This window comes from Gossypium hirsutum, chromosome A08 (assembly GCF_007990345.1).
Source record: "Gossypium hirsutum isolate 1008001.06 chromosome A08, Gossypium_hirsutum_v2.1, whole genome shotgun sequence".
Taxonomy (NCBI): Eukaryota; Viridiplantae; Streptophyta; class Magnoliopsida; order Malvales; family Malvaceae; genus Gossypium; species Gossypium hirsutum.
In genome coordinates this window covers 24377970-24450058 of record NC_053431.1, presented here as the reverse complement: position 1 = coordinate 24450058, position 72089 = coordinate 24377970, and the positions used below count along the sequence as shown (strand labels likewise).

At 36.6% G+C, this 72089-nt stretch overlaps 1 protein-coding gene and 1 non-coding gene across 2 annotated transcripts; both read right to left on the bottom strand.

Annotated features, from left to right (window-relative positions):
- Window positions 1-37142: 37142 nt before the first annotated feature.
- On the bottom strand, window positions 37143-44427 carry LOC107924049 (pyruvate kinase, cytosolic isozyme). The gene is made up of 4 exons (XM_016854355.2): window positions 44068-44427; window positions 43163-43255; window positions 38823-39188; window positions 37143-38132 (listed from the first exon to the last, which is right to left on the bottom strand). The coding sequence occupies exons 1-4, from the start codon at window positions 44299-44301 to the stop codon at window positions 37320-37322; spliced, it is 1506 nt and encodes a 501-aa protein (XP_016709844.1). The 5' UTR covers window positions 44302-44427; the 3' UTR covers window positions 37143-37319.
- A 26930-nt stretch (window positions 44428-71357) lies between these two features.
- Window positions 71358-71464, bottom strand: LOC121205917 (small nucleolar RNA R71). Its single transcript, XR_005900990.1, has one exon. It is a non-coding gene; the product is annotated as a small nucleolar RNA R71 (small nucleolar RNA).
- Between the last annotated feature and the right edge of the window lie 625 nt (window positions 71465-72089).

Sequence of the window (72089 nt, the reverse complement as noted above, 5' to 3'; positions counted from 1 at the left end):
ATATGACGGCTAATTATTTTTATGACTTGATTTTGTGGTCCCGAAACCACTTTTTGACTAGGGTCAAATTAGGGGTGTCACAACTCTCCCCCCCTTAAGAAATTTTCGTCCCCGAAAATTTCTACCGATGCATAGTTTAGGATAACGTCTTCTTCTTGAATTATATCCACAAAGACATTAGCTCATTGATAGCAATTGTAATTCATTATTGATTTCACATTGGTCTATAAAGTCATTTTCTTATCTTAAAACAAATACATAAACATTTCTACAAGTATGCACAAATATCTCATTTTCTTGATTTCATAAGCAATAATCACTTAATTTAATTCATATATGCATTTCAAACACACATTAAGCACATATAGCTCTTACAATGCCATATCCTAGATATGGTCTTACATATTCTCACATATCGAGCCGATGCCATGTCCCAGACATGGTCTCACACACTATCTAAAATCAATGCCTTCGTCCCAAACGAGGTCTTACATGAATTCCACTTCACACACTTAGTGCCCACTGACCGATCTCGCACTCATAGTGCTCGGTTAAAGAAATTCGCACACACACAGTGCCTCTAATTATTCACATACATAGCGCTCTTATTCATTCGTTAATACACATTGATATGACTTAACCAAGTCTATAAACATCATGTATGTACACTTTTAAACATATCGTCTCGTTTAAATTTGAATTTGTATAGTAGTGAGCACTTAAACTTTGCTCAAATTACCGGCACGAAGGCCCGAATACACGTCACCAGCATGATTGCTCTTCGGGATTTAGCACGGATATATCACTAGTACGAATGCTCTTCGGAACTTAGCCCGGATATATCACTAGCACGAATGCTCTTCGGGACTTAGCCCGGATTTATCACTAGCACGAATGCTCTTCGGGACTTAGCCCGGATATATCACTAGCACGAATGCTCTTCGGGACTTAGCCCGGATATATCACTAGCACGAATGCTCTCCGGGACTTAGCCCGGATATATCACTAGCACGAATGCTCTTCGGAACTTAGCCCGGATACATCACTAGCACGAATGCTCTTCGGGACTTAGCCCGGATACATCACTAGCACGAATGCTCTTCGGGACTTAGCCCGGATACATCACTAGCACGAATGCTCTTTGGGACTTAGCCCGGATACATCACTAGCACGAATGCTCTTCGGGACTTAGCCCGGATACATCACTAGCACGAATGCTCTTCGGGACTTAGCCCGGATACATCACTAGCACGAATGCTCTTCGGGACTTAGCCCGGATTTATCACTAGCACGAATGCTCTTCGGGACTTAGCCCGGATACATCACTAGCACGAATGCTCTTCGGGACTTAGCCCGGATATATCACTAGCACGAATGCTCTTCGGGACTTAGCCCGGATTTAGTAACTCGCACCAATGCCTTCGGATCTTAGTCCAGATATGGTCACTTAGCACAAAGCCTTCGGGACTTAGCCCGGACATCATTCGAATAACCATGCACATTTAACAATAAATCATGACACATTAGTATTTCATTTACATTACTTGAATACAAACACAACATGCTTATCGACCATTTAACTTCCAGTTCTATAGCCACATACAAAAATCACATTTATAGTCATAACACTCCTTCAAAATTGCATCACTTATAACCTTATAATCCAATCCAAATCGAAATTCAAATACGAGTACATGATACGTACCTGATCAACTTAATAATTTAGGCATATCTAAATGAAGTTATATCGCAAATTCTCATAGTCAGAAGCTTGCTACAGCTCGATCGGGATCAAGATTCATTACAATACAGCAAACACATTTTAATAGCCAAAAATCATCACACTATCATTTTATCACTTTATGGCATGTATAAATAGACTCACGCGTGCTACGTTAGTCCTAGAATCGACTAAACCGTAGCTCTGATACCAATAAAATTGTAACACCCCGAACCTGAGACCGTCACCGGAGTCGAACACGAGGTGTTAACAGACTTTTTAAAAATTTTCCAGACACTGCCAATCTGCGTAATAGTCGCTTTAAAAACCATATCTTGAGTTTCACAACTCGAAAATCAGTTTCGTGATTTTTCCCTGAAACTAGACTCATATGCCCATCTACATATTTTTTTCTAGAATTTTTGGTTGGGCCAATTAGTACAGTTTATTAGTCAAAGTCTCCCATGTTACAGGGATCGGCTACACTGACCCTTGCGCATTACGAGTTGGATATCTCCCTGCACAGAGCTTCAATACTGATGTTGTTTGTTTCTATAGAAACTAGACTCAGAGAGGAATCTGTACATATATGGCATGACTCCTAATTATCTCTGGTTAATTTATAATAAATCTCCAAAGTCGGAACAGGGAATCCAGAAACCGTTCTGGCCCTGTCTCACGAGAACCTCAATAACTCTTAACATACTGTCCATATGATCGTTTCGTTACTTCCCTATGAAAATAGATTCATCAAGGTTCGTTTACATAATTTATTCATTATTTAATTCCAATCATACTATTTTTAGTGATTTTCCAAATCTACATCACTGCTGCTGCCAACATCTGCCTTTAAGGTAGACTTTACCTATTTAATAGTTTCCATGATTCAACTAGCCCCTTTAGCATGAATAGCACAAATTATGATAGTGATTAACCATTCCATACCAAATGATTATAACATTATGCTCAAACATATGTAAGCCATTTTCGCATGGCTATATACATTAACCAAAATATTCTTCCGCCACTAGTCTATTTTATACATGCCATAAGACAATCCAAAACATAGCAGTACCAAACCGTGGATAGTGATAGTGTGACTAGTTGCTGACGATCCCCGAGCCTGTAGCTTCGCAATGAGATCTATAAAACAGAGGAAACAGAGTAAACGGAGTAAGCATTACAATGCTTAGTAAGTTTTAAGCAGTGGCAATAGATAACAATCAAATTATAACATAGTTGTTCGTATTTTTATTTCACTCTTCCTTCGGGCATACCATCCCTTTTCCGAATACGCACGTCTCATCATATACAATAGGCAGATAAACTTTCACGTAAAAGTGAGCTCATGTGACATAGATATATCGTATGATTTCCCATCACCTCTCACACTGATCCGATATCACATAATCATAGGAGTAGTCTCATAGATTGCTCTCACATGCATCACATAACTACCTTATGATTTAGTGCAATCAAGCTCACATATAGACTTGGAGTACATACCTGTTTAACCTTTCGCACTGAATATATTTATAAGCAACTCTTATTACGAAGTCTTACCCGGACATAATCTCCACACGAAGTTATCGAGTCTTACCCGGACAAAATTCCCACACGCAGTCATCGGGTCTTTAGAGCCCGGATATAGTACGAGCACGAAGCTTACGGACATTAATCAGTGATAATATTCTCGCATAAAGCCTGCGGGGTTTTAACCCGGATATAGTACTGACACAAATGCCCTTCGGGACTTATCACATTTATACACTTTCACATTCATCACATCGGCCATTAGGCCTTATCTCACATACACATGCTCACATTCATCACATTGGCCACTCGGCCTTATCACACATACACCTGTTCACTTTCATCACATTGGCCATTCGGCTTTATCACACATATACATGTTCACTTTCATCACATTGGCCATTCGGTCTTATCACACATACACATGTTCACTTTCATCACATTGGCCATTCGGCTTTATCACACATATACATGTTCACTTTCATCACATTGGCCATTCGGTCTTATCACACATACACATGTTCACTTTCATCACATTGGCCATTCGGCCTTATCACACATATACATGTTCACTTTCATCACATTGGCCATTCGGCCTTATCACACATACACATGTTTACATTCATCACATTGGCCATTTGGCCTTATCTCATATATGCATGTTCACATTCATCACATTGGCCATTCGGCCTTATCACACATATACATGTTCACATTCATCACATTGGCCATTCGGCCTTATCACACATATACATGTTCACTTTCATCACATTGGCCATTCGGCCTTATCACACATATACATGTTCACTTTCATCACATTGGCCATTCGGCTTTATCACACATATACATGTTCACTTTCATCACATTGGCCATTCGGTCTTATCACACATACACATGTTCACTTTCATCACATTGGCCATTCGGCCTTATCACACATATACATGTTCACTTTCATCACATTGGCCATTCGGCCTTATCACACATACACATGTTTACATTCATCACATTGGCCATTCGGCCTTATCACACATATACATGTTCACTTTCATCACATTGGCCATTCGGCCCTATTCACATATATACACTTTCACATTTATTCAATTAGACTTCACATACCACATATACTATCATGTACAGACTTGGGCTTGACCGAATCTACATCCATCACTTTCCAATGAATAATTCAATTTTACGCCATACTATCATTTCATATTTGAATTATCATAAGCTTACAATATCACGATTTAGAATTCAAGTATGGGTTTAATCAATAGCTTATGAGTAACTAAAACAAGTTTTATCCATGTTTACAACAACATCACATATTCACTACGAGCTGTTTTCCTGAGCAATGGTCACTAAATTGTTTATAAATGGAGCTACAAAACTCCAAATCACTTGCCGTTAATTTTTCCTGAATATAGACTCGTATATCTTCCATCCATGAAATTTCCAGAATTTTAGGTTGGGCCAATCAACACCAGATTTTTCTTAAGTTTTCCCCTGTTTCACTGTTTGACTAATCTGACCACTCTTCACTACGAATCAAATTTCTCATTATCAGAAATTCCTTTGTTTACATGGTTTCTTTTATAAGAAACTAGACTCATTAAGCTTTAATTTCATGTCTCATTCAGCCTCTAATTCAAATCCATGAATTTATGGTGATTTTCTGAATTCATGTTACTGCTGCTGTCCTGAGCAGGTTTATCACAATTTTACTCTTCTGACATATCCTTTCAGCACTTCATAATATCATACCCATTTGGCAACATATCATATCAATAACTTACCTATACTTCATAATAACCATTAGGCTATATGCATAAAGATTTACAATAGAGTTATGATTCTTTTAATATGTGCTTAACATATCATACTCAATCACATTATAGGCATTAATACTTAAAACTTACCTCGATTGCTAATGTACGTCAATTCCGACTATTCGACCAATTTCCCTTTTTCCACGATCCGACTTTGTTTCCTTGAGTTCTTGAGCTAATGAACCAAATTTAAACTTATCACATCACTATTGTGTAAAACCACATTCGATTATATTATAATTTCGGTTAGCAAGAAATACACTTATTCCTTATAACATTTAGCTTCGAGATCACCACCTCAATCATCTCAAGTACCAAACATGCATTAATACTCTCTTTAGTACAATTTCGTTACTTTAACTAAATACTAAACATATCCTTTTGCTTATCTATACACATCCGCATTTTAACTCATACCAATCATAACAAATAGCATAATATTTGTTAACATATAAAATTATGGTTGACATTACATCATTTACTTCCACTAACCATTTAAGCATAACCTAAGCGCATACATTACATTGACAAACCAAACCAAAATATCCAATACATAGTCAAACATATAATTGTTATTTCACTCCTTTTCGAACTAATTTATAAAATGCATTCTCAAAGCCATAGCATATCATACATGAAACTTACCAAAGATGAATTAATCATAAGCTATTTATAGCACCTTAACCAAACACAACAACTAACTTCACACATATTTTATCTATGCAAATACCAAAGCCGAATCAACTAAATATACTTATGAATATATATATATCATCATCGAAATCACCTAAGCTTAGACATCATTTCTTAATTCCAAGCAAGTTGCCGAATGCAACCTTACTAAATTTTCATGGATTCAAGTCATGGATTCAATATACCATTACCATGAAATCAACAACCAAAAATTCATAGACAATTTAAGAAAATCACATTACAAATCTCAAATTCAAGCAAAGACCATGGCCGATTATACTTCATCATTAACATATCTCATTTTCGAATCATATAATCAACATTTGTTCAAGACATCAAACCTCTTTAATTTCGGCTATTACTAATATAAACATTCACAAATCATATTCTTAGGAAGACCGATTTCTTTCCATAACACATTCATCATCAATACTTAGATGAAACAATCAAAATCCCTTCCTTTATACCCTAGCCGAATGCTCCAATCATCCATCAAAATTACAAATTTTAGCATGGGCTAAGTAAGAGCCATGATTATTTACCTAAAACAAGTTAAAATTTCACAATTTGACATAATATACTAACCTTTTTAATGACTCAAGTGACCAAAAATTCTTCCCCTCCTTTGTTTCTTCTATTCGGCCATGTTGAACAACAAAGAAAGGATTTTGTTTTTCCTCCCCTTTCACAAGTCACGGCAATGGGGAGTAAGGGGGAGACAACTTTGGTTTCTCCTCCCACTCACCTCATGTTTTATCATTCTTAATTCATTCTTTTATTTTCTAAACTCATAGTGCTAATAAAAGAATTCATATTATCCTCAATGACCCATCCATGGCCGGCCACTACTCATTCATAAGGGATATTTGACATGCAAACCCTTTATTCATATGACATGCACTAATTGAGCCTTATAGATTAACTATCACATTTTAAAAGTGTCACACATAAGTCCCATCGACTAAATTCACATGCAATTTACTAAATCAAAGCTTAAAACTTTCACACATTCATATTCACATATAATAGTCATAAAATATGACGGCTAATTATTTTTATGACTTGATTTTGTGGTCCCGAAACCACTTTTCGACTAGGGTCAAATTAGGGGTGTCACAGAAATGCACCTGAGTTAGCTGAGCGATCTTAACCAGACGACGGCTAGTGGATGCATAATTGAAATGTGCATGCTCAATTTAGATCCTAACCCGATTAAATTGCTGGTTGCATAACAACCCTAACTAGGCTCTGTTATCTACATAGTTTTTAGATTTGTGTGATTAAACTATTTCAAACCTAACACGTCCCTGTTAACTCGCACGAATACTTAGAAACTCTCAGCAAATAAAGATCAATAAAATGCGTATTTACTAAGTAAAGGATTTCGAATGGACCTAACGTGGTTTCCAAACTCATGAAAGATTGAGTTGCCATGGAATATTTTTCCGAATATTATTAAGCATGTTGATAATAAATTGAGTTTAATTAAAGTAATTGTCCTAGTTTATTTATGTTATAATTGTTGCAAATTGTGTTTAATTTTGCTAAAATCTATTTCATTCATATAGTTTGCATACTTAGGTTAATTTGCATTAGGGATCATTGCATTTAGTCTAATATATTTTAATCATCACTTCTCAACTAAATTGTGTTTTTATTTACCAAATTGTTAATATAATTTTACAAATTAAGTGACTTAGCACAAATACAATCCCTGTGGAGACGATAACTCGATACTTACTTATTACTTGATAATGACTGTGTACACTTGCACAAACCCTAGTGTTACATTTTCCAATGCCAACTGTCATCATCAAATTGGTGATCACATAGATTAATACACGTGTCGAACATCCACTAGAACAAAGGAAAATATCTGGTTGATCAGGTAAGTGGAGATGACTGTTCACTTTTTTGCCCATGAAGTGTTCTCTGCCTAAATAAGAATTTGTTGAGGGGGAAAAAATCCTCTCATCCTTTAGGATGAACTTAGAATGAGTGGATAAGCTTTGAGATGTTCCTGTTAAGATAAGTTCCGTAGCCTTGCTGCCATGAGAGTAGATCTGTTTAGCTTAGTAACGAAGATGGTAAAACTTTGTTAAAAGAATTTGGTCAAAAGGAAATGAGTTAGATAAGTAGATCGTGATAAGTTTTTGAGGTTTAACGTTTAGGGGCTGTCAATCTACTTGAAGGAAGCCTAGGTCTGATGTTCGAAGCTTCCAAAAATGGGTAGTGTGAAGCTGTTAAGGTGAGTCTCTAAACTAAGTCTTTAGGTATGTTTGCATGCTAATCTTTTTCTATTCCAAACGATCGTTCTATGAAATGAAAACAAGCTTGATACGCTGATACTGTGAAAGGTTGAATGTCTGATGAATTTGTATACGATGTTTATATGGTGATGTTCAACTGAAACAGGAAGAAAGCATATGCATGATGAATATGTAAAGAATGCATGAGCCTGAAGATGTGTTTATGCTCTGATTAAGGAAAGGTATACATGATTATGTTCGAAAGTATGATTCTATCATGAACAAGTCTCTGCATGAAGTTCAAGTACATGAGTTACATGTTGAAAATGTAAATGCATCAGTATGAGTAAGTCAGTCAAGCATGAGTCTGCATATCAAATTTTCTTGTGTATGAGTCCGTTGGAATAGTAAACACGAATTCTAATATGGAAGACCATGGCCACGACAAGAAGACCTCATAGTGTAAGACCTAGTCTAGGACTATGGCATCGTATGGGGATACAAAGACCATATAGTGTAAGACCTAGTCTGGGATTATGGCATCATATGAGGATAAGAGAACCACATAGTGTAAGACCTAGTTTGGGACTATGGCATAATGTGAAAAGAAGATAAATGACAGTTAGGAAAGTACCATGCAATGAGGGGCAAACCTCAAGATGTTTAGCTTAGGCAAATCTTTATATTTGAAAATGCCATTTACCAAAAAGTGGAAGCCTTTGTGGCTATTCTCTGATATGTGGGCCTTGGTGGTGTAATATCTTATACGTGAGCCTTTACAGCGATATCTGTTATATGGAGCCTTTGTGGCGTAATATATTATATTTTAGCCTTTGAGGCTGATTTTGTTGTGTGAGGAGCCCTTGTGGTTGAATCTGTTAAATGTGCCTTTGTGGCGAAGTATGTTAAAGTGGATGACTTTATGGCTGATTTTGTTCTATGAGAGCCTTTGAGGCTGTATCTATTAAATGTGTCTTTATGGTGAAGTTTGTTATATGAGGATGCCTTTGTGGCTATTTGATGTTAGGTGGATGCCATTGTGCTATCTATTTGTATGGACATCTCTATGGCTATCTTGTGTATGTGATTGGACTCCCTTGTGGCCAACTATATATTGTACAAGAATGCCTCATTGGTTATCTATGTCAAAAGAAGTCTTTTGTGGTTATCTACTTCAACAGAAGAGTACGCCTTGTTAGCGTAGTATGAAGAATGGCCTTAGTGGAAATGATCCGATGATAATGCCGATTAAATGTATTCTGAAGGAACAATATAAGGGCAAATAAATGATGTTGAAGTAAAGGAAAGTTGATGATAAATGCTTCATGTTTAAGAGAGAATGTAGTCCTTATTGTCTGCAAGAATTAGAACAAGAATCAGAGAGTATGCTACGAGTGTATGACCATGGGTAAGACAAGCGATTTGGTATAAGGTATGGCCTCTATGTAGAATAAAACAAAAGAGAATACGGTAAGCATGACATAAAAGTGTAGGGAATGAATCTTTTAAGCATCCGCCAAGAGAAAAAGGGAAGTGTCAAGCACTAGACTTATTACAATGAAATACATCAGGCACTTATAGTTTACCTCACTAAGTTCTTGTGGACGTATTATGGGTGATTTTGAATGCATGAGTTTCATAGTAGAGAGTGCACCAAGGCTACGCTACGTAGCGACAGTTCGTGCTGATATCCATGTAGAGGAAGGATGAAAGAAAGAGGAAAGCATAAAGAGAAAACTATATGAAAAGCTTTTGGATTATATGATATCAATTAAAGTAAAAAAAACCATTGGGCAAAGTTGGAGCCTACACATAAGTTTTAATACCTTGTCTGTATACTTGATAACTTTAAAGTGAAAACAATAGTTTTGTTAATTATAAACGTGGGTTTACATTGTACAAGGAGATGTACATAATAAGAATACATGAGGAAATTCAGTAAACGAAAGTAGAAAATTTTATTAAGTCACTGCTCGTCTAGTACTTAGGCGAATAAAAGAGTCTGGGTTACATTTGATTTAGGAAGTAACACCTAATACTCAGATCTGATTGATCGGGTTGGGTGGAGGGTATTACAGATTTATAATAAATTTCCAAGTTTTTTCTTATTAATTTTAAATTCATTTAGTCACGAAGTCATTGCACTATAGTATCGTGACTAGGGTCTCCCTAATGACAAACCATTACGAAAGCAACTCGATCAGTGCTCCTCCAATGACCTTGTCATAAGTGCGTTACCTTCATTGTAACACCTTGTACCCGGCCTGGTCAGCAAGCCTGAATACGGGATGCTACGCCACAGTCTCATGTCATATACAACGAGTGAAAGTCCATTATAGAAGAAACATCATTCATATTATCATTCGTATAGGTTTTAAGTTAATTATATTTGTTAGTTATCAATGTTACATGCTAACCATACATTAAATATGTAACACCCCTTACCCGTGTCCGATACCGGGATAGGATATGAGGCGTTGCCAGACTTAAATATAAACCTACTCACAAAATTAGGCCATAAGATTTCTTTGAATACGAAAAAGTTCATACACTTGCAAATAGTCTCGTTACGGGCCTATAAGCCCAAAACATACATCGGGGGAAGTTAGGAACTAAATCGAAAACTTTAGGAAAACTTGGAGAAATTTTCTTAAAACAGGATCACACGCCCGTATGGGTACAGGGACACGCTCGTGTCTCCAGGCCTTGTAACTCTCTGTTTATGATGTCAGCATCAATTAAAGATCACATGGCCAAGTCACAAGCCCGTGTGTTAGCCCGTGTGGCGAGTTTAATTTTCACATTTAAGGTGCAGACTTCACATGGCCCGGGTGGAACACGCCCATGTCCTAAGGTCGTGTCCCCCACACGGCTGAGACAGATGACCATGTCTCTGCCCGTGTGTTTACTACCATGCATACTGACTTGTAAAACTAGGGTGCAGGAGACACACGGTCGGACCACAAGCCCATGGGGCTAACTGTGTGTCACACGTGGCCTAGACACACGCCCGTGTGTCTATCCGTGTGGACAACTTCGAGGCTATTTTCCAAGCCCTCTTGTCACCCTCAACAACCTATACACACACTCATATGTCAATGGTGATTATCAAGGCATAAATGGTCTACTTAGACTTCCATAGCTTTTACTCATGCATGATAAATTTATGTCAAGTGTTACATAATTGGGAATCCATTACTTGTTAGGTTCATTCAATCCATTTCTTTACCTTTATTCATATTATGATCATGCAAATTGACATCCTTTATCTATCAAGCATAACTTCCACATTTTATCATCCATTGTTAACAACCAATTTGGCACACACCACAAGAATAATAACACATTTCATGTATGTATCAATATTTAGGGATTTCAACACAATAATCAATATAAAACATATTTCATGGCCATATACAAAATGGAATAATATACCAACATGGGTCATCACTTTGGTTAACAAATATGACACATATAACAAAATACTAAGTCCCCTATACATGCCATACTCAAATGTATCAAGTCAAATATACCCCGAAAGATTCGTTGATAGTGTGACTTGAGCTTCGACGTCCACGATCCCCGAGCTAGCTTGGCGATGCTAAAAGAAAAAGGAAAAGAGGGAGAGTAAGCATAAAGCTTAGTAAGTCGTGTGTAAATAACAAGCAATATTGATGATGAAATTCATGAATTAAACATACTATCAAATTCCACCACATTAACATTTTACACTTAATGAACATAGTGAGGATTGACAATAAGTGTCCTTGAACATCATACTTATCTTGCTCTTTCCTACTCATGCTAAATTTCCCATCATGAATCGAGTTCAATACTCATGAGGTTTACATACATACCTGTACTACACATATCTTACCCATATTACTCCACTTCTTAACCATAATATTGAATGGCCCATTGAACCTCTCGAAATACTGAAAGACGTTCGAGATTATCATACACCAAATAGAGTGCCAAAGTCATGTCCCGGACATGGTCTTACATGGGACCGCATATCGATACCATATCCCAGATATGGTCTTATACGAAGTCTCATATCAGTGCCTATGCCATTTCCCAGACATGGTCTTATACGGGGCCTCACACCGATGCCAATACCATATCCCAGATATGGTCTTACATGGGATCTCATACTAATGCCGATGCCATGTCCCAGACATGGTCTTATACGGGATCTCTTATCGATGCCATGTCCCAGACATCGTCTTATACGAAATCACTTAACGATGCCGAAGCCATATCCCTGATATGGTCTTATACGAGATCACATCTTGACGTTGATGCCATGTCCCAGACATGGTCTTACACGGGATCTCATTAACCTTGGTGTCATGATATCCGAATTCTAAGCATTCCTTAAGGTCACCCGGGACTTTTGAGATATAAAGCTATCATCACATTTTCATTAAATCATCACAAGTCAATTCCATCAAGGCATATGTACACATTTCATATAATATGAAGTATTAAACACATAGTAATGAAATTGTTTAATTACTTACACACAAACTTACCTCGGTGCAAAATGTGACAATTTGCGATTTAATCCGCAACCTTGCCTTTTCCTCAATCAAGGTCAATTCCTCGTCCCTCTTGATCTATAATAGCACATTTAGCTCATTTAATACACACACTATTCAATTCAGTCCAAAAATCACAATATGGAAAAATTACAATTTTGCCCCTAAAGTTTCACAATATTACGAAGTTGCCCTTAGGCTCGTAAAATGAAAAGTACCCCATTTTTCTCATTATTCAAGCCTAGTTGAATCATATTCTCTCTTATACTGACTCACATTTTTCATTTATTGACACATTTACACATAGTTTTTACAACTTTTACAATTAAGTCCTTTTTATGAATTTCACCAAAAACTACCTAGTAAAAGTTGTTTATCACACATCAAACTTTCATATTCTTCCTTTAGACATCAAAGCACAAGCATGTCATTCATGGATATTTTTTAACATGAACCCTAGCTCAAATTAAGGGTAGAAATAGCTAAATCGAGCTATGAGGATTTCAAATATATAAAGAACATTAAAAACGGGGCTAGGATACACTTACTTTTAAGTTTGAAGATGAAAGAAACCCTAGCTATGGCTTCTTGTGATATTCGGCCAAGGAGGATGAAGATTAACACAATTTTGACTATTTTCCCTTTTTAATTCTTCTATTAACAAATGGACCAAAATGCCCTTCCATTAAAACCTTGATATTTTACCCCTCCTATGTCCATTTTTGTCCATAATGACATATAATGGTCTAATTTCCAAATAAGGACTTTAAAATTTCAAATCTTATCAAATTTAAACCCTTTAATAATTAAAACACATGTTTTCCACTTATTGCAATTTAGTCCTAATAACTCAATTGAACACCTTATTGGTAAAATTTCTCATCGATATTTTCACACAATTATTTAATCACACAGTAGACCTTAAAACTTTATCAATATGAGTATTTCTACCTCAAATTTGTGGTTTCAAAACCACTATTCCGTTTAGACCCTAATTTGGGATGTTACAAAATTGTTGTATAATAATACTTAAACATGCATAAGGTCCATTTAACAAAATCTCAAAACTGTTACATAGATATCAATACTGGCACTAGGGCATCGATATTTTCTTTAAGCGGTATCGATACAACTTGGAAAAATGACACCAAACTTGCATATTTTTTCTTAATTAAAAGCCAAAGTCTTAAAAATTATTAGTACTTACCATGAAATATCGTTATTTTAACTCTGAGTATCGATACTCGAGAAAAGGTATCGATACCAAATCTCTATTCTGACTCCCTGCACGTATCAAAACACATAGGTATCAATTTTAAAACCCGATTATCGATACCTCTGCTCCAGACCTCAAAAATGCAGCATACATAATCAATTAATCATTTCCAATTTAGTTCTTAAAAATCATGCATCAATTACTTCAACAAAAATTCATTCAACAACCTAATTAGCAGTTCAATGTTGCAAAATCGTGTTCAAGCAAGAAATTGCAATCCATCATCATATTCATGAACCCATGCATAACAATAACATGTAATCCTTATAAGTCGAACCATAAACTAACAAATTGTTTAGAAGTTAACCTGGCTATAAACAGGTCTACCACATTGCCTTATTCCCCAAAACGTAAATAAATATAGAAAACCTATGAAATAACAAATAGACTTGCTTGGATCACCTCTGGGAAACCTCACCACTCACACTGGCTCGCTACTAATCTGCAAGGGTTTAAAAGGAGTGGATGAGCTTAACAAGCTCAGTGAATGCTTAGAATAACAACAATTCAAGCAATTCATCAAGCATCAACGAAACAACCATATAACATAACCTCAACGTTCCAACTCTAGTGTCATATTATACTTGTGCATTATTACTAGTTTTTTTACATGGTAAACATATTCACTTCTAAGCATATATCCTATTACTCATATAATCACCTAAAATTCAAGCATATATCACAATATTCAAAACATCTTTTTTGATAAATTGCATAATGGTCACATACTCATTTAGGCATACATCACATTACACATATATACATTTTAAGATAATTTGACACTTGTTATGAAACATAAAAGTGAGCTCTATCATCACTCATCGGATACACGAATCCCCAACACACCAAATATAGACTCATAGATTCAAACATGTCCCAAAAGTGAAGTGTGTAAAGCTAATATTCTCCTTATTTCCCATCACATGTCCCGTTGAATGGAGATTAGCTCATATTCCCTTATCCCTCCAACATGTCCCAGGGCCTCAACGCCAAAAATCATTGTACATATAGGTGAATACTCACAATCCTATGGCATGCCAACTATATCCAACGGTTTCAAGATCACAAAGCCAAAATATCTAAAATCAAACACATATCACGTACGGATTATCTGTGCACTATCATTGTATATTTGCAAAACACTGTCATTAACATTTAACATTTAACATATTCATATCATGTACACATTTGCACTTTCACAATGGTTATCATAACCACATATCACATGTTATAGCATCTCATCTCACTTCACATATTCACAAGTACATAAGCATGCAGTTCACAAGATAGCATAGGTATGAGAAATCATATTCTCAAAATTTAGAGTAGGGGTTTAGGCTAATACTAAATTCCCAAATAATGCATCGAATCATGTCCACAAGCAATTATTCCAAACACTCACCAATTACGATTTTTTCGAAAAGTCGAAAGCTCAAAGTAGCTTTTACTTGCCTTTATCTCTACTTGTAGAAGGTCCTATCGAATCTGGAACTTTAACACAACAATTCACACAGCAATGCATTCAATAATCAGCTAAGAACTCACCACAAGCAATCAAAAACATAAGCCTAAGTTATGTTCCTATGTAACCAAAACTTATAATAAAAGAAACTTTAAATTCGAATATCTCGATCTATATTTAATCTTTTCACCTAAAATCAATTTTTTTCATCTTATAATTCACTTACGATTAATTCCTAATCTTTAAACTACAATAAAATACTCAATTCATAGTATCGACTTTTTAGACACTTTTTATAGCTAATTTTTGGAAATTCATTAAAACTCAAGAATTTTTTTAATGAAATGTCAAAGTAAATTTAGAAACCTTCTAATCATGTTAAAATAGGTTGAAAAACACTCTGGAACCACGTTTCTATGCAAAATTCCAAAATCCACCATTAACGACCCAATTTTTGGCTTTTATTCAAAACATGCGATTTAATGGCTAAAAACTTGGTTTTAAACACTAAATAACATTTAAAACTAATAGGAAGATGAATCGTTACCTTAATTAATGAAAAATTGAGCATTTGATCGAAAACCGAAAAAACCCACAAGCTTTACAATGGAGGAATCTATAGTGGTTTTGGGTGTTTTCTTGAAGTATTATGGAGGTTTAATGTAACACCCCTATCCTGTATCCATCGTCGGATTGGTTATAGAGTATTACCAATCAATTAGAACATTTAAACTTAGTTTCCTTCAATATCATAAACATATCATAAACTATTCATACCTATACACACTGTCCCTATATTGAGCCCTCGAGGCCCAAGAAACAACTTAGAAAATAATTCGGGACTAAATTGAAATCATTAGGAAATTTTAAGAAAATTTTATAAAAATTTGAATACAGGGGTCACACGGTAGTGTGGCCAAGTCGTGTGCCTCACATAGTTAAGCCACATGCCTGTGTCTCATGCCGTGTAACCTTCGAACTAGGGACACACAGTCGTGTCCCAGCCTGTGTAACTCTCTGAGTAGGGTTACACGATCATGTCACATGCTCATGTGCTAGGCTGTGTAACACTTGAAATTGCCTTACACACCCGTGTGCCAGGCTGTGTGCTAGGCCGTGTAGCTAACTGACTTGTACCCTATGCACTCAACAGATGACACACAGCCATCCCACCAGGCCGTGTGTCTAAAATGACTATGTCACATGCTCGTGTTTTGGGTCGTGTGGACCCAAAATGAACCTTAATCAACAAGTTTACCCTTTCAAGCTTACTTGGACCCTAAGTAAACCATTTTCCAACTAAAAAGCCTAATCAAAATGACATTAAACAAGTCAAAAACATGTTAAATCAACATTTTAAGTGCCTAACCAATGTATCCTCATTGATACCACAAGTATATACATTTTTACATCAAAAATTAAACATCAAACACAACTATCGATTCTTCAAACAAACACCTAGCCAATGTACCTATCGTAGTCACCTCAAACACAACATTGCATTAACACATATCATTCATATTTGCATTGAAACATCTTACCTCATTTACATGTATCATACAAGTTAGCAATTTACACATAAGATCATAGTTAACATTTTATATATCCCAAAACATTAGTAATGACATACAAGCCTGTTACATGCCATATAATCCAAAATGAACATCCAAAAACTATTAAAATTTATGGTGTAACAGCCCGATTTTGGGCCTAATTCGAACAGTGGTTTTGGGACCACCAATCCAAGGTTGAAGAAAGTATTTTATTATTATTTTAGAGTTATAGCATGTTTATATTAGTGCATAAAAATTTGATGAAGTAATTTTAGCGTTTGTGAGCTTAATCACGAAAAATGACTAAATCGTATAAAGTTCGAAAGTCTTAAATTGATAGCTAAGGGTGTTAAATTGCCATGAAACTTAAATTTTGGGCCTTTAAAGGGCAAATAGACCCTTGGATTTTGGCTTGGAAGACCATGGGACAAACAAATTAAATGGTCAAAGTGTTAAGTATTTGATAACCTAATATGTGATAAAATAATACTCAAAAGCTTAGCCTTCATCTTTTTCCTCCATCCTTTCTTCTTGACCGAAAATATCAGCCATTAGAGGAGCTTTTGAAGCTTTAAATTTCATCCACTTAGTCTCTCTACAAGTAAGTGATTTTGAGGGTTTTTCTTGAATATTTTTGTATTTTTAAGATCCTTGTATCTTGAGCTTTCTAACAAGGGGACTATTTTGAAAAATGGTTGAAAGTCTAGGGTTTTTCCATGATAGTAGACATGTTGTTTTCTAAAATTTTATGGAATAACATGAATCATGGTTGTGAAATAAATGACTTTTGTGAAGAGATTTCTCATGAAAACCCTAAAAAGGACCATTTTGCATAAGTTTATAATAGGTGATAAATATGTGAAATATTAAGAATTTTGGATTGCTTCTAGTATAAAAAGTAATCGACTTAGCTTGGTTAGTGAGAAAATATGATAAAAATTGATTTTTGGACCTAGAGGTAAAATGGTCATTTTGTAAAAATCTAGGGGCAAAACGGTCATTTTGCCCAATTATGAATTTTTGAGTGTCTACAGTAATATATTGATGAGATGAATGAATTTATATCATTTTAGATCAAGAACTACAAAATTCGGGCCTAGATCAGGGAAAAACGAAGTAAGTGGACTAAGCCGAGCTAGTCGTCTATATTTTGTAATATGAAGTAAGTTGCATGTAAATAATACAACTACATTGTTATTGTATATATTTGGGTTGATATAGCATAAATTGCTTGTTTGTGGAAATAATTATGTATGATGAATATTGAGATAGTAGAACTCCCGTTTGAATCTTAGGAAATAAATCGGATATTCATGCCATGACATTCGGGTTATTTGTGTGCTAGTGTAAAACATGTTTGGGACATGCATCGGCCACATCATGAGAGCCAATGTAAGACCATGTCTAGGACATGGCATCAGCATTGAGACGAGAGCTAGTGTAAGACATGTCTGGGACATGCATCGGCCTTGAGATGTAAGCCAGTGTAGGACATGTCTGGAACATGCATTGGCTACGAGATGTGTCAGTGTAAGACCATGACTGGGACATGGCATTGGCACGGATATGTGGGAGCTAGTGCAAGACCATGTATGGGACATGGCATCGGCCTCGATTTCGATAGTTAGTGTAAGACCATGTCTGGGATATGGTATCGACTTGATGGATGAGTCAGTGTTAGACCATGTCTGGGACATGGCATCGATATTACACCTTATGTTTGAGGCTTAATGAATATCTGGTATCATTTCAAATGGTTCAACAGTGAGAGTTACAATTTAAGTTAAACGGGGAAAGTATAAACATATTGTGAGTGGTACAGGTACCTATTTGAAATGTATGAGATGTGAGCTCAGTATATGCTATGTGAATTATATTGGATAGTGACTAGTAAGTTGTGCTTATGCTTACTTTTGTATTAAGAGCATGATGATGAATGGTAAAGTTGTTGTTATATTTATTTTCATGCAACTTACTAAACTTTATGCTTACCCTATTTCTTTCCATTTTCTTATAGTGCCGCCTAATTAGGTCGTGGATCAACAGACGTCGGAGGCATCGATCACACTATCAATCGAAACACTTGGTATAATTAGTTCTTAAATTTTGATTATGGCATGTACAGGACTCTTTGATTTTGTTTTAGTGTCACATTGTTTTGGGGCCAAATGTGTTAGCTTGCTTTAATATTTGACTCATTTTGTATAAGGCCATGAAAATTGGCTAATATTTAAAGTTATTATATGAATGCAAAGTAGTCTTTCACAAATGTGAAATTGTTGACGTGGTGGAATATATGAATGGTATATATAAGCCTTAGCTATGGTTTTTTGGTTGTGAATTTATATTAAGTTAGATTTTGGTATGTTGGATGGTGATAGAACATGTTTTATGGTGGCAAAGGGCTTGGTAGGTAGCCTTATATTGTCCACACGGGTGTGTGACTTGACCGTGTGTGACACACGGCCAGCCCCATGGGCATGTTGTCCGGCCATGTATCCCCTGCACGTAAAACTTTTAAGTCAGAATGCATGGTAGTAAACACACGGGCAGAGACATGGTCGTGTGTCTCAGCCGTGTGAAGGACATGACCTCTGGCCACAAGCGTGTGCCTTGGCCGTGTACCCCTTATTGGATGCTTACGTTGGACACGGGCTAAGACACGAGTGTGTCATGGCCGTGTGAGGGACACGGGCCCTAGACATGGGCGTGTGTCAAGTCGTGTGAAAACCCCTGTAGGTTCAAATTTGGAATTTAATTCACACAGGCATGGGACACGGGCGTGTCCCTAAACACTTAGGCTGTGTGTGTCACACGGGCCATCAGCACAGCCATGTCATAATGACCACATGAGTGTGTTGCCTACCCACACGAGCGTGTGCCCTATATCAAGGTTTTTTTTTTTAAAGTTGGTTAAAGACTAGAGCCGATCCTGAATGGTTTCAAATGGATGTTTGAGGTCTCGTAGGCCTAGGTTAATGAGGGTTTAGACAAAGGTTGAAAAAGTTTTAGATTTGATCAAGTCGCGTTAACTCGAAAACGTTGGAATGCATATGTTTAAGTGTGGTAACGCCTTGTATCCAGTCCCGGCGTAGGACTTGGGTGTGGGGTGTTACATATGGATAGTGTGACTGGAGTGCCAATTCGATCGTCCAACCTTCTAAGTATCTAGAAGAACAACAAACAACACAAGTAAGCTCAATGAAGCTTAGTAAGTTCGACGTATTAAAATGATAAATCGTACCGAATTAAGTACAACGAATCAAATAATAATAATAATACAACCATGAATGTTTCTTGTCATCCACAATCTTAATCGATAAATCATAAAAGTTCAATCCAATACTCAAATTCACGACAAATCCATCAAAATCTTTAAACAATATACCTTACCAAGATTTTCAACTCGATGAACGACTTATGGATCAGAGTATATTGACAATTCCACCAAAACACACCGGATGCTCATAAGATCTAGTCCATCTGAAACATACCAAATGGTCATAAGAGCTAATCCATCCGAAACACACCAGTGCTCATAAGAGCTAATCCCTCCGAAACACACTAATGCTCATAAGAGCTAGTTCAACTGAAACACACCAAAACAAAGAGTATAACACGAGAGTTTGAAACAAATGCTGAACCTCAATCCACTCGGGCAATCTCCACTCTAATCCCCCATAACATACTATATATTGATTGTACGCTACCCCGCGTTCAATCCGATCCGAACATCAAATTTAATAATATTTCTCAAATAACCATTCATCATCAATAATATAATATATCTATTGTACCATTTTATATTATTCAACAATTCATATAGATGTTAAATTTTAAACCGTAGAACTTACCTGAACTGAATTGTAGTAGTTTAAGAAGTTTAGGGACTATTTCACAATTTTTCCTTTTCCACGAGTATCAACTGGGTCTTGGTCTAAAATGTAAAATTTCTTAATTGTCAACTTACATTTCACATTCCAATTCATTTTACATTTTATCCCCTTTTATTTTTCAAATTTACATGGTTACCTAAAACTTTTACAATTTTTGCAGTTTAGTCCCTTAACTCGAAAATCATCAAATTAATCATTTTTCTCAAGTCAAAATTATAAAAGAAACACAGTAGACCCTTATAAAATCCCTACTAGACATCAAATTTACTATCAAACCCTAAAATTTTTACATTTTCATAATTTAATCCTAAAATCAAAATCTAACAAAAATCACTTCACAAAATCTTCAAACAACACAACCAAAGCTTCAAATACATGCTTATCCTAAAAAAAATTCAAGATTCATCAACGGAAACTTCTAAAATTTTTAACAAATTCAAAAACAAAGGTACGAGCTAGCTGGATCTAGTTGTAACGATATAAAAAACATAAAAGTTATAAGAAACGGAATCAAAATGGACTTACATGCAAGAGTTAACAATGGTCGAACCTCCAAGTTGATTTCCTATGGTGTTTTGGCAAGATGAATTGAAAAGATGAAGAAGGAATGTCTTTTTTTCTTTATTTAATTTTTTTTATTTTTTAAAATTTACCATTTTGCCATTAAAACATGTAATATTTTATAATTTTAATACATAATGTCATCCAATGTCAATACTAAGGGCTATTTACTACATTGGTACTTTCTAATTTAATAATTAAGCCTTAAATCACCAAAATGCTAGAATTACTACATTTTTCACATTTTTTAATTTAGTCATTTTTCTTTAATTAACTACTAAATATTAAAATTTCTTAACTAAATTTAAATACGACTCAATGACTCTATAAATATTCTAAAAATAATATTTACGAGTCAACACGATGAAAATTTGTGGTCCTAAAACCACTGTTCTGTTACCACTGAAAATTAGGCTGTTACATTTAATGTTGTAAGGATGAAGAAAATCGAAATACTAGAGTTTGGAATAAAAAAATCAAATGGAAAGGGTGAGGGAAAACAAAGGGACGACAACAAGAATGGGAGGGGAGGAAACTAACATGAAATATATGTAGGTGGGGGAAGTATTAGGTTGAATTTTAAAATTTGGTTTAATCATTTAATAAAGACTCAAACCTTAGACCTTTTTACAAATTAGTCCCTTTTCTAAAATTATAGGTTTCTCAAACTATTTTTCAAAAATTGATTTAATTTTCACAAAACCTGTAACACTCCTAACCCGTATATGTCACCGGAATAGGGTTATGAGGTATTATCTGACAAAACACGACTTGAAATTTACATGCATTTCAATTCATACTTAATATATTATTCCCATCAAATCACTCAAGCCAAACAATTTTAAAACCTTATAGCTAACATAATTTCTTTACAATTCATTTCATATCATATAATGAACATATATGTAATCACATAATTCATAAGCAAAAATATATCAATTATATCATTTTACCATATAAGCATGTGTGCATATCCAAGCTAATATAGTTATTTCATTCCATTATTTCAAACATGAATCATACAAATCAAACAATCAAAACACGTATCATTTGACCATATCATAATCGACACAATATGCATTTTCATTTCTATGATTAAGTTGGTTATCTTCCAATGCTTTAGCCGAATATAAACTTGTTAAATACATATGCTTATTCAATGTACACTTTCATTACTCAACCATATCACACGCATGTAACATTGCATAGAATAAATTCCATACATCAACCATAATTTGCACTACCTGTCAAGCACTTCAGAAGTTTATATATATATACATAATTTAACCGAACTCTCAAATCAAAAGCAACATATCAATAAAATATATAATTATAAACATGGTCGAAATGCATAAAATTGAATATTAATCATAACCACTTATGAATGAACATTAATTTCTTAATTAATCTATTGTCGAATTACTAAGTCATTTACATCTGTGACCTATTCGTACACCACATAATCAATTACATGGCAAAACTAAATAAGACATGTTTCACATTGTAATGCCCCAAATTTCTGTAATTTTGGCTTTTGTGATTGTTGAGGATGAAAATATCGAAACTTTTGTTTTGATTCTTTTTGGTATATATATGTCGTTTAAGAGGTTATGTGCTTTGGGGTGTGCTTAGGAGGTCTCAAGTTCAAGTTTTAACTTGGGCTAAATTTTGGTTTTATTTGAGTAATGCCTGACTTTAGGCCAGTGGGCTTATAAGGAATTGATGGTAAAAACCTAACAGAATGGGCCTGCTGGTTTAGTGGTTAAGATGTGTGTTGATGTGTTAGAGGCCTGGAGTTCGATTCCCTGCAGTAGCGATCGATTGTTTTTGCTGCAAGTTTCAGTAAAGTGTTGGGTTTTATTAAAATTCTGAGTTGAGGGTTTTAGGAAAAATTAGGGGTTTTCTTATTTCCTTCTTTTTGGCAAAATATTTTCTCTGTCGTTCTTCCCCTTCCAAACCCTAGCTGCCAAACTTCTCTTCTTCTTTTTCCCTTCTCCTTCATTTTCTTCTTTTTCGATTAGTTGTGGCTGTTGCTAGTGATTTCGTCAGTTCGGTAAGTTTGGTTTTTAATAAAAGTAAAGGGATTTCCTTGGAGATTGTTTAAGAGGGATTTTAGTTGTTGTTTAGGGAATATTCTAGGATTTGTGGATTATTAATCGAGCTCTTAACGGCAAGGAATCACCATTATTCGTTGAAGGTAAGTAGATCTCTCATTTTGGGATTTTCCTATTCTTAATAATCTAACTTAAGAGACTGATTTTGGGCTCGGTATTATTGATTTTAGGCTTTGGAGTGCTCATGGTTAGATTAGCAGCAAAAACGAACCAGGTGTGTACTCTGATTACATAGAAAATGAGTTTCGACGAAAACTGAAAAGTAGCCTATCGACGCCACACGGGCGTGTGGTTTGCCCATGTGGTAGCCTGCATCGCGAGACACGGGCGTGTCACTGAAGAGCCAGGCCTTGGGCGCACCACATGGGCGCGACGGACATGGGCATTTGATGGCTTGTAGGCCGTGTGCGATACATAGGCTTTGGAAAATGGGTTGTGTGGGCCACCCAGGCTTGTAGGCCCACACGGGCGTGTGAGAATCTGGGCCAGGCCGTGTGATCCATACGGGCAAGGCCAATTTGGGTCGTGTGATCCACACGGAGGTATGGGCCCACACGTGCAAGGCACATAGGCGTGTGAACCCCTTTAATCTAAAATGTTCTGTAAGGTTGCACGTGTTGCCCAAGTTGACTGTGACCTGTAGTAGGGTCAGTAAGCCTTATCTAGACTCTTAATTCTGTGATGTATGGGTATGCATGATATACTTAGCTTGATTATCTGATCTGTTCTGTTCTGTAAATAAAGGTATGACCTGTTTGTCTGCATTATAGCATGCCATGCTTGTATGATGCATTGCATCGGGATAGGTTTGACGAAGTGAAGGGAGTACCTGAAGGGCTTCATAAGCCCGTTATCTGGCAGCTAAGCTGCATACTTATGATATGTGCTGCGATGCAGTACTTTATGGTGTGCAGGGTTGGGTGGGTCGATTATATCCCCATATACGGTGTACAAGGATGGGCGGGTCGATTTTATCCCCATATGGTGTGTTGGGTTGGATGGAGATTGTGTCCAAGGTTAGTGGGCATGATATTTCTAATATCCGATCTGTTATGCATGCAATATCTGTATGGCTGAGGCCTAATAACTATATTCTGTTATCTGTTCCTATGCATGTTGTTTGTGGGGATGTACACACTGAGTTGCGATAACTCACCCCTTTATTTATTTATCTGTTCAGGTAATCCCCAACAGTAGATGGATCGGTGTGACGGAGGGCTCGATGGTGACCACTGGTAGACATTTACGGATTTTTTTGAGTAACACTTTCTTTTGTCTGTTTTATTTAAATATTTATTTTGGGTCTATTTTGGGGATTTTAATTTGTTAAATTATTGATTTATGAATTAATGATGTGTTAGCTTCCGCGTTAATGAAATGTTTTCACTTAATATTTGGAATAGAGATTTCACGACTTAAGTAAAAATAACAAATTGGAGGACTTTTAACTTAATAAGGTTTTTCTAAAAAGCACTCACATGTGACGCAGCCAGATTCGGTCATAGCGTCTAGGCCAGGTTTGGGGTATTACATTTAGTGGTATCAGAGCTAGGTTCAAAACTCAGCTGTGAATTTTGGGTTCCAAAATTAGTTTTAAAGAAACACTTTCGAATGTTTTCAAATACTCTGATTAACTATGTGGTTCACCGAGTCTCCAGCGCCGATCCTGTACTTTTCTAAAAATTTGTATAAAATTGTTTGCAAGCATGCTTAGAATATACTGAATTCCTGTTTGAAAATACTAATTTTTGCTGTGAAACTATTGTAGGTAGTATGTTTATTGAAACACTCTAGGTAGTGTAAATTGAAAATCGTAGTAAACTACGATTGACGATAACAGACTTTGAGTACTTTGATAACTCTTCTGCATAAAATACCCGATAACAACTATCGAAACTGTAAACTGACTTGCATAAAATTTTTAATATAGATTAATTCGAAATTACGATGAGCACACGTGGTACTCATGGACTGGGTACTAGAGGTTGAGGTTAAGGCCTTAGAGGGATTCGAGCTGAGTCCTTTGCATCTGGTACGATCCCTAATCTGGACACTAGCGAGACGCCAGTGTCACCTGTTAATGAGACTGGTGCTGAGTCTCAAGACCGTGCAGCTGGGGACGACGCATTGTCCCAGGCCATGCTGCGAATCCTGGAGAGGGTCGTGGGGCTAATGCTGGATCTGGAGGCCATGGGTCGATTACGGAATGACTTAGGTCCAATAGGGCTGAGGTATTCAGGGGCACCGCTGGAGTTTCTCCTAATGTGGCTGAGTACTGGATGGAGGCTACGGAGCGTTTTATGGATGATCTGGATTTTACTGCCGAGTAGAAGCTTAAAGGGGCTATTTCGTTACTTCGCGATAAAGCATATCAGTGGTGGCTGACAGTTAGGGATGGCACTCAGCCTGACAGTCTGACGTGGGATTTGTTTAATACGGCTTTCTATAGCAAGTATGTGGGGGCTAGTTACATCGATGCTAGGAGGCGTGAGTTCCTGAAACTTACTCAAGGAGATCGTTCAGTGGCTGAGTATGAGGTCAACTTTCTGAGGTTGGGCCGTTATGCACGAGGCATGGTGGCAACTGAGTATGAGCACTATGTTTGTTTTGAGGACGGCCTTAGGGATAATTTGAGGGTCCTGATAGCTCCGTAGAGGGAGTGTGAGTTTGTCGTGTTGGTCAAGAAGGCCAAGATTGCGGAGGAGGTTAAGTGCGCTGAGCGCCAGAACCGTGACAGAGGGAAGGCTAAGAGGGATCTAGAGTCTTCCAATGCTAGGGTGAGGCCTAGGAAAAAGGCCAGATCTGATGGGCCCTTGAGAGTTGGGCCTACTGTTGCACCTACTGGGGTGGCGATTTGTCAGCTTTGTAATAGACGCCATCCGGGAGAGTGTTGGAGGTCTACTGGAGCTTGTCTTAGATGTGGATCATCTAACCATCGTGTTAAGGACTGTCCATTGAGAACTAATCAGATGCAAGCTCCGGCTACTGAGACTACACAGCCACCGAGGGGAGTTTAGCAGCCACCTAGGGGCTGAGGTCAGGCTATGGGTGGTAACGGTATGGGCTGAGGACAAAGAGCACTGGGTAGAGGTGTTGGGCCGACTGAGGCGATGCAGCCTGCACTTGTCTATGCTGCACATCGTCGTGAGGATGGAGATTCTTAATCCTTAACATACCTTATGTTCCACTGATAAACATAGGCTCTACACATTCCTACGTTGTATGTTCTATGTCTGAGACTTTGGAAATACTGTATGAGAGCACTTCTAGTGAGATTTTAGTGGTGAGTCCGTTGGGGCAGTCTATTAGGTTAGTAAACTATTCAGGGACGTTCCGTTGGAAGTTCAAGGAATGATATTTTTGGCTAATCTGATGGAACTTTCGTTTGAGGAGTTTGACTTAATTCTGGGTATAGACTGGCTGGTGAAGCATCGTGTAAGTCTGGATTGTGCTGAAAAGAGGGTGGTTCTAAAGACTGAGGAGGATAATGACATAGTCATGGTTGGAGAACGATGAAATTATCTGAGTAATGTGATATCTGCATTAGTGGCAGAGAAGCTGGTAAGGAAAGGATGGGAGGCATTTTTGGCCTACATCAGTGCCTCAGATTCTGTGGACTTATCGATTAAGGACTACCGTGCTTGAAGGACTTCCCAGATGTTTTTCCAGAGGAATTACCAGTAGTGCCTCCGAGTTGTGAGGTGGAATTTGGGATTGAGTTGATTCTTGGTACAACTCTAGTGTCTATCACCCCTTACTAAATAGCACCGAAGGAGCTGGCAGAATTGAAGGCTCAAATTCAAGAGTTGTTGGATCATAGGTTTATTCATCCCAGTGTGTCTCCGTGGGGAGCACCTGTTCTGTTCGTAAAGAAGAAGGATGGTACAATGAGGATGTGTATTGACTACCGTCAATTGAACAAGTTGACGATTAAGAATAAGCACCCACTTCCGAGGATTGACGACCTATTCGATTAGTTCAGAGGGGCTTCAGTGTTTTCTAAAATCGATCTACAGTCAGGTTATCATCAGTTGAGGGTAAAGGAGGTCGATGTGCATAAGATGGCATTTAGGATTCATTATGGGCATTACGAGTTTCTAGTCATGCCTTTTGGGTTGACTAATGCACCAGCAGCATTCATGGACTTGATGAACCGTGTGTTTTAGCCCTACTTGGATCGATTTGTCATGGTGTTCATCGATGATATTTTGGTGTATTCTAAGTCTGAGGATGAGTATGACGAGCATTTAAGAGTGGTTCTACAGATCCTTCATGAGAAACAATTGTATGCGAAGTTTAGCAAGTGTGAGTTTTGGCTTCGGGAAGTAACATTTCTGGGTCATGTAGTTTCTGCGGAGCGGATTTGAGTGGATCTTCGTAAGATTAAGGCGCTGTTGGGTTGGAAATAGCTGAAGAGTGTGTCGAAAATTCACAATTTTTTGGGACTGGCAGGGTATTACCAACATTTTGTAAAGGGGTTCTCGTTGATCGCAATGCTGTTGACTAAGTTGTTGCGTAAAGGAGTTCCTTTTGTTTTGACTGACGCACAGTAGGAGAGCTTCATGAAGCTCAAGATAGTTTTGATTCAGGCTCCAGTTCTAATACAGCCTGAGCCTGGTAGGGACTTCGTGGTTTACAGTGATGCGTCACATGTGGGTTTGGGTTGCGTCTTGATGCAAGATGGTAAGGTAGTTGCCTATGCATCTCGACAGCTTAAGACTCACGAGGCCAATTATCTGATGCATCATTTGGAGTTGGCTGCAGTGATCTTTGTATTAAAGATTTGGAGGCATTATCTGTATGGAGAGAAGTGTACCATCTACACTGATCACAAGAGCCTCAAGTATCTCTTCACTCAGAAGGAGTTAAATCTTAGGCAGTGTCGATGGGTTGAGTTGCTCAAGGACTACGACTGCAGTATTGAGTATCACCCTGGAAAGGCCAATGTTCAGTCTGTGACTGATCTGAGAGTAATGTTTGGTCGATTGAGTCTTTATGATGATGAAAGTCTTCTGGCAAAGCTACAAGTGAAGCCAACATGGATTGAATAGATTAGAGCTAAGCAGTTAGAGGATAAGACTCTTGAGATGCGATTTTGTCAGGTTAAGACTAGGACTACTACAGATTTTAGGCTGAATAATGATGGGGTATTGTGCTTCCGAGGTAGGATCTGTGTACCTAATAATGAGTATTTGAGGCTATCGATTTTGAAGGAAGCGCATAGTAGTCCTTACGCTATGCATCCTAGTGGAAACAAGATGTATAAAGATCTTCGAGAATTGTACTGGTGGCCAGGTTTGAAACATGAGGTTACCAACTCTTTTGCTCGCTGTTTGACATATTAGCAGGTTAAAGCTGAGTATCAGTTACCGTCGGGTTTGCTACAACCAGTTAAAATACCGATGTGGAAATAGGAGTGAGTAATGACGGACTTCGTTAGTGGGTTGTCCCTAACACCCACTAAGAAGGACTCTACTTGGGTCATTGTGGACCGATTAACCAAGACCGCACATTTCATTCCTGTTAGGACAAACTTCTCTGTACAGAAGTTGGCCAAGCTGTACATTTCTGAGATAGTGAGGCTGTATAGGGTACTGTCTCGATCCTTTCTGATAGGGATCCTCGTTTTACGTCTCAGTTCTGGGGAAAGCTTCATGAGGCTTTGGGTTCGAGGCTAGACTTCAGTTCTACTTTCCATCCTCATACAGACGGTCAGTCAGAGAAGGTGATCCAGATACTAGAGGACATGTTGAGGGGCTACATTATCGATTTCCGAGGCAGTTGGGAGGAGTACTTGCCTCTAGCAGAGTTCGCTTACAACAACAGTTATCAGTCTAGTATACAGATTGCACCGTATGAGGCACTTTACGGTCGTAAGTGTCGCACACCTTTGTGTTGGATTGAGTTGGGTGAGCGACATGTTCTGGGTCTGGAATTGGTATCAGAAACTGAGGATAAAGTCCATTTGATTCGAGAACGACTGAAAGCGGTTTCTGATAGATAGAAGTCCTATGCTGATCTAAAGAGGAAGGACACCGAGTATTCGGTGGGGGACATGGTTTGCCTTAGGGTCTCGCCATGGAAAAAGGTCCTGAGGTTCAGTCGCAAGGGTAAGCTGAGCCCTCGGTTTATTGGGCCGTACGAAATTCTGAAGCGAGTAGGGCCAGTCACATATCAATTAGAGCTACCTCCAGAGTTAGACCGCATACATGATGTGTTTCATGTCTCGATGTTGAGACGCTACCACTCTGATCTTACTCACGTTGTGCCCGTGGAAGAGGTTGAGATTAGACCGGATTTGACGTTTGAGGAGGGGCCTGTTTAGATTCTAGATCGCGACGTTAAGGTCTTACGTAGGAAGTCTATTCCCTTGGTGAATGTGCTGTGGCGGAATCATAGCTCTGAGGAGGCTACTTGGGAGCAAGAGGATTCAATGTGACAACAGTATCCTCACCTTTTCTGATCTAGTAAAATTCAAGGACGAATTTTCTTTTAGGGGGTAGAGTTGTAACACCTCAAATTTCTGTAATTTCGATTTTTGTGATTGTTGCGCATGGAAATATCGAAACTTTTGTTTTGATTCTTTTTGGTATATATATGTGGTTTAAAAGGTTATATGCTTTGGGGTGTGATTGGGAGGTCCCAAGTTTAAGTTTTAACTTGGGCTAAATTTTGGTTTTATTTGAGTAAAGCTTGACTTTAGGTCAGTGGGCTTATAAGAAATTGATGGTAAAAATCTAACAGAATGGGCCTGCTGGTTTAGTGGTTAAGATGTGTGTTGGTGTGTTGGAGGTCTGGAGTTTGATTCCCTGCATAGTGATGGGATTACTTTTGCTGCAAGTTTCAGTAAAGTGTTGGGTTTTATTAAAATTCTGAGTTGAGGGTTTTAGGAAAAATTAGGGGTTTTCTTATTTCCTTCTTTTTGGAAAAATATTTCCTCTGCCGTTCTTCCTCTTCCAAACCCTAGCTACCAAACTTCTCTTCTTCTTTTTCCCTTCTTCTCTATTTTTCTTTTCCTTTATTCTCTTCTTTTTCGATTAGTTGTGGCGTGTTGCTAGTGATTTCGTTGATTCGGTAAGTTTGGTTTTTAATAAAAGTTAAGGGATTTCCTTAGAGATTGTTTAAGAGGGATTTTGTTGTTGTTTAGGGAATATTCCAGGGTCTGTGGATCATTAATCGAGCTCTTAACAGCAAGGAATCACCGTTATTTGTTAAAGGTAAGTAGACTTCTCGTTTCGAGATTTGCCTATTCTTAATAATCTAACTTAAGAGACTGATTTGGGCTCGGTAATGTCGATTTTATGCTTTAGAGTGCTCGTGGTTGGATTAGCAGTGAAAATGAACCAGGTGTGTACTCCGATTATGCAGAAAACGAGTTTCAAAAAAAGCCGAAAAGTGCCCTGTCGATGCCACAACAGTGTGTGGGCTGCCCGTGTGGTAGCCTACATCGCTAGACACAGGCGTGTCACTGACGAGCCAGGCCGTGTGCGCGCCACACGGGCGCGACAGACATGGGTGTGTGATGGCTTGTAGGTCTTGTGTGAGGCACGGGCTCAGGCAAATGGGTCGTGTGGGCTACCTAGGCATGTGGGCCCACACGGGTGAACCATAGGGGCGTGTGAGAATCTGGGCCAGGCCGTGTGATCCACACGGGCAAGGCCAATTTCGGCCGTGTAACCCACACGGGCGTGTGGGTCCACACGGGCAAAGTACACGAGCGTGTGAGCCTCTTTAATCTGAAATGTTCTGTAAGGTTGCACGGGCCGCCCAATTCGATTGTGACCTGTAGTAGGGTCGGTAAGCCTTATCTAGACTCTTAATTCTGTGATGTATGGGTATGCATGATATACTTAGCATGATTATCTGATCTGTTCTGTTCTGTAAATAAAGGTATGATCTGTTTGTCTGCATTATAGCATGCCATGCTTATATGATGCATTGCATCGGGGTGGGTTTGATGAAGTGAAGGGAGTACCTGAAGGGCTTCATAAGCCCGTTTTCTGGCAGCTAAGCTGCATACTTATGATATGTGTTGCGATGTGGTACTTTATGGTGTGTAGGGTTGGATGGGTCGATTATATCCCCATATACGGTGTGCAGGGATGGGTGGGCCGATTTTATCCCCACGTGGTGTGTTGGGTTGGACGGAGATGGTTTGCAGGGTTGGTGGGCATGATATTTCTGATATCCGATCTGTTATGCATGCGATATCTGTATGGCTGAGGCTGAATAACTGTATTCTGTTATCTGTTTGTATGCATGTTGTTTGTGGGGATGTACACACTGAGTTACGATAACTCACCCCTTTATTTATTTATCTGTTCAGGTAGTCCCCAACAGTAGATGGATCGGTGTGACGGAGGGCTCGATGGTGACCACTGGTAGACATTTACGGATTTTTTTGAGTAACACTTTATTTTTTCTGTTTTATTTAAATATTTATTTTGGGTTTATTTTGGGAATTTTGATTTGTTAAATTATTGATTTATGAATTAATGATGTGTTAGCTTCTGCGTTAATGAAATGTTTTCACTTAATATTTGGAATAGAGATTTCACGACTTAAGTAAAAATAACAAATTGGACGACTTTTAACTTGCTAAGGTTTTTCTGAAAAACACTCACATGTGAAGCCGCCAGATTCGGCCATTGCGTCTAGGCTGGGTTTGGGGGTATTACACACATATTTATACATAGCATGGCCGAATCATCAATCAAATATATCCATTACCTAAATTCAACATTTTTTCGAATACACTCGTCCACCAAATTAAACCATTACTATCAAATACAAACATAACCAAATCAACCAAACACACATCCAAAATCACCAACCATTTTCAATGCATTCAACACATATAAACTTGACTAAAATTTCATATTCTCACATAACATATTAGCCATTTTCGCATGGCTTAACATATACACAACTTCAAACTTAACCAAATATAATCTAGCCTATACATGCCATAGGTTCAAGTTCAAACTTATAAAGTACCGAAAATAGTCAATAGTGTGATAAACTTCGCTGACAATCCACGAGCTCGTAAGTTGACTCGAAAATCTATAAAACAGAGGCAAACATAGTCACACAGTAAGCTATCTTAGCTTAGTAAGTCATAAGCAAATTAACAACTCAGTAATATTTATAATTCAATACAACAAAATCGAATCATGCTATCACATTTATATACATTTTCAAACTTGCAAAAATGTATTTATCAAACATATAACTATGCATCAAATTTAAATAGATCGAATACACATGTAGTTAATAACATAATTATTTTTTCACTTCTAAGATCACATATATACCCTTGGCTGAATATATTCATTCATATATGAATGCACATAAATTACAATTACAAGGTAACATATACTTAACATTTGGCCAATTATAGATTTTCATATACGCATATTCTTTCATTTGCATCATGAATACATCATTAGACCGAATGTGTACTTTCACATATGCATACATATATTTCACATTGACATGTAACATTTATATCACCAATTCAAACATCCAACTTACCATAATTTCATAACTTAGTATGAATACATACTTGAGCCTTTTAACTCGATTTCTCATTTGGTCTTAACTTATTATGGCCCGTTGAACTATTCATAATTGAATAGGATACTCGGATAATCACACATATCGTACAATGCCAACGTCCCAGACGTAGTCTTAAATGTAATCACAAATCGATGCCACTATCCTGACAGGGTCTTACACGAGAATACATATCGATGCCAACGTTCAGACGTGATCTTACATGAGAACACATATTGAAAATCCTATGTCATGACATATATCCTAGCTATTCCTACGGTTCATACGGGGCTTTCAGACATCGAAACTCGATTGAATCGAATTCGTAAGCATAGCTCTCAAGCATATACACATTCGACTACCACATATATACTTTCACATAATTCATTTAAGCATATATAACTCGTATGTATTTAAAATTTACAACATCTATTTGCTTATAAACTTACCTCGAACAATGATAATCGGAACGAGACGACTATTCAACAACTTTGGTTTTCCCTCAATCCAAATTTGATTTCTTTAATTCTTGATCTAAACATATTTAAATTAAAATAATTCAAACATAATTCCATTCAATTTAGTCCAAAAACACATAAATGGCCAAATTACATTTTGCCCCTGACATTTTATACTTTTTATAATTTAGTCCAAATTGCACAAAACACAAAACATGCAAAATTTGCACACACCATGCTTAGGCCGAATCTTCCTTATGCTCATACAAGTCCATACATTTCATTTTTTTCACATTTTAGTCCCTCAATTTATTATTTTTTCAATTTAGCCCTAATTACTCAAATTTATCAAAAATTCCAATACAAAACATATTAATCAAAAACATATCTTTCATAATTCATCAACTAACATCACAAAGCTCAATTATTCATCAATGGCATAACTCAAAATATTCATCAAAATCTTAAATTCAAGCATAGGCTTGTACATTACACTGCAACAATCTCAAAAACGTAAAAATTATCAAAAACAGAGCTAGTTACATACTTTAATCAAGCTTCAACAATGGCCGAATACCCTAAAGCTTTATTTTTTTTCTTTCTTTTGATATTTCGGTCATATGAAAAAGATGAATGCATGATATATTTTATTTTATGTTTTATTATAATAACATATTTACCATTTTACAAATTTAACCTTTAAACTGAAATATAAAACCATTATAATTCATGTCTTAAACTGTCCATCACTTTAACAATGGTAATATTGCATTATAAATACCTCAAATTAAAAAGACAACAACAGTTCGGCCCTTTCACATTTAACCATAAAATTTTCATTTTACGGGATTAAGCCCCTTTTTATTAAATCGGCACTCAAACGACAAAATTAAAGCACAAAAATTTCACGGACATAAATTCACACATAGTAAAAACAGAATATAATTTTTAAATATTTTTCTAACTCGGATTTGTGGTCCCGAAACCACTGTTTCGAATAGGGTTAAATTAGGCTGTTACAAAACCATAGTAAAAAACATTACCAATAAACCATGTCACAAAATTTCAAACACTCTAAGGCTAAAATTCCTAAAATACCCTTAAAACTCCTAGGCTTATTTTGGGGTGTTACATTCATAGGATATCTTTAATTTCTTTTGGATAAACTTGCTTTCCCAATATGATCCTATTTTATCTCATTGTAACCATTACATCTTCCTTCACAAAAATTTAATTACTATCAAATAGTAATCAAGTCATTCATCACAAGGATGAATGGCCCATGACCATGTTTACTTTCATCTATCATGTAATGCCAATGAGAGGTTATCCTTTACCCATATCTTGAGCTATGAATTTTACTATATTAAATGACGCTACATATTGTAGGAGTCCTATAACCAATGCACCAGCTTTCAGTTCCTTATCTATTTGAAATTAGACTTTTTTTTACATCAAAGTATACGAGTCACACATACATAGTTCATCATCCAGTCAGGATTAAGGTATGTTACACTTTGAACATCACAAGTGAATAAATCCATATACAGATTCAGGTTCTATTCGTCTTAGGTCCAGTCTGATGTATTGTTAGTCCAGTCAATCATATCTATGTCTCTATCTTTTAGGAGTTATCCACCCCGATGCCCAAGACAAGTCATCTCCCCAATTGGACTTGATAGACAACATATTAGTCTTTCAATTGGTTTGCTTATTTTTTAATTAAACTAAGGACATGTTTAGGTTCGTCTACTAATATAAGTTATCTTTTTGTATTATGATTTGACCACATAATATCGTTTAATATTAGTTTAAACATTAGACAACTAGTGATCCAACATTTGCTTCTATTTTTCTTTGCATGCAAAAAGCACATGAGGATATTCTACAAAGTATATTAATATAGTCTGTGAAATATTTTATTAACCAATTTGTTCAAAAAAATTACAAGTTTACAAATGAATATACTACACTTAGGGCATCAGATCCAACAAGGGGTGACAACCCTAGTATAAATAACTAGGGTTAGCCGCCCCTCTCTCCTAGTAAAACTAGGGGGCTTATTTTTCTTTTAGATGAGCATTATTTGTATTCTACTAATCCAACAAGGATTCTTTAATCTCTCCTTATAAATAGATGGCACTAATAGGGTTAAAGATACACAACTTTTAGATATTTCTACTTTACTCGAAAGTATTTAGAATTTATTTTTTAATTCAGAATTTATTTTTTAAGTATAAATTCAATTTTCTAGGAATAACAATTCTAATGGTTTCTATAAAAAGAGATTTACTTTCCTACTAAAAGTAAGAAAATTATTTCTGGTTTCGTATTTAATTCATGATTGTTTGAGCCCACACTTGAAGCGATTCATGGTATGTGAATAGTAGAGAAGGTCATTTGGTTGAAAGTTAACAACATCTAGAATTCGTCTCACACAAAGCATAGGTACTTTTTGAGAAACGTTTATTGCTATAAATATCAGAAACTTACTTGGGTTTTCAAATTTTTATTTTTTCCACTGTGACAGAAAATCATTTTTAAACCATATTTTTTCCAACAAGGGATATAGGTGTTATTCTCCCAATCCTAAACAATATCTTGTGTCTACTGATGTTACCTTTCTTGAAAGTGCGCCATTTTTTCCTCTGTCATCTGTTGGTAGCAGTCCTTAGGAGGATGATCTGCTAATTTACACTGTGAGCCATCCGGTTAGTTCTAGCCACTAATAAGATCAATCTAGCCTCTGAATGTTTGTAGAAAACCAAGTGATGACAAGTGCTTTTCTGTAAACCAAAATCTTAGACCACCTCACTAAATCATCCAAACCAAGCCTGGGGGCTCTATTTCAAGCCATATAAAGATTTTCAAAGACAAGAAACCTTCGTACTCTCCCCTTAGCAACAACCCTGGTGGTTGCTCCATATAGATTTCTTTCTAAAGATCACCATATTAAAAGGCATTCTTTATGTCAAGTTGGTATCAAGGCTAATCATATGAGACTACTATTGATATAAAGAATCAGATGGAAGCCAACTTAGCCACCGGAGAGAATGTATCAGAATAATCAACACCATAAGTCTGAGCATTATATTTCTAACAAGTACTAGACAACTACTAACATGTGCTCCCTAATAGAGTAATAGACAACTATTATGTTCCCTTATTCCCTATTATTTTTTTCTTCTTATTTCATTACAGACATGAAAGATTTCCATTGATTTGTAATCATACAAAGAAAGAAGCAAAAAGTTTCACTACATTGAAACATAAGCTCAAAGAAAAACAAATCAGAAAAACACAATATAAGTTTGCCAACAGACAAGCTATACTAAGAAAATCGCCAAATCCTAAGAATAAAGGCTTGTAAGAACTCTGCCACGAATACCCATCATAACCAAAGCTCCTGCTCCTAAGGAAGACGTCAGCCACCTGCAAACAAACACATTGATTGGTGTGTGGTATCCGCTCGAAGAGTCCATCGCAAATCGCCTAACTCATTTAAACCATTCATAATAGATAAGGAAGACAATTGAGTCAGTCAAGCCTCGAAGAAAAAAGGATCACCAGCCTCGAGCGAATCGATACACAAAATCTAAGCGAGCAGGTCCTAACAGACTTTATTTATTGCATAGATACAAACATGATAAACAGCAACAAATAATTACATTTGGAAATAAAATCAGTGCATTTGATGAACAAATCAGTCCACAAAGAGCTCCCAAGAACCCAAGTCTAATAATCAGCATTTAGAACGCAAATCATCAGCACATTTTATTTATTAATCATCTTGTTAATCACGTTTGTTGCATCTAAAACTGAAAAAGTAAGTAGTGCCATGGACAGAAAGTCTGAAAGTGAAGCGGAAATCACCAAGTCAATTCACTTTACATTCAAGATCTTAATTACAGATGCAGTTCCAATCCGATGCAGTGCAACAATGGAATCCCCATTTTGGCAGAGACCCTTTGTCTTGGCATGCTGAATAGCAAACTCCAATGCTTCCCCTGTTGTCTCTTCATGAGAAGCTCTTGCAGATCCAGCATATAAAATCGGGATCAAACCACGAAAGACTAAGCTGTGCCTTGCTGGAGTTTCATCACTGCATGACCAATCGAAAGAATCAGTCTTGATCTCAGGGACAACTGCGGATAAAATGGGTATGCCAGGTCTGTACTTAGCCACCAATTTTGCGGTACTTCCTCCCCTGGTTAAGACCAATATAAGAGCTGCTTTTGCTGAATTTGCTGTTCTAACAGCTGAAGAAGCCAGGCTTTCCAATGGACTCATTGGAACCGGTGAGTGTTCCATAATCCTTTTGAAGACATCTCCATAATCAAGTGTGCTTTCTGCTTCTAAGCATATTTTGGCCATGGTTCGAACTGCAAGTTCCGGGTAAGCTCCAGCTGCAGTTTCACCACTTAACATCACACAGTCTGTACCATCAAGAACTGCATTGGCAACGTCAGTGGCCTCAGCCCTGGTTGGCCGGGGAGACTTTATCATGGATTCCAACATCTGTGTTGCAGTGACAACGGGTTTTCCTTGGATATTGCACTTGTAAACCATCACTTTCTGTGCTAGAAATATCTTCTCAATTGGAATCTCCATTCCTAGGTCACCTCTCGCCACCATAAATGCATCTGAATTTGTAAGAATGTCATCAAAATTTGCCACCCCTTCTTGATTTTCAACCTGCCGCACCGTTTTTAAGGAAATAACAACTGTCAAGAGAAATTACAATGACCTAGAAACTATTAACATGTCAACATGGGGTGAAACTACCGGACGGGTCCTTGAACTATAGGTTTAGTAGCTAATTAATTCCTTTATTATAAAAGTCACGATTTAGTCCCTATTCATTTAATTTAGAAACAAATAGGTAAAATTGTACATGGTAGTAAGGTTAAACGTTAGAAAAAGCTAACTAATGTTTTAAAGTGAAGTGAAAAGAATTGAGTAGTTTAGTCATTGTCATGTTTTAGGAAAAGCTGATTTTTGGGTTTTTTTTACCATCACTTCAAAACTTGATAATTCAACATTTTTTCCTACATTCAATATTATCACGTCTAAAATTTTACCTATTTGTTTCAAAATTAAATGTACATGGACTAGATTGCTCACTTATATGGTAGAGGGATTAATTTGTTCTTCAAAGGTTCAACCTGTAGTAAAGAAAATACCCATTATCTATGTCTACCAAATTGAAACCATTGAATTTCATTATTGGATGACTTCTCTCCTTCAGAATTTCCAGTTAGCATAATGTTCCTACCTACAAGTTTCTAACAAAGTCGGGAAAAAGCAAATGAAATTATTGATTCTGGCTCCTATTGCGATAAATTTAAAATATAAGTCACATCTGAAACCATCCATCAAACATACCTTCGACATGAGAATAATATTCTTAGCATGCTTTCCAAGCAGCTTACGAACCTCCACTAAATCTGAGCCTTTTCGAACAAAAGAAAGAGCAATCATGTCAATTTGGTTGGGAATTCCCCATTCCAATATATCTTCCTTGTCTTTGTCTGTCAGGGTTGGGAGGTCAACAATGACCCCTGGAAGATTAACATTCTTCCTCTCACCGAGAAGTGCAGAGTTCTCACAGCGACAGTGCACCAAACCCTTTTCTTTGTCACATGATAAGACTGTAAAAGAGATCGTCCCATCTGCACAAAGTATAACCATCCCTGCTTTGACATCTTCGGCCAGCTTTTTATAACTCATACTGATCAGTTTTTCATCGCCCTTTTGTAGAAATCAGAGTATTTTTATACTAAATAGAACATAAATCAGAGTTTTTATATACAACCTATGACACTACTTTAGGAAACTCTAAGTTAGGAAAGATACTAAATAGGAGATATGATCCCTTAAAATAAGGGATTTTAATAAAGAAAATATCTACAAAATATTCCTAAAATATTTACAGAATATTCCTACACTCCCCCTCAAGCTGGAGAATATACATTGTATAATCCCAGCTTGAATAGGAATTTATTGAACACAGGTTTTGGCAAAGCCTTGGTAAGAATGTCTGCAATCTGTCCTTCTGAAGGAATGTAAGAAAGAGTGGCTGTCTTTTTGTTGACTTGATCAGCAATAAAATGCCTATCAATTTCAACATGCTTTGTTCGGTCATGTTGAACTGGGTTCTTGGCAATCTGAATGGCAGATTGATTATCACACAAAACTTCAAAGTGATCCTCCTGATTTGTGCCAAGTTCTTTTAGTAATTTAAGTAGCCAAATTCCTTCGCATATCCCCAAAGCTAGTGCTCTAAATTCAGCTTCAGCACTACTTCTTGAAACAACAGATTGTTTCTTACTTCTCCAAGTTGTAAGGTTACCCCAAACAAAAGTGCAGTACCCACTAGTGGATCTTCTTTCAGTGAGATCTCCAGCCCAACTAGAGTCTGTAAAAATCTTAACAGTTCTGTCTTGTGTCTTCTTAAACATTAAGCCGTGTCCTGGAGTTTTCTTCAAGTACTTGAGAATTCTATTTGCTGCTGCCATATGCTCTTCAGTAGGATTAGTCATGTGTTGACTTATCACATTTACGGGAAAAGCTATATCTGGCCTTGTCAAGGATAAGTAGATTAGTTTCCCAACTAACCTTTGAAATTTCTCTCTGTCTACTAAGGACTCATCTTCTTTATTGAATCTCAAGTTTGCCTCCATTGGTGTATCAGCCGGCTTACAGCCAAGAAAACCAGTTTCTTTGAGTAAATCAAGTACATACTTTCTCTGGTTGATCACAAGTCCTTCTTTTGATCTTGCCACCTCCATTCCTAGGAAATACCTTAGCTTTCCCAAGTCCTTGGTTTCGAATTCCCTGTTTAACAACTTCTTCAAATTGCTAATCTCTTCCTCATCATCTCCAGTAAGAATGATGTCATCCACATACACAATTAGGATAGCTTTCTTATTTGTAGAAGTTACCTTGATGAAAAGCGTATGATCGGCAAGGGACTGCTTGTAGCCATTTTGAAGAATGACTTTAGTGAACCTCTCGAACCAAGCTCTGGGTGATTGTTTTAACCCGTATAGAGACTTGTTGAGCTTGCAAACCTTGTTGCTACCTTCAATAGACTTTGAGCCAGGTGGCAATTGCATATAGACTTCTTCCTCAAGCTTGCCATTAAGAAATGCGCTTTTTACATCAAGTTGGTGTAATTTCCAATCGCAATTTACAGCCAAACTTAGGAGTACTCGAATAGTGTTAAGCTTTGCCACAGGTGCAAAAGTTTCTGTGAAGTCTATCCCATATGTTTGCGTGAAACCTCTGGCCACTAGTCTAGCTTTGTATCGTTGGATACTGCCATTGGAGTTATACTTTACAGCAAAGATCCATTTACAGCCGACAGCCTTTTTTCCTTGAGGAAGGTCTGTAATGGTCCAAGTAGCATTTTTCTCTAGTGCACAAATTTCCTCTTCAACAGCCCTTCTCCATTTTGGATCCTTTAGAGCTTCAGCTATGCTTGTGGGAACCTGTTCTTTATCCAAAGTTGCTGTAAATGCTTGAAAAGACGGCATCAATGAATTATAACCAGTAAATTTTTCAATAGGATGCTTGGTGCACTGTCTAACCCCTTTTCTAATAGCAATAGGAAAGTCATCTAGAGTAGTGGACTTACTGATTTCTTCTTCCATTTCGGCAGCTGGACCCAAATCCAATTCTCGGCAAGAATCAGATTGCAAAACAGTCTCAGGGATATGTCTTCTTTTTCTTGTGTAGACACGAAGCTGTTTGGGTGATGGTGTTTTTTGAAGACTGTCAATTGGAGTAGGTGTATTTTCAGGAAGAGTGTTTAAAGTGGGTGTAGGTGAATTAGTCATAGGTACTACAGGAGAATCAATGGGAGCATTCACAGGTGACAGATCTGCAGGTAATGGCGAACAAAATGGCAATTCTGAAGGTTGAGAATGAAGATTAGAAGGAGATACCTGTTGTGGCTGAAAATCACTCCATGTTTCCCCCTGAATTTCAGCCTGAGTGAAATAGGAATCCTGCTCATAAAATGTTATATCCATAGTGGTGAAAAATCGTTTAGAAGGAGGATGATAGCATTTATAACCCTTCTTAAGTGAAGAATACCCAACCAATACACATTTTAAAGACTTAGGATCTAACTTGGACTTATTAGGAGCAATATTTTGGATAAAAACAGTGCAGCCAAAAATTTTAAGTGGTAGAATGGAGGAGATAGGCTTAAAATGAGGAAAGTGCTGCAAAAATATAGATTGAGGCGTTTGAAATTTTAAAACCTTACTAGGCATCCGGTTGATTAAATATGTGGCAGTTAATAAGGCTTCCCCCACAAATATTTAGGAACATTAGTGGTAAATAGAAGAGAACGAGTAACTTCAAGAAGGTGCCTATTTTTTCTTTCGGCAACGCCGTTTTGCTGTGGGGTTCCAACACAAGAACTAATCTGAACTATGCCCTTTTCCTTAAAAAAAATCACCTAAAGACCTAGCAAAAAATTCACTGCCATTATCAGATTTAAAGAGCTGGATTTTAGACCCAAATTGAGTGAGAACCATGTTATAAAATTGCACAAAAACACTAGCAGTTTCAGATTTATCTTTCAGCAAATAAGTCCAAGTTATCCTACTGTGATCATCAATAAAAGTGATAAACCACTTACAATTATCAGCATTCTTCACCCGAGAAGGGCCCCAAATATCACTATGGATCAAAGCAAAAGGGTAAGAAGGCTTGTATGTAGAAGGAAAATAAGATGATTTAGTATGTTTGGCAAGAGAGCAAACTTTGCAAGAAAAAGAATTAGGCCTTTTATTAATGAATAGAGCAGGAAACAATTTTGCAAGGTATTGGAAACTAGGATGGCCTAAACGAAAGTGCCATAACATAACAGTATCAACTTTTCCTAAAGCGGTAAATGACTTGGAGATCTCGATTTTAGGAGAGGTAGGGAGGATGTAGAGACCATTATGCAAGCTGGCCTTACCAATCATCTTCTTCGAGTTCAGTGCCTGCAAAGTACAATCACGATCATTAAAAATTACAGAGCAGTGCAAGTCTGTGGACAATTTACTAACAGAGATGAGATTGCACGCCAGATTTGGTACAAAGAGAACATTTTTAAGTGCAATCTGTTCATTGAGAATAACAGTGCCATGTCCCTCTATTTTGCACAAGGTACCATCAGCCGTTTTGACAGCTTTACCAAAGGTATGGAAAAAATTGTGAAACAATGCCTTGTTACCAGTCATATGATCTGTAGCACCAGAATCGAGGATCCAATTAGGAGTCAACTGGGAGGAGAAAAATGCAGTAGAAGAAAGGTTACCTTCTGGATCTTTTATGACCAGATTACCTTCACAAGACCCTTCAAGAAAATTGTTGCCATTCAATCGATGGCAGGTGATAGTCAGACCAGACGAATCTATTGGAGCATCGGAACCAGAATAATTTTCTAGATTTGAAGTAATCTCCGAAGTAGGAGAAGGAGTTTCGGACATGGTCTAGGTTGAAAAAGAAATCGTAACCTAAGCTGATACCATGTAGAAATCAGAGTATTTTTATACTAAATAGAACATAAATCAGAGTTTTTATATACAACCTATGACACTACTTTAGGAAACTCTAAGTTAGGAAAGATACTAAATAGGAGATATGATCCCTTAAAATAAGGGATTTTAATAAAGAAAATATCTACAAAATATTCCTAAAATATTTACAGAATATTCCTACACCTTTATATCATAGTCAGTAGTTATGGTAATTTCTTGACCCTGTTTCAGCTGAACTTTTCCCTCCTTCAGAAAGCCAGTTCGGATCTCAGGACCCTGGATGTTCACAGATGAAGAAACCCTTAGGATTCATCAGCTTTACCATGTTCTTGTAGTTAAGACAAATTTGAACAAGAAAAGAAAAGAAAAAAGAAAAGCCATGCTTTAGACAAGATTCTGGACGTTGGTTGTGTGTGAATACACGGAGCTGTCAGATATATATATGTTCAAATGATAATTTATGTTAGGTTTTATGAAGAACAGTTACTAAAGCTCATAAGCGAATAGCATCAAATCAATTCTTACATTGCTGGTTCTAACACATTTAATCTTCATCATTAGAATCTAACCTTCTCGAAATTGGTTAATTTCATTGTAGACTTCAAGCATTCCAACTACAGCAGATATCATCCACTTCACCCTTATTTGGCTAATAAATCAGCCTAGTAATATAAATACACATTGGAATACAACAGCAGGAAACATTAAAAAAAAGGATAAAAAAAGAGACAAATTGAGAACAATACCAATTCCATTTTGAAATTAAACTTTGTAATGACTAATCGCAGCTTAATTTATCTTACAAGCAAGGAAAGAGATTATGCAGTATATACACTCTATTACATAACTAAATTATGCTCTACTATGAGGATAGCACTCTTCTACTGCGTTTCGAAGCAAACTATTGAAGTATGTAGTCTTCAAAATCAAACTTTTTATACAATTCGTAAACTACCCATAACTTCAAACCCCTAAATTGGAGACTGGTTTATTAAAAGGAACGTGCAAATGCAATCGGATCGAAGCTAGCAGAGAGACAAATATGAGATTTTAGAGGGGGAAAAGAGAAGGATTATTTGTGGAAATACCTTGGTATCGAGCATGACAGCGCACAAAACACCGGTATTGACCATGGCGGACCTGAGATTATCAAGAGTCTCCTGATGATAGGCATGAGATCCATGAGAGAAGTTAAAACGAGCGACGTTCATGCCGGCCATCAACAGCTTCTCGATCATAGGGACCGATCTTGACGCTGGTCCCAAGGTACATACGATCTTAGTCTTGGGCTTCTTCTCCGTAAATCCATGATGATTATTCATTTTCTAGGCAACAGATTTAGAAGAAGATGATGATGAGATTTGTGAAAAGGTTGTTTGCTCACTGTGTAATTGGTTGTGTAAATAGGTAGAAGACAATCAATAAAACAGTTGAAAATTAATGAGAGAAGCATGTTTGGGAACTGGGGCCACCACTTTATTTTTATTTTAAAATTTTCCTTACCGTACAATTAAACTAATAAGAACATATCCGGCCAAAAGAAAACAAATCAAGAGTCACGTGGCACATTATTGTTACACTTTTACCTTTCGGTTGCTCACTTTTCAGGGGTCACTCCTTCCAAAATTCCTCACATACAACTCGCATCCACCCCTCGACTTTGTATACACGTAAGCCCTGCTCATTAACAGTCACTTCTGACAATAATTGTTATATCTAATTTGATGTATTAACTGTCCTATTGAACTTATGGGGATAAACCCCTTAATCAATATGCTTTGAATTTACTTATGAGAAGATGGCACATAGCACCTCAAGGTTATAGCTAAAAGTATATAAAAATTATTGTCCCTAAACAAAAGAGGGATACACTCTTTTTTTTTCCTTCTTTGACTAACTCCATAACCACTATAATTAGATCGATGTACATAACAACTCTTTGGCTTATCTTAATTAATGTGAATTGCCCTACATCCTCTACATTGTTTGATTTTAGTAACAACAATTGGTGTGATGAGCATGGACCATTTTCGTCATAACAATTTTTTGATGGAAAACCTAGAAACCAACATCCCCACCGATCAAACTCAAGACCAAACTCACAACATTTAAAAAACCAGACAAATAGAAACTTTGGAAATTATTGTTACGATCCACTACTATACTAAGCCTTATCCATACCAACAATATTTTGAGCCTTACCCAAGTTATCAAAGCCAAGCTTATGCTACTCAAAAATTGAGTACCAACTCCTAACAATTGTCAATACTACAAGAACAATTTAAAGCTTTTCAAGAACTATTTTGGCAATCTCAGTAGTCCTAACAATGTCGAAAACAAATGTATTAACTGTTGGAAAAAAATCCTATTTGAAAACGATTTTCTTGCATAACGAAAATTTAAAAATTTGAAAATTAACCCGATTTGTGATATTTATAGCAATAAACTTTAACCGAATTTGTACCTGTATTTTTGGATAAGTGAATCCTTGATGTTTTCCAGCTTTCAACTAAACGATCTTTTTCGTTATTCTTGTACCACGAATTGCTTCAAGTGTAGGCTCGAACCAATTGAACTGAAACACAAAACTAGAAAAAGTTTTCTCCTATTTTGGGGTGAAAACAAAAATTCTCTCATCTTTAATAGAAACCGATAGAATTGTTATTCTGGAAAAATATATTTAAAAGTTGAGAATAAATTCTCTCTATTTTTTGGCAGAATAACAATCTCCTAAAAGTTATGTATATAGCTCTACCTGTGCCATTTATTTATAGTAAGAGAAGGTAGAACCCTTGTAGAGTTGTAAATGTTTATTTTAAATAGAAAAACAAGGGTAGATTGAAAAGGAGCAAACCAAAAAACATTGCAACCCTAGTGATTGGCAGATTAAAGAAAATTAAGATAATATTAAGTTACCCAATGTGCAGTGGGGTTTACAAGTAGCCCTATTGAGGAAAAGGCAATAAGTACAATATACTATTATGAGAGAAGATACTCAGTAAAAAAGAGAACGGCGTGTCGGAAATACTACTGAGGATAGAGTGTTCAATGAGCCTTGTCCTAAGGAGGACAATGGGGGTACATCTTGATAAGCTTTAAGAGTTCAGAATTTACAAATGTGGTAGAGGGAAACGATGATTCATACCCAGAAGCATGTAGGTAAAGTGAGAATCCACCAAGATAACAAAACATGTAGAAACCATCAAATTTTGTCATTGGGATATAAGCTTGACCATGAACTTATGGTATTAGCGATCGAACCACCAATAAAGAAAGGCGAAAGTCGTATGAGAGCTTTCTAGATCAGGCATGGTACGGAAGCCTAAGTAAAACAAGGGGTAAAGTATTTTATTTTCTTTTAAGTGTAACAACCCAAACCCAGCCTAGACGTTATGGCCGAATCTATGATGTCACATTGGAGTGAGTTTTGAAAAGCGTAGTTTTACTAGAAAAGTCCATTTGTGTTAAAACCTCATTTATGTTCTTTAAGAGAGGTTAATTTATTTGTTCATTTGTTAATTTATAGGTTTGATTTGCAAAACATGACCCATACTAAATCGTTGTCACACTTTGAAAACATTGTTCATAGCAAAAGCTTTTAAACAAGTTCTGTAGCTTGGTAGTTGAAAATCATTTACTTTTTGAAAAACCTGTATCCTACTACTAGCAGATATAAGTCAATTTAAATAAATCCCCAAAAAAAATGAAAACTTAAAACGGCCTTATTACGTAAAATTTACCCAAACAAAACTACTTTTACCCAAAACTCCAAAACGAAACATAAACAGTGGTGTGGCTCCCCACGAGTCCCGCGCAGCACCGGCCCGCCTAAGGATTACCTGCACAGATAGGCAGAAAAGGTGAGTTTATGAAAACTCAGTGTGTAATCCATATTTATCAAACAGCCAAACATACAATGTTGAACAGTCTGGGCCTAAGCCCGTATCAGTCGCAATATCAGTGTGGGCCTTAGCCTAATACAGTAACAGTATCAATGTGGGCCTTAGCCCATTTCAGTACAGTATCAGTAATGCACATAAAGATCCTACCCATCTATCCTCTACACTCCACTCCGTCCAACCCCGCACTTCATGTAGGGATAATATCGACCCACCCATCCCTACACTCAAAAATATAGTACCGGTTCAGCATAAACAATTTTTGCAGCTGAGTTGCCAGTAATAGGCTTATAGCCTTTCAGTACACTTCCTCCAATATCATATATCCCACCCCATGCAATGTAACATAATATAAATGTACATAAATAATAAAGATGGCATACTCAACATTCAGATATCACACAAGAGTATTTTCGTCATTTACCTCTTCGGGGTATAACAGTCATAACATAGATTAGGGTTTAGGTATACTTACCGACCCATCAGTAGGTCCACAGTCGTCTCGTGCGACCTGTGCAACCTTAACAATTCAACAGTGAAAATAAGTCTATGCCCATAATACAGCCTACTTGGGCCCACATGCTCGTGTGGCCTAATAAGCCCAAATAGTGACCATGGCCATGTAAATAACACATTCAATCCAATAGCCTCTACACCTCCGTGCGTTTACCTGTGTGAGACCCACGAGCCTGTTATGGCCCAACGCGACCCAAAACGGCCTGAGACTATGAGTTCGCTCATGGTGGCCTCTACAGCCAAACATATGAGTTTATGCATTCAATTTACCATATGAGCGAGTGCACGCTCATATAGTGTGTATGAACATGCTTTCTGGCTTTTGCCGTTTAACAATAGTGTTGTGTGGTTACACACCTGTTAGAGAGTTGCAGCTAAAATGCCTCTGATATTAAGAACCTAAGACCATTAACAATCTCCTATTAGTCCAACACCCTCGATAATAGAAAGCCATACTACCCTTGAATAAGATATTTTAACCAAATCATCACCACTTACCAATCAACAGTTGTAACCCCTCATTGTTCCAACTCACGTATTCTCCCCAACACTTAACCCTTCACAAAAACGGTTAACCAAATCATAAGAATCTGAAATCCCACACAAACATATCTAAGCTTAACATTTACCAAAAGAAGAGTTATCACTTGCACAGGAAAAAGTAATCGGCTCCACACCTTGTTTAAAGAGATTGAATCCTTAGCAACATTCGTAACAAAAAGAGAATGCTAAAAAGATCTTTCCCATGATAAAAAGAAATAACAATTGTTAGCCCTAAGAGGAACATAAACTGAACCTTTAAGAGGAAAACCAAATAAGGTTCCATTAGGGAGCACTTACCAGTACATAAAGGGATTTCGACAGTCCCACAGCAAGAAACGATCAAGCACAGAGAAGAGAAGCATAGAAGATGAGAAGAAGAGAAGGACGATTTCTAGGTCTTGACAGGGTTTAGCCAAAGCAAAAGCACAGGGTAATCGATCAAGATAAGTTTAGAGAGAGCAAAAGAATGAAGAAGGAGAGAATCAGTTCCCCAAGCAAGGCCCAAAATCGAAACAAAATTGTGAGAAAAGGAACAAAGGATATTCGGCCAAAAGGGTAAGTTACCTAAAGAGAAATAGAATGATGGCCAGAAATCGGTGCACTAAGGTTAAGGAACAGAGAAGAATCGATGAACCAACGAACCCAAACGTACCCCAGACACAATTCAAATAAGGGATGGCTCAGGAAACGAAAGTGAATTGAAGAGAAAAGAAGTTTCCAAAATTGAAAAATAAGACTAGAAAGAGTTTCCCAAACTCAAAACCGAGTTCTCTTCAGCATCAAGAGTCCACCAACGACACTAACACTTCTTCTCACCCATCACTCCTTGATTTCCTCCTAAAAACTCTCCCCACATCCCCAAACCGATTACCATTCAATCTTCCCTCTCAACCTTTAACTTTCAGCTATACGCTCCCACACAACCACTCAACCATCAGAGTTTCGGTCAACCTCAACCACCTACCTTGCGAGCGCAGCAAAATATTACTCCTTTGTGCATAGGGTAGCTCGAACTTAAGACCTCTAGACACACCCACATGCCACTAACCAACAAGCTAACAGGCGTTAGATATGTTTTTCCTATTAAAATTTAAAAGCTCAAAAACAACGTGCAAGGGCTTATTCAACAAAAAGTCAAAATTTTTGCTAAAGCCTAGATTTGTACACAAGGCTTCTTACACTACTCAAGACCCTTAACCATCACAACAAGTAAGCCAACATGCAACACAACACACAATCAAATTACTGATGAAAATTGGAGCGTTACAACTCTAACCCTTAAAAGAAAATTTTGGCCTCGAAATTTACCTGCTTAAAACAGATGAAGGTATTGTTGCCGCATCGCCTCCTCGGGTTCCCACGTGGCTTCTTCAGAACTTTGATTACGTCAAAGTACCTTAACCAGTGGAATAGTCTTCCTCCTTAAAACTTTCACATTGCGGTCTAAAATCTGAACCAGCTCCTCCTCAAGGGTCAGATCTGGTCTAACCTCAATCTCCTTAGTTGAAATGATGTGCGTAAGATCAGAACGATATCGCCTCAACATAGAGATGTGGAACACATCGTGAATCCTGTCCAACTCTGGAGGCAACTCAAGTTGATAGGCAACTGGTCCCACACGCTTCATTATACGGTAAGGCCCAATGAACCTAGGGCTTAACTTGCCCTTTCGGAAAAACCTCAGTACCTTCTTCCATGGTGAAACCTTGAGAAAGATTAGATAGTCCATAGAATATTCAATCTCCTTACGCTTCAGATCCGTATATGACTTTTGTTTATCTGATACTACCTTCAGTCGATCCCGGATTAATCTGACCTTATCCTCGGTATCAGATACTAGCTTAGGACCCATAATTCGCCGCTCACCCAACTCAGTCCAACATGAAGGAGTACGGCACCTACGACCATACAATGCCTCGTAAGGTGCCATCTGTATGTTGGACTGGTAGCTATTATTGTATGCAAATTCTGCCAATGGTAAGTATTCCTCCCAACTGCCCCAGAAGTCAATCACATAACTCCTTAACATGTCCTCCAATATCTGAATCACCCTCTTTGACTGACCGTCTGTCTGAGGATGGAACGCAGTACTGAAGTCCAACCTTTTACCCAATGCCTCATGTAACTTCTTCCAAAACCAAAACGTGAAACGTGGATCCCTATCAGATATTATAGAAACTAGTACCCATGTAGTTGCACTATCTCAGACACATACAGCTTAGCCAGTTTCTACAATGAGTAATCAGTACGAACATGTATGAAGTGGGCAGATTTCATCAGTCGATCTATGATAACCCATATTGAATCCTTCTTAGTAGGCGTTAAGGGCAGCTCACTAACCAAGTCCATAGTCACTCTCTCCCACTTCCACAACGGAATCTTAACTAGCTGAAGTAACCATGAAGGTAACTGATGCTCCGCCTTAACCTGCTGGCAAGTCAGGCATTTACTCACAAAATTGGTAACCTTACGCTTAAGACCCGACGACCAATATAACTCACGAAGGTCTGGATACATTTTATTCATGCTAGGATGCATAGCGTAAGGGCTACTATGCGCCTCTTGCAGTATAGACTGCCTCAAATTAGTATCTTTCAGTACACAAATTCTCCCACAAAAACAAAGTACCCCTTCACTATTCAGTCCAAAATCTGAAGTTTCCCCATTCTCTATCTGTCGAAAACGAGAACTCAAAGACTCATCCTTCAATTGTTTACCTTTAATCTGTTCAATCCACCTCAGTTTTAACTTGAAGTTCGGCCAGCAAACTACCATCATCAAATAAGTTGAGATGAGCAAACATTGCCCTTAAATTAGTAACAGTTCTACGGCTCAATGCATTGATTACCACATTAGCCTTACCAGAATGGTACTCAATCGAACAGTCATAATCCTTAAGCAGCTCTATCCATCTATGCTGCCTAAGGTTTAACTCTTTTTAAGTGAGGAGATACTTAAGGCTGTTGTGATCTGTGTAAATGTCACACTTCTCACCATACAAGTAATGCCTCCAAATCTTTAGTGCGAAAACCACCGCTGCCAACTCCAAGTCACGTGTCGGGTAGTTCACTTCATGTGTCTTAAACTGACGAGATGCATATGCCACTACCTTACCCTCTTGCATCAACACGTATCTCAAGCCAACATGTGATGCATCACTGTAGACAGTGAATTCCTTCCCAGATTCTGGTTGAATTAAGACAAGGGCCTCAGTCAAAACTTTCTTAAGTTTTTTTAAACTTTCCTACTGCTTATCAGTCCAGTTAAATGGTACCCCTTTACACAACAACTTAGTCAAAAGTGCAGCAATCAATGAAAATCCCTCAACAAACCGTCTATAATACCTCGCTAAACCCAGAAAGCTTCGGATCTCAGATACTGACTTAGGTTGCTTCCAACCCAGAACCGTTTTAATTTTTTGAGGATCAACCCTAATCCCCTCAGTAGACACCACATGACCCAGAAAAGTAACCTTTCAAAGCCAGAATTTACACTTACTATATTTAGCTTATAATTGTTTCTCTTTCAAAATCTGTAGAACAACCTAGAGATATGCGTCGTGCTCTTCTTTAGTCCTCGAATACACAAGAATGTCGTCTCTAAACACCACTATGAACTGATTTAGATATGGCTGGAACACTTGGTTCATCAAATCCATAAAAGTCGCTGGTGCATTTGTCAGTCCAAACGGCATCACTAGGAACTCGTAATGACCGTAACTAGTCCTAAATGCTATCTTGTATACATCAGTCTTCTTGACCTTCAGTTGATGGTACCCCAATCGAAGATTAATTTTAGAAAAGAACGAGGCTCCTCGAAAATGGTCGAATAGATCGTCAATCCTCGATAAGGGATACTTATTCTTAATAGTCAATTTGTTCAGTTGTCGGTAATCAATGCATATATGCATGGTTCCATCATTCTTTTTCACGAACAAAACCGGTGCTCCCCACGAAGACACACTATGGCGGATAAACCCTCGATCTAATAACTCTTGAGTCTGAGCCTTAAGCTCTACGAGCTCATTCAGTGCTATCTTATAATGAGTGATAGACACCGGAGCTGTACCAGGCAAGAGCTCTATCCCAAACTCAACTTCACGGTTAGGAGGTAACCCCGGTAACTCATCAGGAAAGATATTTGAAAAATCCTTAACTATTTTGATATCTTTCACAGAAGAAACCTCAGAACTTAAGGCACTGACGTAGACTAAATACGCCTCACAACCCTTACGCACCAACTTCTCAGCTTTAAGTGTAGAAATCACATTTGACAAATAATTCCGATGCTCTCTAATCACAATTACCTTATCACCCTTTTTAGTTCTCAGTATCATTCGCTTTGCAACACATTCCAAATTTGCCCGATGCTTAACCAGCCAGTCCATGCCCAATATTATGTCAAATTTCCCACAAGAAAGTTCCATTAAGTAAGTTAAAAAGATCATTCCTTGAACCTCCAAAGGTACATCCTTAAACAATTTGTTCACTCTCACTGACTGCCCAAATGGGCTCAACATGGTAACCTCACTTGTAGTGTTTTCAACCATTGTACCTAAAGTCTCAGTCACAATGCATGTTATATAAGAGTGCGTAGATCCAATATCAATCAATGCAGTATAAGGTACATTATGAATAGAGAACATAACCGTAATAACATCTGGGGCGTCTCCATCCTCTCGACGGCGTGCAGCATAAACCAATGCTAGCTACCTTGCCTCAGTACGACCCACACCTCTGCCCGGTGCTCCATGCCCACAGCCTATACCATTTCCACCCCTAACCTGACCATGGCCTCTCGGTGGCTGTTGAAACCCTCTTTACAGCTGAACAGTACCCACACCAGTAGCTTGCATCTGATCGGCCTCCGCAGACAATCCCTGATACGGTGCTCTATAGATCTACACCTAAAACATGCCCCTATCCGTACCCAGCACTCACTCTGATGGCGTTTCCCACAAATATTACAAGGCTGCGACCCAAAAGTAGCAGTAGAATGCGCAAGCTGAACTTGAGGGTTCCCAAACCCTCTTGTTCCTTCCCCTATCTGACTCACGATTCTGACGCTCAGTGCATTTCACATTCTCGCGATCTTTGTCTTTTCCACTAGCACAGCAAAATCTTGCTCCCTCTGTGGAGCTATCAAAACTCGTAAATCATCTCTGAGGCCGTCCTCAAACCGAATGCAATGCTCATACTTAGTGGCCACCATGTCTCGAGTATAGTGGCTTAATTGCAAAAATTTCGCCTCATATTCAGCTACGGACTTATCCCCTTCAGTCAGATTTAGAAACTCCCTTCTGCGGGCATCCACATAGCTAGCACCCACATATTTCCCTTGGAATGCACTCTTGAAAAACTCCCAAGTCAATCGGTTAGGCTAAGTACCCTCTTTCACAGTAAGCCACCACTGATAAACTTCATCTCGCAACAACGATACTGCCCCTTTTAGTTTCTGCTCTTGGGTGTAGTCGAGGTCATCCATGATCCTCTCTGTGGCCTCTAACCAATATTTAGCAACATTAGGGGCAACTCCAGCGATACCCCTAAATCTCTTATCCCCATTAGACCTGAGTTGTTCTATTATTGACCCACGACCCACAGTACCAGTATTGAGCCTAGCGACCCTCTCTAGAATTCACAGCATAGCTTGGTATAGTACGTCGTCCCTAGCTACCCCAATCGTGTGACCAAGTTTCAATCACAGTTGAAGTCGGTGCCTCTCTTGCTTCAACGTTAGGCATATGGCCCGATATCGAAGACCTAGCCCGAACACCTCCACGGCCTCCGCTGCGGCCTCTTGTACCCTTTCTACAAGTATCTTTAGTGCTCATTATCAATTTTCGTATTATCTGTATTAACAGTTTTATGTATCAGTTTTACAGTTCCAGTGTTTATTAACAGATGTTTTATGAAAAATAGCATTAATAATTCAGAGTTGTTTGTTTTCGAAGTTCGTAGTTCTACTATAGTTTCAGGTTACCCTAAAGGTTTCTGTACAGTCTATTATCTACAGTAATCTCAGTACTTCAAATGAGTCAAACAGTAGTTTTAGAGAACTTACAGGATCGGTGTCGCAGACTCAGTAGACCACACATTCAAATGCACCACTTCAAAAATTCTTTTTTACTATTTGAAATAGTCCCTTTTGAAAATTTTACGTTTTTAGAGAACACCCAAATCGACAGCCGAGTTTTGTAATCTGGCTCTGATACCACTAAATGTAACACCCGAAACCAGGCTTAGACGTTATGGTCGAATCTGTGATGTCACATTAGAGTGAGTTTTGAAAAGCGTGGTTTTACTGGAAATGTCCATTTGTGTGAAAACCTCATTTATATTCTTTAAGAGAAGTTAATTTATTTTTTCATTTGTTAATTTATAGGTTTGATTTGCAAAACATGACCCATACTAAATCATTGTTACGCTTTGAAAACATTGTTCGTAGCGGAAGCTTTTAAACAAGTTGTGTAGCTTGGTAGTTGAAAATCATTTACTTTTTGAAAAACCTGTGTCCTACTACTAGCAGATATAAGTCAATTTAAATAAATCCCCAAATAAAAAATGAGAACTTAAAACATCCTTATTACATAAAATTTACCCAAATAAAACTACTTTTACCCAAAAATCCAAAACAAAATATAAACAATGGTGTGGCCTTCCACGAGTCCCTCGCGGCACTGATCCGCTTAAGGATTACTTGCACAGATAGGCAGAAAAGGTAAGTTTCTGAAAACTCAGTGTGCAATCCATATTTAGCAAACAGTCAAACATACAGGGTGGAACAGTCTGGGTCTAAGCCTGTATCAGTCGCAATATCAGTGTGGGCCTTAGCCGAATACAATAACAGTATCAATGTGGGCCTTAGCTCATATCAGTACAGTATCAGTAAGGTACACAAATATCCTACCCGTCAATCCTCTACACTCCACCCCGTCCAACCCTGCACTCCATGTGGGGATAATATCAACCCATCCATCCCTACACTCCAAAAAATAGTACCGATTCGGCACAAACTGTATTTGCAGCTAAGCTGCCAGTAACACGCTTATAGCCTTTCAGTACACTTCCTCCAATATCATATATCCCACCGCATGCAATGCAACATAATATAAATGTACATAAATAATAAAGATGACATGCTTAACATTCAGATATCACACAGGGGTATTTTCGTCATTTACCTCTTGAGGGTATAATAGTCATAACATACATTAGGGTTTAGGTATACTTACTAACGCATCAGTAGGTCCACAGTCTTCTCATGTGACCCGTGCAACCTTAACAATTCAACAGTGAAAATGGGCCCAAGCCCATAGTACGACTCACGTGGGCCCACATGCTCGTGTAGTCTAATAAGCGCAAATAGTGACCATGGCCGTCCAAATAACACAGTCGGTCCAATAGCCTCCACACCTCCATACAATTTTCCCACGAGCCCGTTTTGGCCCAACACTGCCCAAAATGGCCTGAGTCCATGAGTTCGCTCATAGTGGCCTCTACAACCAAACGTACGAGTTTATGCATTCGATTTACCATACGACCGGGCGCACGCTCATATAGTGTATATGAGCATGCTTTCCAGCTTTTGCCGTTTAACAATAGTGTTGTGTGGTTACACACCTGTTAGAGAGTTGCAGCCGAAATGCCTCTGATATCAAAAACCTAAGACCATTAACAATCTCCCATTAGTCCAACACCCTCGATAATACAAAACCATACTACCATTGAATAAGATATTTTAACCAAATCATCACCACTTACCAATCAACAGTCGTAACCCCTCCTTGTTCCAACCTACATATTCTTCCCAACACTTAATCCTTCACAAAAACGATTAACCAAATCATGAGAATCTAAAATCCCACACAAACACATCTAAGCTTAACACTTACCAAAAGAAAAGTTATCACTTGCACAGGAAAAAGCAATCGGCTCTACACCATGTTTAAAGAGATTGAATCCCTAGCAACATTCGTAACAAAAAGAGAATGCTAAAAAGATCTTTCCCATGATAAAAAGAAATAGCAACCGTTTGGCCTAAGAGGAACATAAATCAAACCTTTAAGAGAAAAACCGATTAAAGTTCGATTAGAGAGCACTTACCAGAACCCAAAGGGATTTCAACAGTCCCACAGCAAGAAATAGTCAAGCATAGAGAAGAGAAGTAGTGAAGATAAGAAGAAGAGAAGGACGATTTCTAGGTCTTGATAGGGTTCGGCCAAAGTAAAAGCACAGATTAATTGGTCAAGATAAGTTTAGAGAGAACAAAAGAACTAAGAAGGAGAGAATCGGTTCCCCAAGCAAGGCCGAAAATCGAAGCAAAATTGTGAAAAGAGAAACCAAAGGTATTCAGCCAAAAGGGTAAGTTACCCAAAGAGAAAAAGAATGTTGGTTAGAAATAGGTGCACTAGGGTTAAGGAGCAGAGAAGAATTGATGAACCAATGAACCCAAACATACCCCAGACGCAATTCAAACAAGGGACGGCTCTGGAAACAATAGTGAATTGAAGAGTAAAGAAGTTGCCAAAACCGAAAAATGAAACTAGAACGAGTTCCTCAAACTCAAAACTGAATTCTCTTCAGCATCAAGAGTCCACCAACATCACTAACACTTCCTCTCACCCATCACTCCTTGATTTCCTCCACAAACTCTCCCCACATCCCTAAGTCGGTTACCATTCAATCTTTCTTCTAATTCGAGGGCATGTTGAACGTGCCAATAAATTGTGAAAGTATTAAATTATGACTATGTATGAGATTGTATGACATGCATGCGCATTGGGGTGGGTTATTATTATGGTTGACAGAGAAGTTCTGTGGAGATTCGAAGGCATTTAAGTCCGCATTTATTCTTATTCAATGCATGGCACTAGAGATTCAAGGAGATTTGGCGATTTTATCGCATTTATTTGTTATTTGGTAGATTTTCTGCAATTATACTCAGTCAGTAGTTTTACCACATTTAGCTTTGCTCGCATTTGTTGGAGTTTCGCAGATAGGTTCTAGGGAACTCGTGGTGTGTAGCAGATGGTTTAAGCAGGAACTTCTACATCGTATCATTTGCATCACCCATACTCATACACCATTTGACATCGATTTGATAATGGCTATATAATGATATGCAATTCCAATGATGGTTTTGTGTTCTTCTGTTAATACTAATATGTTTCACTGTATTTGATATTTATGTCCATTTAAATAACTATTCGGATCACATTGAGCTTTTATAAGGTCACCTCTATAGTGTTTACCTTTTCAGGTAAGCCTTGAAACTAGGACTAGACTCGAAAATCACCTTGGACCTTAGACTATTTTTAATACGTATTACTAATTCTCTATTGGTTTTGGGTTTGTAATTTTCAATTATTTCTTTTCTGTGGCTTGGTAACTTTTCATTTGGGGAGTTTTGCATGCATCGACTACTCAAGCATAATAACCAGAAAATGCATGATATTTGGCTTAAGTAAATTTTGACATTGACCCCTAATTTCTGCTGCATTGCAAAAAAACAACTTTTTTTTAAAAAAAAATAAATAGATAAGGTGACTAGATTTCCAAAATTACATGAATAATGGTTTTTTTCACTACATTAGTTAACATCTAGTTTTTACAAAGTAAAGCAATGAACAAATGTTTTTTTCTAAAGCAACACTGTCAATAATAAAGTGAATCCTAAGTACACGTGACCTAATAAATGAATTTTTTAAACTAACTCAAATTACAACTACGGTTTTTCTATAAAATGAGTTTATTTAAGGTCTTCAAAAGTAATGTCAGTTAGCTTAGCCATTCCGATGGCTAATGTAGCCTTCTCAATTTAGCCCTAACGTCTGGGCCAGGTTGTGAGGTTACATTTAGTAGTATCAAAGCCTAGGTTCAAAATATCGAACTAATTTCTATTTTTCAAAAAAAAAAAGAGAGTCTGCATGTATGCATACATGAAAAAGGGGTAAAACAAGCCATAGAGAATTTTAAAAATGATTTTGTATAAAGAAAAATAGGTCCGAGTCTCCGATGTCGGTTTCCCTAAAAAATGCTATTGCTAAATTATAGTAAAAACTAGAGGTTTATTATTGTAGACATAGAATTGAAATATTTAGTATTTAATTTTTCTTTGAAATTGTAAGATAGGAAACTGAAAACTGATTGTAGGATACGTAATGAACAACCATAGAATGAGAAACCACGGGTGATAAACCATTAATTATACATATTTTTTACCCCATGTTTAATGCATTTTATGGATGATTTCCCATTAGAATTGGTGAATTTGATGCTCTTAATGCTTTAATTTCATGTTTTATACTTAGGAGAGCATAGGAGAGCGAAAGGAACATGAAACGGGCCAAAAACGGAGAAAATGGGCCAAAGTACGAAATCAACACGGCCTGGACCTCCTCACACTTGTAGACCACACGGCCGTGTCAATTTGGTAGGCTCGAGCACGGCTTGAAGCAATCGAACACGGGCGTGTGCCACGGGCGTGTCCCTGCCGAGCCCAAGTTGAGTCCAATTCGGAAAAGGCTAATTTTGAGGGCTTCTAGGCATTCCAAAGCCTATAAATACACCCTAGAGAAGGAAGAAAAAAGAGAGACGGAGAAGGGGGAGTAAGGAATTACTCCAAGGAAGCCGATTGATCCATCTCAGAAGCCGGATTCATCATCAAGACTGAAGATCTCTCCTCAATTTCCCTTCAGGAGTTTTGGGTTTTCTTTATGTTTTGTATTCTTTATTCTTCTAAGATGTTTTCTTATTTTGTTATGAACTAAAACCCCTAAATACCTAAGGGGAATGAAACCCAAGACGAATCTTGTTATTATTTTCTGAACCGTATGATAAATATTTAACTTGTTCTTAATTATGTGTTCTTAATTCTTGTTTTGATATCCCAGGATATTGATTCAAGACATGCTCTTATACAGAGGAGGAATAGACACTGTCTAAGAGTACATTTGTCATAATTAAGTAGAGTTGATTGTGCGCCTAGACATAGGGTGACAAGATTTTATCGGATTAGGGTGAAACCTAATAAGGGGATCCATAGATCGAGTTAATGCAACCCTAGAGTGTTAATTAGAGAAAATTCTCGGTTATTCAATCTAGGGATTAGACGTTATTAGTCTTGAATAGGGATAATAACATAACTTAGGGATCTCTACGGAACAAGTTGAAAGAATAAATTGTCCGATTCGGAGTCAAAATAACAAGTAAAGTCTAGGTGGATTTTTCCTTAAGTATTGTCTTAAGTCAATCAATTTTTCCCAAAAGCAATTCCCCAATTCTTTTCTCTGTGCGTTCTTAGTTTAGATAATTAGTTTATTAAAACAAAAACCTCTTTATTCTTAGGCTAGATAATAAAAAGACAGTCATTACTGGTACTTTTAGTTCCTTTAGGTTTGACAATTCGGTCTTGCTAAAACTATACTACTGCTCGATAGGTACTGTAACAGCCTAATTTTCAATGGTGTCGGAATAGTGATTCGAGATCACTAAATCCGACAAATGAGTAGGAAATATTATTAATTTATTGAGTATAAGTTAAATATGAAGTTAGGAAAAATTTTGAAATAGTGAATAGTGTGCTCAAAATATATATTAAAATAATTAGAATCGAAAACAAGGTATCGAGACCTTGGGAATTTTAAATCGAGCCATAAATATTTTTATAAATATTTATGGAGTGTTAATATGTTAGTATTAAAGTTTCGTCAAGAAATTTTAAAGTTCTGATAGTTAATTGAACAAAAATGACTAAATTGTATCAAATGCAAAATTGTGGGAAATGATTAAATAACTTAATTGATAAAAGAAAGAGAGATTAAAAGGAAAATAGACCCAAGATCTATTTGGGCTGGACGGAAAGGGCATGAATCAACAGGAAAATAAGGAGAATTAAGGGCAAAATTGGAAAATTGCAAAATTTACTTAATAAAGCTAGGACTAAAGTGGAATTATCTAGATTTCTCTTTATTTTTCTGCATTCTCATCAGAAAAATGCCATGGAAGAGTTCTCTTAAGCTGGTTTTTTCATATTTTTACTTCAAGTAAGTTCAATTCTTGATTATTTCTTGAAATTTTTGTGTTTTTGTGACTTTTACAACTAGGTCCACTTGTTGAATTCATTAGTTTTTGATTCTATGAAAGAAATTGAATTGAAAGTTTCTATGAATATGTGTTGGAAGTATATGATGATTTGGCATGGAATTAGAGCTTTAAATTTGTTTATATATTGATTTTATTGAAAGAATTGAATAGAAAGTGAATGTTTGGGACCTAATTGTAAAAGAGCTTGAAGTTAGAGTTTTATGTGAAAATTATGAATTTCAATAGTGATGAAATAACTTATAATGTTTAGAAAAAGTATTAATTGAGAAAATTATCTTAATTGAGGGGTTAATTGAGTAAGGACTGAATTGCATGAATCGTGAAATTTGGGGCAAAATGGAAATCAATATTTTGCACTAAAACTGTTTTGGATAGCAGCAGTAGTCCAACTTTGAAAAATCACCAAAATTTATAAAAATGGAATTATAAGATGAATAAAATATGAAATTAAAGCTTATTGAGTCTAGTTTCTTATAAAAGAAATGATTTAGCAATGAAATTGTAAATCATGAGATATGATAAATTTTGTTAGACAAGGTCAGAATGATTTCAGGTTCCCCTGTTCTGACTTTTTAAAATCATAAAAAATTGGATAAAAATAATTAGGGGCTTAAATTTATATGTTTAGAATTCTAATTGAGTCTGTTTTCAAGAGAAACAAATAGGAACATCATTCGAATCCTGTACGAGGAGAAAATTAATTTTTAGTGAAGAAGGGTTAGAACTATTAGACAGCAGAACAGGGGAGATTCAATGAATAAAATGTATTAATTGGCCCAACCAAAAATTATGAAATTTTTATGGTAAGAAGACATATGAGTCTAGTTTCTGGGAAATTTTATGAATATTAATTTGGAGTTCTGTAGCTCAAGATAAAAATAATTTAGTGACTAGGACACAGATGGATAACTTGATATTCACATAAGTAAATAGTTAAAATTATGGATAATGTTACTTACAAGTGTGTTATTTATACCGAGGATGTGGATGGAGAGGAGGAGGAGGAAAAATATACAAATATATATATAAATGACTCGTGTATAAATTGATCACATGCCCGATTATAATCGATAAGTGTTGAATTAAAAACGATATAATGTTTTATTTGGAATATTTATTATGAAATTATGATTATCGCTATAATACAAAAATTGAACTTGTGAGTTTATATAACAAAATTTAGTGACCATTTGTTAATATTATTAAATTTCAATATTATTTTATGAATGGTGATTAATATTTATGTATGTTAATTGTTGAAAATAAGTAAATTATGTACAAAAGTTATGAAATTGAACTGAGAATTTCGGAGGAACGGAACGCAGGAAATGAGTACAATCTTTCAGTGAAAAAGATGAATTGACAGTAAATTACCCAAGTAAACCAAGATTCAGCATTTTTTGTGAATTCTTGTGTTTGCTTTCCGTTTAGCTCTTACGAGCTTCCGTTAAGTCATTTGAGTTTTAGTTAACCCTTTTGGGGTTTCAGTTCAGCTTTGATGAGCTTCAATTAGCCTTCGGGCTTCAGTTTAGCACTTATGTGTTTCAGTTAGACTTCAGACTTCAGATCACGATGTACTCAAATCTGTAAGCCGTTCCTTGAATGGACAAGTTGGTAAGTCGTAAATGTAACGTGTGGAAAAAGAAATGTAAGTACTGTTATCATTATTATGGTTGAGCTCATTCACACGAATTTGTCATTTGAAATTGTGATTGACAGGAAGAAACAGTAAATTGCATGCTTATCAATGGTTACACATAATTATCTGAAAACAAGAAAAATGACGGTTATTGATATATGAATGTGGAATATGTTTGATAAATGTGTTTATTCTTAATTATGAAATTATGTACCTTATTGTGCTATTTGCATAAAGATGATATTTCAAATAATTTGGTGAGTAAAGCTTAAATATGAAATAGTATGAAATCGAGACAAGTTGTTATGAAAATATATTTAAATTATCTGTAAGTGATTTGTACTCCTCGATAATGCCTCGTACTCTATTCCGGCGACGGATACGGGTAGAGGGTGTTACATTTAGTGGTATCAAAGCTATGGTTTAGTCGGTTCTCAGACTAACCTAGCGTATGTGAGTTTAGCTATACATGCTATATTACTACTCGTGATAGTGTGATATCTTCTGACTCTAACAAAATTGTTTTGTTTAGACCGAGGTACTTTCCAACCGAGCTAATCTTGACAATGCGAAAATTTTGTGTTGGGACATTGAAAATGTGTTTGTGTTAAGTTGAAACTTGACAAGGTATGAATAGAAGTTCATGATATGTATGTGATAATGTACGAAATGAGATAACCATAAGTTGAAATATAAAAGGTGAAATGAAATGAAAGTTTATATTATGATAAGGCTATCCGTGTCTGTTTGGCATGTCTATTATGTTATGTGACCAACATGTTTGATTAAGTAAATTTTAGTCAAAATTGAATAAGTGTGTGTTTATGTACACTTGGTTGAATAAGTATGATTAGTAAGTTCATATGGCTAAATTTAATGTTGTGATATGAAAATTTCATGAATGATATAGTATATTATTGCATATGAATGTCATTAAACTGTGATAGTTGTAAAATGATATTTGAATAAAAGTACAAATTAAGTGGAACAACGGATTTGAGTACTTTCGTTCAGTGGCTAAAATGAATTGACGGAAAAGACCATGGTTGGACCATGACAACATGTAATATGTGATTTTCATATAAAGACCATAGCTGGGCTATGGCATCAATGTGATGTGATCATGTGATTTCCGTATAAGACCATATCTGGGATATGGCATCAGTGTGATATGTGATCCGTGTAAGACGATGGCTGGGCTATGGCTTCAGTGTGTGATATGTGACTATGTGCAAGACCATAGTTTTACTATGGCATGGTGAAAACGAAGTACTCAATTTTGAAATTGTTCCCTAAATTGATTAAGAAAGGTAAGTGATAAATGGACTTAAGAGATTGAAATTGATTAATTGTTGATATTGAGCTAAACTAAGTGAATTCATCGTTTGAAATTGTATATGGCAGAAAATATTGATAGACTATATAAGTGTATTAATTTTGCTTGAAGTGAATTATGTGAAAACGATAATGTTATGTATGAATGTCAAGTAATATGTGTGTAGTTATGAGAGTTGAGTTAGAGGGTTTACGACTTCACCCCCTTACCAGAGTTGTAATTATGACAAAATTTCATGAGAATTATGTTAATAAATTCACATATGTAGAATTGGAGAGTATAGTGGTGAAGTGATTAGTAAGGCATACAGAAACGAGAATAGTTTGAAAAGTAAATACAGTTCTGGAAAAAGGTATTAGAATGTTTTAAAGATCATTCGAGATATGTAATGTCATGATTAGAGAAGAAGCTAATTTTAGTAAATTGACTTATTCAGATATGATATCTAAAGAGTGTACTTACCGGAAAATTCTTTGGAATTGATTTTTGTTAATGAATGAAATATTATGGGATTAGGGATGACAGAATTAGTCAGAGGAATATGTGGTTATTCGTTTTCTAATGTAATTCTTATTGTATGAGAATGCTAGCTAACTAAAATATTTGATGAGAGTATAGTTGGTCTGATTAAATTATGATTGGGACTTCTTTATTTTTCTTTGTTATACTATTCTGTTACGTTGAAGATAAAAGTAAATAGTGAGATTCATGTAAAGCTATTATTCTTTTTATACGGGTTGTTACTCTATATTATATACGTATTGGAAAATCTTGATTATTTTGTGAATGTTGACTACATGATTGGCTTTATTTGATGATGATTTGATTTCAACCAAGTTAAATGCTAAAGTGGGGTTTTCTTTGTGAAACTGAGAAGCTCAAAAATGTGATAATGGGTGGTAATCTAAATGAGTTTGGAACGAATTTACTTCTGATGTTGAATTTTAGGTCGAACATGATTTTGTTATTATTGTTATCTCGAGATAGAATGTATGTACAGATGAATCCGAAGTTTATGTAGTAGTTAGTCTGCTCATCCAAGAAAGATAAAATGTGCAGTTATATGAGTTAGTTATGCTAGTGATTGTATGTGTTCAATGATATTTTGGATTCATATTCAGACATTGATTTGTTAATAGGTAAAAGACGAGAAACCAAGTGTATTTAGTACTAATACAGTCAGTGATGAGACGAGTAAGTTGTGAGATAGAATTGCCATAGATTTCGTATCGGAATTGTCATTCTCTCTGAAAAAATAAGATGCTATTTGATTGTGGTTAATCATTTGCCAAAGAAAGATTTGTATAATCATTTCAGTAGGTACAGAGTTTTTATTTGACAGATCAGCTAAGTATATGTGTTCCTAAGAGGGTAATTTAGAATTTTGACGACAAGTTCCAACATTTATTCTAGAGTTCAAAGGTGACTGAAAAAAAAATTCTAGGTTAAACCGAATTGTGATTCTGAGAAGTTAGTAAAAGTGTTTCATGATTGTTGAAAGCAATTTCTTCTGATAAGATTTTCAGGGACGAAAATCCCTAAAGGGGGGGAGAGTTGTAACAGCCTAATTTTTAGTGGTGTCGGAACAAGGATTCGAGATCACTAAATCCGACAAATGAGTAGGAAAAATTATTAATTTAGTGAGTATAAGTTAAATATGAAGTTAGGAAAAATTTTGAAATAGTGAATAGTGTGCTAAAAATAGATATTAAAATAATTAGAATCGAAAACGAGGTACCGAGACCTCGGGAATTTTAAATCGAGCCATAAATATTTTTATAAATATTTATGGAGTGTTAATATGTTAGTATTAAAGTTTCGTCAAGAAATTTTAAAGTTTTGATAGTTAATTGAACAAAAAGGACTAAATTGTATCAAATGCAAAATTGTGGGAAATGATTAAATAGCTTAACTGATAAAAGAAAGAGGATTTAAAAGGAAAATAGAACCAAGGTCTATTTGGGCTGGACGGCAAGGGCATGAAATCAGCAAGAAAATAAGGAGAATTAAGGGCAAAATTAGAAAATTGTAAAATTTACTTAATAAAGCTAGGACTAAAGTGGAATTATCTAGATTTCTCTTTATTTTTCTGCATTCTCATCAGAAAAATGCCATGGAAGAGTTCTCTTAAGCTGGTTTTTTCATATTTTTACTTCAAGTAAGTTCAATTCTTGATTATTTCTTGAAATTTTTGTGCTTTTGTGACTTTTACAACTAGGTCCACTTGTTGAATTCATTAGTTTTTGATTCTATGAAAGAAATTGAATTGAAAGTTTCTATGAATATGTGCTGGAAGTATATGATGATTTGGCATGGAATTAGAGCTTTAAATTGTTTATATATTGATTTTATTGAAAGAATTGAATAGAAAGTGAATATTTGAGACCTAATTGTAAAAGAGTTTGAAGTTAGAGTTTTATGTGAAAATTCTGAATTTCAATAGTTATGAAATAACTTATAATGTTTATGAAAAGTATTAATTTAGAAAATTATCTTAATTTAGGGGTTAATTGAGCAATGACTGAATTGTATGAATTGTGAAATTTGAGGCAAAATGGAAATCAACATTTTGTACTAAAACTGTTTTGGACAGCAGCAGTAGTCTAACTTTGAAAAATCACCAAAAATTATAAAAATGGAATTATAAGATGAATAAAATATGAAATTAAAGCTTATTGAGTCTAGTTTCTTATAAAAGAAATGATTTAGCAATAAAATTGTAAATCATGAGATATGATAAATTTTGTGAGACAAGGTCAGAATGATTTTGGGTTCCCCTGTTCTGACTTTTTAAAATCATAAAAAATTGGATAAAAATAATTAGGGGATTAAATTTATATGTTTAGAATCCTAATTGAGTCTGTTTTCAAGAGAAACAAAGAGGAACATCATTCGAATCCTGTACGAGGAGATAATTAATTTTTAGTGAAGAGGGTTAGAACTATTAGACAGCAGAACTAGGGAGATTCAATGAATAAAATGTATTAATTGGCCCAACCAAAAATTATGAAATTTTTATGGTAAGAAGAAATATGAGTCTAGTTTCTGGGAAATTTTATGGATCTTAATTTTGAGTTCTGTAGCTCAAGATAAAAATAATTTAGTGACTATGACACAGATGGATAGCTTGAATATTCACATAAGTAAATAGTTAAAATTATGGATAATGTTACTTACAAGTGTGTTATTTATACCAAGGATGTGGATGGAGAGGAGGAGGAGGAAAAATATACAAATATATATATAAATGACTCGTGTATAAATTGATCACATGCCCGATTATAATCGATAAGTGTTGAATTAGAAATGATATAATGTTTTATTTGGAATATTTATTATGAAATTATGATTATCGCTATAATACAAAAATTGAACTTGTGAGTTTATATAACTAAATTTAGTGACCATTTGTTAATATTATTAAATTTCAATATTATTTTATGAATGGTGATTAATATTTATGTATGTTAATTGTTGAAAATAAGTAAATTATGTACAAAAGTTATGAAATTGAACTGAGAATTTCGGAGGAACGGAACGCAGGAAATGAGTACAATCTTTCAGTGAAAAAGATGAATTGACGGTAAATTACCCAAGTAAACCGAGATTTAGCATTTGTTGTGAATTCTCGTGTTTGCTTTCCGTTTAGCTCTTACAAGCTTCCATTAACTCATATGAGTTTCAGGTAACCCTTTTGGGATTTCAGTTTAGCTCTGATGAGCTTCAGTTAGCCTTCGGGCTTTTGTTTAGCACTTATGTGCTTCAGTTAGCCTTCGGGCTTCCGTTTAGCACTTATGTGCTTTAGGTAGACTTCAGACTTCAGATCACGATGTACTCAAATCCGTAAGCCATTCCTTGAATGGACAAGTTGGTAAGTCGTAAATGTAACGTGTGGAAAAAGAAATGTAAGTAATGTTATCATTATTATGGTTGAGCTCATTCACACGAATTTGTCATTTGAAATTGTGATTGACAGGAAGAAACAGTGAATTGCATGCTTATCAATGGTTACACATAATTATCTGAAAAACAAGAAAAATGACGATTATTGATATATGGAAACATGAGACATTGATATATGAATGTGGAATATGTTTGATAAATGTGTTCATTCTTAATTATGGAATTATGTACCTTATGTGTGCTATTTGCATAAAGATGATATTTCAAATACTTTGGTGAGTAAAGCTTAAATATGAAATAGTATGAAATCTGAGACAAGTTGTTATGAAAATATATTTAAATTATCTGTAAGTGATTTGTACTCCTCGGTAATGCCTCGGTAATGCCTCGTACTCTATTCCGAGACCGTTACCGGAGTCGAACATAAGGTGCTGACCGACTTAATTCATTTACTTGCACAGTTCATTTTAAAAATTTCCAGACAGCTGGCTAACTATTTCGCTGTCACCTTAAAAATCATATCTTGAGTTCTACAACTCGAAAATCAGTTTCGTGATTTTCCCCCGAAACTAGACTCATATATGAATCTACTATTTTTTTTCTATAATTTTTGGTTGGGCCAATTTGTACAGTTTATTAGTTAAAGTCTCCCATGTTACAGGGATCGACTACACTGATCTTCACACATTACGACTTGGATATCTCCCTGTACAGGGCTTCAATACTGATGCCGTTTGTTTCTATAGAAACTAGACTCAAAGAGGAATCTATACATATATGTCATGACTCCTAATTATCTCTGGTTAATTTATAATGAATTTCCAAAGTCGAAACAGGGAATCCAGAAACCGTTCTGGCCCTATTTCACGAAAACCTAAATATCTCTTAACATACAACTCATATGACCGTTTCGTTTCTTCCATATGAAAGTGGATTCATCAAGGTTCATTTAAATAATTTATTCACTATTTAATTCCATTCCTACTATTTTTAGTGATTTTTCACATCCACATCGCTGCTGCTGTTAGCATCTGCCTTTAAGGTAGACTTTACCTATTTCATAGTTTCCATGATTCAATTAGCCCCTTTTTTTTGCATACATAGCACAAAGTATAATCATGATTAACCATTCCAATGGCTAATCATTTCCAAACATTTCCATACCTCTTAGTGATCAACATACAAAACGATTATAGTACTATGCTAAAAACGTATATAAGCCATTTTCGCATGGCTATCCAAATTTACACAAAATCCATGGGTACATGACCAACAACAAGAAGGGTAGTCCTATACATGCCATTTCAAAGTTCAACCAAAATTGTACCAAAAGGGGGCTTTGATAGTGTGGGAGACTTCGACTTCCAAAAATCCCGAGTCCGATAGCTGACGAGCCAAAATCTATAAAACAGAGAAACAAAGAAACGGAGTAAGCAATTTATGCTTAGTAAGTTTTGAGCAAGGGATTCCAACACAACAAAAGTATAGCATTCATATAGCTAAACGGATAATTTCATATGCACAAATTCTCAATATCATACTTACTTCACATTATCAACCCTTATGTTCATACACAAAAGATCAACTTAGCCAAAGGCCGGTAGCTCATTTATCGACTGAGCGAATACAGATTTGTAAGGGATCAACTAATTCAAAGCACACACGAAACATACCTCATTGCTGGGATTTTACGAGCGTATTAATTTAAATTTTTACAGCAAGATCGCTCATTCCCAAATCAAGCATCTTCGGGGTTTAGCCGGATATAACCACTCGCACAAGGCCTTCGGGTCTTAACCCGGATATGGTCACTAGCATAAATGCCTTCGGGACTTAGCCCGGATATAGTCGCTAGCACAAATGCCTTCGGATCTTAGTCCGGATGTAGTCGCTTAGCACAAAAGCCTTTGGGACTTAGCCCGGATATCATTCGAGTAACCATGCACATATATCAATAAGTCATGACACATTCATATTTCATTTTCATTACCAAAGCTCAAACACAAGACACTTATCACATTTACAATTTCGGCTCAATAGCCACATACAAGAGCATGATTTTGATTTACTTAAGACATAATCTAATCGAATCATAATTTAAGTCCCATTACTCGAAAACTTACCTCGGATGTTGTCGAACGATTCCGATGGCTATTCGAACACTTTTTCCTTCCCTTTATCGGATTTAGTTCCCCTTTGCTCTTGAGCTTAATTTAACAAATAAATTGATTTAATCATTTGAGCATTGAAAAGATGAACTCAAGGTACTTGGCCCACATATATTCATTAGACATTAAAGTCACATATGTATGGAATCATGAATCAAACTCAACACATTAGTTAATACTCTCCTTAGCCGAATTTTCTAAGTCAAGATAAAGCCTTCAATATGCTTACCTATGGCCGAACAACACATCAACCTATGTACTCATTCATGTGGCCGATTATGCATGTCTATGTTGAGGCCAATTATATACTCAATACCACACACAAATGGCATACCTTTTACTAACTAATGCATTACATATTATAACTCAATACGCATCCATCATGTACTCCATAACCGAAACACCATCATATGTAAATATATACCTTGAGATATTGTATATGTCATACCAATACGTCATGTGCAAACATATATATATGTGCAAGAGCCGAATCTCAAAGTTGATTATAACTAAACATGAACATAAATCCAAAACACAAATCTTACCTACCATGCAATAAGCATAAATCATACTTATGGATATACCATGGCCGAATACATCACAACACCATACCATTTCAATTTTGGTCATGGTTAAACAAAGAACTTAATGTCTCACTCAAAAATGCTAAAAAGAAAATCCAAGAGTCATCAATCCACCATCACATGTATCATTAGCAAGCTTCATATTTAGCATGCAATGGCATTAACACAAAATCCACCTAGGCCGAATATCATCCCCATGACATAGCAAAGATTTGAACCATGGGCTAATTAGAACTCAAGCTAGCAACTAAAAACATGCATGAATCTCATAGCACAACCTCAAACATACCTTAATCTAGATACAAGTATGGCCAAACCTCCTCCTAATCCTCTTCCAAACCAAACATGAAGCAAGAACTCCTTCCTTCTTCCTTAGAATTTTCGGCCAAAAGAAATGAAAAAGGATGAACAAATTTTTTTTTCTTTTCTTCACTCACGGCAATGGGGGGAACACTCACACACATTCTTTTTTTTTGTTTTCTTCCTTCCATTTCTTATTAGTTTATTGCCCATGCTTCTTATTTTATTTTTCCATTAACACAACATGTTTCATGACATGTTTTTCCCATCATCCCTTGTCATGGCCGGCCACTAGTACTTAAATGGGGGGAAATTGACATGCAAGTCCACCCCTTTGATTACATGCACTATTAGGCCACTTGCATTTGCCTAGCACATTTCTAAATTTTCTCACATAAGTCCTATCAACTAAATTCACATGCAATTAACTAAATCGAAGCTTAAACTTTTCACACATTTATATTCACATATTTTAGGCAATAATTATCACATTCAAATAATTTGGTGACTCGGTCTAGCGGTCCCGAGACCGCTTTCCGACTAGGGTCACTTTAGGGCTGTCACATTACAGGTACACTTGCCTACGTTGCAATAATAGTTAGTTTAAGAACGAGTAATTATAAATATTTAAAACCTATCACGAAATAACGCGATCAAGTTTTTGGCGCCATTGCCGGGGAACTAAGATATTAGGAACGCTCAATTTTTATTACTTTAGCCATTTATTTTTCTTGCAATTTAATTTTATATTACTATTATTATTACTTACTTATTTACTTTTTTCCTTCTCTTGGCAGGTTTTTATAGTTTATGACTAGAAGAAACCTGTCAGGACCATTACTTTTTGAGGAAGAAATTGATCGTACAGTTCATAAAAACCGAAGAGAAATAAGGCGAAGCTTAAGATACATGGAGAATGAGCAAGAAGATGATACTCAACCCCCAACCGAAGAGATAACTGAAAACCAAGGCAATTAGCTACCTCCTGTAATTGCGGTTAATCAAAATCCTGCTCCACGCACTATGTATGATTATGCTAAACCTTCTTTAACAGGAACTGAATCTAGTATAGTTAGACCTGCTGTACCTGCAAATACTTTTGAATTAAAACCTAACACTATTCAAATGATACAACAATTTGTTCAGTTTGATGGTTTGCAGGATGAGGATCCCAACGCTCATTTAGCGAACTTCTTAGAACTATGCGATACATTTAAAATTAATGGTGTTTCTGATGATGCCATACATCTTCGGTTGTTTCCCTTTTCATTGAGGAACAAAGCTAAACAGTGGTTGAACTCGTTACCACGAGGGTCAATTACTACTTGGGAACAAATGACCAAAAAATTCTTACTAAAATATTTTTCGCCGGCTAAAACAGCTAAATTACGTAATGATATCTCTTCTTTTATGCAGATGGATTTAGAAACCCTCTACGATGCATGAGAAAGATACAAGGACTTACTGCGAAGGAGCCCTCACCATGGGTTACCGCTTTGGCTCTAAGTTCAAACATTCCATAATGGTCTGAATCTTTCGACTCAGCAAATGGTTGACGCAGCTGCTGGCGGAACCATCAATAATAAAACACCTGAAGATACCTATGAGTTTATTGAGGAGATGTCACTGAATAACTATCAGTGGCAAGTCATGAGGACAAAACCACCGAAAACAGCCGGTGTTTATAACATCGATTCGGTCACCATGCTATCAAATCAGGTAGAACTCCTGAATAAAAAGATTGATGGTTTTCTTAGTTCTTCACAAGTTCACCCAGTAATGTAGTGCGAAGCAAGTAGCGGTGGAACAAGCCATCCGGAATATCAACCTTATACCCATAACATGGATAACGAGCAACTAAACTACATGGGTAATAAACCTCGACCTCAAAACAATTTATTTAGTAACACTTACAATGCAGGTTGGAGGAACCGTCCCAATTTTTTGTGGGGAGGCCAAGGAAATCAAAGACCACAACATCCTCTGGGTTTTCGACAACCACCTTACTAACAGGAAAAGAAGCCGACCTAGAAGAGATACTCTCAAAGTTTATATCGGTGTCAGAAACTCATTTCCAGAACACCGAGATAGCACTTAAGAATCAACAAGCGTCGA

What these genes read in the sequence shown, in the direction of transcription:
- LOC107924049 (XM_016854355.2), bottom strand. Translation starts at nt 44,301, where the DNA reads ATGAATAATCATCATGGATTTACGGAGAAGAAGCCCAAGACTAAGATC. An exon ending in CTGTCATGCTCGATACCAAG is followed by an intron (nt 43,256 to 44,067) that starts GTATTTCCACAA and finishes GTGAACATCCAG; the next exon opens with GGTCCTGAGATCCGAACTGG. An exon ending in ATATTATTCTCATGTCGAAG is followed by an intron (nt 38,133 to 38,822) that starts GTATGTTTGATG and finishes ACGGTGCGGCAG; the next exon opens with GTTGAAAATCAAGAAGGGGT.